This window comes from Chenopodium quinoa, unplaced genomic scaffold (assembly GCF_001683475.1).
Source record: "Chenopodium quinoa cultivar QQ74 unplaced genomic scaffold, ASM168347v1, whole genome shotgun sequence".
In the NCBI taxonomy this organism is placed as follows: domain Eukaryota; kingdom Viridiplantae; phylum Streptophyta; class Magnoliopsida; order Caryophyllales; family Amaranthaceae; genus Chenopodium; species Chenopodium quinoa.
In genome coordinates this window covers 185,333-257,225 of record NW_018743979.1, presented here as the reverse complement: position 1 = coordinate 257,225, position 71,893 = coordinate 185,333, and the positions used below count along the sequence as shown (strand labels likewise).

General features: G+C 38.3%; 5 protein-coding genes across 6 annotated transcripts; 3 read left to right on the top strand and 2 right to left on the bottom strand.

Moving 5' to 3' along the window:
* Positions 1–3,696: 3,696 nt before the first annotated feature.
* Positions 3,697–6,505, bottom strand: LOC110689981 (LOB domain-containing protein 2-like). Its single transcript, XM_021866796.1, has 2 exons — positions 6,406–6,505; positions 3,697–4,627 (listed from the first exon to the last, which is right to left on the bottom strand). The coding sequence occupies exon 2, from the start codon at positions 4,465–4,467 to the stop codon at positions 3,949–3,951; it is 519 nt and encodes a 172-aa protein (XP_021722488.1). The 5' UTR covers positions 4,468–4,627; positions 6,406–6,505; the 3' UTR covers positions 3,697–3,948.
* LOC110689980 (glucosidase 2 subunit beta-like) lies at positions 6,277–10,476 on the top strand. 2 transcript variants are annotated; one of them, XM_021866794.1, is made up of 5 exons: positions 6,279–6,520; positions 6,617–6,730; positions 9,375–9,470; positions 9,637–9,804; positions 9,898–10,476. In XM_021866794.1, exons 1-5 carry the CDS (start codon positions 6,412–6,414, stop codon positions 9,999–10,001), a joined length of 591 nt encoding a protein of 196 aa, XP_021722486.1. In that variant the 5' UTR covers positions 6,279–6,411; the 3' UTR covers positions 10,002–10,476. The 2 variants fall into 2 exon arrangements, with proteins under 2 accessions (XP_021722487.1, XP_021722486.1); XM_021866795.1 differs by lacking the exon at positions 9,375–9,470 and having other exon boundaries at positions 6,277–6,520.
* Positions 10,477–38,372: 27,896 nt separating this feature from the next.
* LOC110690052 lies at positions 38,373–42,072 on the top strand. Its single transcript, XM_021866880.1, has 6 exons — positions 38,373–39,320; positions 39,443–39,688; positions 39,800–40,255; positions 40,589–41,174; positions 41,280–41,398; positions 41,983–42,072. Exons 1-6 carry the CDS (start codon positions 38,373–38,375, stop codon positions 42,070–42,072), a joined length of 2,445 nt encoding a protein of 814 aa, XP_021722572.1.
* Positions 40,827–44,018, top strand: LOC110689979 (pentatricopeptide repeat-containing protein At1g06270-like). Its single transcript, XM_021866792.1, has 2 exons — positions 40,827–41,755; positions 41,983–44,018. Exon 2 carries the CDS (start codon positions 42,211–42,213, stop codon positions 43,231–43,233), a length of 1,023 nt encoding a protein of 340 aa, XP_021722484.1. The 5' UTR covers positions 40,827–41,755; positions 41,983–42,210; the 3' UTR covers positions 43,234–44,018.
* Positions 44,019–44,198: 180 nt separating this feature from the next.
* LOC110689978 (ervatamin-B-like) lies at positions 44,199–45,937 on the bottom strand. Its single transcript, XM_021866791.1, has 2 exons — positions 45,355–45,937; positions 44,199–44,940 (listed from the first exon to the last, which is right to left on the bottom strand). The coding sequence occupies exons 1-2, from the start codon at positions 45,809–45,811 to the stop codon at positions 44,357–44,359; spliced, it is 1,041 nt and encodes a 346-aa protein (XP_021722483.1). The 5' UTR covers positions 45,812–45,937; the 3' UTR covers positions 44,199–44,356.
* Positions 45,938–71,893: the final 25,956 nt, after the last annotated feature.

Genomic DNA, 71,893 nt, shown 5'->3' with positions numbered 1-71,893 from the left:
GGCAAGATTCAATTTTCTAATTTTCTGAAATTTTGAATCTTTCACGAGCGCAACTAAAATTGGTTGCGTGCCCCTTCCTAGTGCGACTCTTTGAGAGGCGCGCGTTATTTTCTGCGGCAACGCTTATTTAGACCTAGGCGCTCCTAAATCCGTCATCATTGGATTTTAAGTACGGGCTTAAGCCTAATTATGATCATATTTAATTAATTGGACTCTATTTGGCTTTGTTTCTTGATTTGGGCTAGTCTTTTGTGTTTTGTGGTTTAACCAGTTATCCATAAGCATTCTTCTCTTCGATCCAACACGAACATGGTTTTATTTATCGTCATTGCACATCCTGTCGGGACAGGAGGCCAAAACTAGGTGTCTACAGTAATCAAACTAAATATCATAAATATTATATGCATGATTTCCTCATATTTGCCTAGATGACTAATTTTGTAGATAAATATATTGTGAGTTTCTGATATAGAAGATCTCGTATGAGCAACTATAGAACATAATCCTCAAAATATATTTTGTGAAAGAAATTGAAATCTTTCTAAAATTGGATAATCGGTATAAGTATATCTGCTTGAAGATGGTGCTGATAACGTGTTATGAAATATAAAGAAAATAGAGCATTAAGAAAAGAAGGTAAGAGAGGTAGAATTAATACTCGTATATATTACTCTTGGTAGTATTTTTGTGTTTCATACAAGTGAACTTGCATAGGTATTTATAGTAGTGAAAACTACTACTCCCTCCATCCCTGATTGATAGTCACTTTTGCCATTTTTGGTGACTCAAAATGTTAGTCACGTTTGCTTTTTTTCAAGTACCATTGATATTATTTTTTTACCAAAATTCTCTAACATTTGCAAAAATATTTGTGTAAATTTAACTTTTCCATGTAAATTTTACTTTCCTATGTACTTTAATTACTTTCTCTCTCTACTTTTTTGCATACCCAATGTAAATTTAGGCTCTGTTCTCTTCACCTTAATTTTGCTGAACTGAAATTATTTTTACAGAACTGAAATTATTTTTGCTGAACTTAAATTATTTTTACTGAACTTAAATTAGTTTTACTGAATTGAAATTATTTTTGCTAAACTGAAATTATTACTGATTTTCTATCATAATTCTTCTTTAAGAAAACTGAATTTTACTAAACTGAACTTATTTTTACTGAACTAAAATTATTTTTACTGAACTGAAATTAATTTTACTAAACTGAACTTATTTTTACTGAACTGAAATTATTTTTACTTAATATTATTTTTTGTAAGGTGAATAGAACAGGGCCTTACTTTTTCAATGTACTTTCTTTAATTCTCCTTGATTCTCATGATTTTTCTTCAAAAGTGACTATCAATCGGGGACGAAGGGAGTATTACCTTGTGAGCTACAAACATAGAGGGTGGAAACAAGGTTGACTATTACATTAAATGCCATGAAAAAATTTGGAGTGTGCCATGGACATTCACAGTACGTACACTATACTTGATGATCAAATTAATTAATTCTTAACACATTGAAAACTGTATTTAAGCTCATTTTAGTGGGGTCCTTGCCACCTAGGCATCACTGTAAATCTACCATTGATTATATAGAAATTGATGCATCCCTATAAAAAAAAAAGGGAAAATGATATCATTTATTTACATTGACCTCCTAGATACATTTTTAAATTCATGGGCATGCATTAAGATTTAAGACTTAAGAGTACACATGTGACAAAAAAAAAATGAATTAAATAGGAGTACATCGTGGATACAAATCAATAAAATATGAAGAATGAGAAGCATTTTAATAAGAAAAATGAGGTTGAAGAAAAAACTAAAGAAGAAGAAGAATGCTTACGAGACACTAAAATGGATAATAATGTCATTTAATAAATTTGTGCATCAAATCATAGAACATGAAGAAAAAAAAATTATTGTATATCCATATAAATCAAGTTGGAAGATCATAAAGGCAGAGTAATCTATGATCCAGCTTCCCATAATGAACTTTCTATTGACTTCGCATCCATTGGACTTAATTGCCCTACAAAAAATGTAGGAAAAAACCGTTTCACTTTCATATACCAACATATTATGAAATTATGTGCATAGCTTAAAATAGCACAAAAAAATTTTGTCGATAAAAAGGAAAAGAACAATAGCTTCTTAAGAAAAATATTTACCTTCAATTCACACTATTATATTATATCACATTTTCCTCTCAAACCTTTTTTTTTTTTTGGTGCAAAGCTGAACTTATTTATATTATTCATAAAGATGTATTATGATTTTAAAAGTTGTGCAAAATTGTGTAAATTATATTTCAATGAATAGGGAAAGTCGTACTGGTTACCTTGGTAATGAACATCGCTTGATCAAGAAGTAATTGATTGTATAAAATTATGTGGGAATGATGAAAAATGAATATATATTAGAAAAAAAAGATTCAATATGTCTTAATCACGTCATTAATTCTACTCCTTTGAAAAAAATATATGTTTATATATGATGTTGTTTGGTTAGCACATTAGTATATTGTAGATTTAGAATCAATAAAGAACCCATGATGGTGCTAGGTTGAAACTTGATACCTAATAACATAGGATCGGTTATGTTCAAGAATGAATACATCCCTCACTTAATGCATATAGTTGTAGTATGAGCTAATTACACCTATTGTCAATGGTTTCTAAACCCTACATCTTCTATGTTTGTTGTATGACATTAAAAACAATAAATTTGTCAACTAAATTTAGGTATGAGCTATTTAGAAATGCGTGAACCTTATGCCTCTAAAATTTATAACGCAATTAAATTGTAATGTAGATGAGTATCATGAAAGACCGCAACCCCTTGTTCCTAAAGAGTGTCTATCTTCCTAAAGTACATTATTTAACATGAGTTTGACAAAGATCATGTTTTGAAAATTTATTTTGGTACATTGAGGTAGAGGAGAAAAATTAGAATGTTAATACAAGGTTTGATCTAGAACTTTTGGGGCAGTTCTCATAAATTTGTCATCAAATGAATAATCATGGAGGATTTAAATATTAGTTAAATTCAAGTCAGTTTTAGTATATTTGTTTTGAAATTTAAAGTCTTTGACCCCTTATTTGGTTAAACTTATTTTCTAAGTTGACATTCTATGCTGTCTATAATTTGGGTTGAAGTACATGAGACTATTAAGTTAACTATGTATGTGAGTTTGCATGAGAGGAGAGAGTCACGTAGCATGTAAATTTTATTTGGAACACTTTTTAATTAATTAGTATGATAACTGTCATAACACTGTATGTAGAGAGCCCAAAGTAGAAGAAAAATAAAATAAAGAAATATAGAAAGATTATGGGAAATAGAACACATTTCACTTTAATAATATAACTTTTATTTTATTTTATTTATATTTTAATCTTTTATAATTGATTTTAAGTTGCAATGATTAATCTAGCTAGTAACTCATCTCTACGAAAATAACAATTAATTCCAACCATTTTTTAAATATATATGTAGCAAGTAGCTATCTTTATTTATTGTACTATTGTAAGGTATGTAAATTTTATGTAATTCATTATATTATAAATAAGATTGAGTAGCCTACCTGATATGTAATTCATTATATTATAAATAAGATTGAGTAGCCCTACCTAATAAGTTTTTCTAGCATGCCAAGAGTATAATGCATAATCATAAATAATAATATCTTGCGATGATTAACCAAAATCTTACAAAAATAAACTATACATCATAATTGACCATATCTCGCGATGATTGACCAAAATCTTACGAAAATAAATTATATATCATAATTGACCAATAGCTTACGATAATCAATTATTTATTGTATTATTTTCAAAACGTGTCAACCTTGATATAATCTACTCTAAGAAGCCAATCTTACTCATCAATTGTAATAACTATTGAACATAGTGTTACTAAGCTTATATTATAAGCTCAGTAGTTGTTATTCACCTGGAAGGTAGTAATGCTGGCCATGGTTAAACCCATTCAATAGATGTTGTTGAGGAACAACTGAACCAACGTTAACATCTATGTCTTGCCTCACGTTCTCAGCTCCATGCAAGTCATCTTGAGATCCACAATTACCATATATACTTGAACCAATAACCGGTCCACATTGGGCTCGGATACAATCTACCAATCCAACATTGTCATGGATTCCCCCATTATAATTCACCTTGTTAATAACAGCTGACCCATTAGTATTTACACTCCACCCAATCAGCCCATTTCCTGTTTTGTACACTGATCCATTAGAGTGCCCATTTTGGGCCACAAAATGACCTGTTTGGTGATGGACTTGTGCATGGGCTTGATTTTGATATGACTTGAGTTCATCATAAATTTTGCGATATTCACCATATGGACCAAAAACTGGGTCCTTTTGGCGACACAAGGCCTCCCAAACAAGAGAATCCGCTGCCCGTTTACGGTCTTCGTCATTATGCAAATTCCTCACCATTTTTTGGACATTGCTAACACCAAATACCTTGTGAACTGCTTGGAATTCTCGAACTTTTTCAGCTGGAAAAAATGGAGCTAATATGCACTTATCAGTGCATCTCTTCCTTTGGTGTTTACATGCTGCACATGCTTGGTGTGTTCCAGAAATTCCATTTGTCCTATGCATCGTTTTAATAGAGAAAAGGAAGATAAAAATTATATATGTTTTAATCTAAATTAATAAGTTTCAAGAACAAAAAGAATATGATATATATGATTAATTATACTGTGATTATTTGTAAAAGAAGAGAAAGAACATTGATTAGGATGGCCAAAGGAAAGAAATTCTAGTATAGTCTATGTTTTGTTTATATATTAAGAGTCTTAGGTAATTTAAGAAAGAATTGCACTTATATTCAAATTAAAAATAAGACAATGACAAGAAAACATCATTAGAAGTTGATGAACTATGCCATATTTTGAGCACGAAAAGATGGTTTACTGTTAAAAAACAACTAAGAGCTTATGATAGTTTAATCTAGGATGTGTAGGTTGATCACAAGAAGATTAAGGTTGGAATTTAGTATTTTATGAGCCAGACTGCCAGAGCAATTCAAATGAGAAGATTGATAACGAAAAATTAGGCGGGTGATAATATAAAGTTATTTTTTGATAATAATTAACTTATATCATTAGCCAATATCTTACCAACATTGTTGCTTCTGAGTTCTGACAATTTCATATCATAATAAATTACTGTTACCACTAGTATGAATAATAATACATTGTTCTTTCAATTTCTAACAACCGTCTAATATGAAATATGTTGGTTATGTATATATAATGAAAAGTTATGAATTCTATAAGTTTAGTCTTCCAAAATTATTTTGTAGTGAACTAAAGTTTTCTCATTGCTCAAGGAGACACACCAAAAAAAAAATCTTAATTTAATTGATTGTTGAAAAACAACACAATCAAACAATACATATGTGAGAAAAATTATAATTAGAAAAAAAAAATCGTCATTTCATTGATTTTCAAAAATAACAAAATCAAACAATATAAATATTTAGAAAAATAAAAAAATTCCTAAGTGAGAATGATTAGAAAATAAAAATAATATAAAATAAAATTTAGGCAAATTAATGACTAAGATTAATTTTAATAATCAATTGTAAAAAGAGATCATTCCAAAATTAAAATTAATTAAAGGGCTTGTTTATTTTCGATTTCTCTTTTCTATTTTATATACTACGTATATACTTTATGTACTTATATATAATTTTGTCATTTTCAATTTCATGAGTACCTTATTAAGCTTGACTATTTTTTAATTGTTTTTCTTTATTCTATAAATTTTATCATATTAATTTTAAATTTAAAATCTTAAAACTATAGTTATGCTGCTCAAACTTTTAGGGGGTGTTTGGGAGTTAGAGGTTTGAGGGAAAAAGAGAGGTTTGAGAGGAAAGAGAGGTTTGACCAACTCAATAAGCTATTTCGGGTGTTTGGTAGTTAGAGGTTCGGAAGAGAGTTTTGGGATAAAAAAGCTCTTTTTCAAAAAGCTTATATTTGGAGCTTTTTGGAAGAGCTTATAGCTTTTTGGTAATTTGATCTCAAAAACAGCTTATACCTAATTGCTACTTACCAAACAGTTTTACACAAACAACTAATATAATCAGTTAGTCAAATCATCTACCACAATCAGCTAGTCAAATCAGTTAACTCAACTATCTAATCTCTAACAATTATCAGCTAACTCCCAAATAGGGCCTTAGTCTTTTTTGAAATCACGCCCTTAGTTTTATTTAAACAATAAATTGAGATAATTCTTGTTTTTTTAGGCAGTGAGATAATTCTTGTTAATAGATCCTAAAACACCAATAAAATGTTCATTTCTCAATTCAACTTTTTCAATAACATCCATATTTAGAACACAAAAATTCTAAATTCATACTCAGAAATGGAGACACCAAAGACACCATTTCTTCACTTCCTTTGCTTCTGCTGCTTTTGTTTCTTCTTCATACCTTCTGCTTCATCTGTTGTTCTTCGCGGAATTCATCCCCTTGGTACTTTCTCTGTCAAAACCCACAAAATCATACATACCTTTCTTACTAATTTGAAATGTCATACATAATTTCAAGTCATTTCTTTGAAAATTGCAGACATCAATTACTTCAATATAGATGTTATTAACTGCAAAGACGGTTCGAGTTCATTCACCAAAAATCGTCTTAACGACGACTTTTGCGACTGCGTTGACGGCACCGATGAGCCCGGTATTCCTTCTTAAACCCTTTATGTATTCTTAAGTTTGGTGGCAACAACTATAGTTTATGTGATTGTGTTGGGTTGATGACACTATTATTGACTTTATTGTTGTGGTCTTTTTTTTGTTTAGGTGTAATTTTTTTCTTTTATTGATGCTGGTTTTTATACAATTTGATTAGTCTTTGCGGTACGAAAATGGGTATGAGAATGCAATGGGCTACCTAATTCTAATGTAATAGTTGCACATACCAATTCGCATGTTTTGGGTATACTTCTATTGTGGTGATCAGATTGTCATTTATGTTTTTATTTCAAGGGTATTTTGTTTTATATTTTGGGTTCAATGAATTGTGTATTGTCATTTTTTCAATAAGAGTATTCTTTGGTTATTGTTGCTTATCGACTGATTAGTAGATTAGTGATGGATTTCGAAAGTGTGAAAACGGACATGCTTTGGGGTGAGTGTAGGAAGCAATTGAAGTGCTACTTATTTACATTTTTGAGGAATTGTTCGTTAAGATTTTCCCTAAGAAGTGGAGCAATTGCTCAAGCTTTGAAATTATCAGCAAGTGTTGAAGGGTTTTTGAATATGTATGGCAAAGTTGTGATTTGAAACAAAATGACTCGATTTGGTTTTGGCATGTATTTTGAAGAGTTAAGAGTTAATGCTGGTGTAGCTCCTGAATAGCTGGGCTATAGCAGTCTGCTTTTCATTAAATCTATTATAACGTTTACTTAGGAATGTACTTCCTCTAATCCAAATTATTTGACAAGTTTTGACTTTTGACTATTCTTAGACTCTGCTTCATCTACTCCGTAGTTTTTGTGATTTATAGATAAGAAAAATAATCATGATCTTATAGATATCTCTCAACGTGTATTTTCAAAATATAAACTTTTCTAAATTTTGCTTATTGATTCATAAATATCTTAGAAATTATAATTGTTGAATTTATTCGTCTACAAATTGATAAAACAAATGTGTTGACTAATTTGGAATAGAGGAAGTATGTATTTAGGGTGGTGGTTGTTAGTTGCTTAGTTCTTTGGGTTTGTAGCACAGGGTCTGTCTTTTGTTGTGGATCTCTGGCGGTTTGGGTGTAGCCATTTATGCTATTTTTTTTTAACTCTTTACAGTTGGAGGTTCATCACAGGATGCTAGACTGCAATCCTTTGTTGTTTCAGGATGTGCTCTTGCACGAGTTTTTTCCAATGATAGTTGTACACTTTTATATGGTTGAAGGTGTAGTGAAGATGGTTGCTTACTTCCTTGGGCTGTAATTATGATTTAATTAGTTTTTAGTTTAATATTTTCCTTGAGATACTTAAACTAAATTAATCTTCAATCATCTGGGAGTATCCTGATATTGCCAATTTCAGTATAATCTCAATAATCAAATTTAAATATTAATTGTCGATCAATGCTAGATTTCTAACTTCCTAAAAACAGAATGACAATCTATCCTAATTGTTTTGTAGTAGTCTTCACTTTTAAGATCTTTATATATATATATATATATATATATATATATATATATATATATATATATATATATATATATATATATATATATATATATATATATATATATATATATATATATATATATAGCTTCTTCCACTCTAAAGAGTTATGCCATTGCCAGTAATTAATTGGATAATTCAGTTATTGCACATAACATAAGGTAACATGTAAGGCGGAGGGCATGAGTCACAAGACTCACAACACATTCTAGGTTAGCAGAAATGTGGAAGTTAGCTGATTTGAATTGAAGTCATTATATTGTGATAGGAGTTCCATGAAATGATATTTCTAGTTTCTTGAATGGTTGATTATTCTGTTACCTGACATGATTTCTTCCTACAAGGGAAATCGAGATCCCAGGAAAACAATGTAGCTCCCCCCCCCCCCCCCCCACACACACACATCATACACACATTACCAGAAGGAATTGAGGAGCTTTATAATCACAAAGTGAAATACTCTGCTTTTGTTACAGGCGTATTTTGTAGATTCGATAAGGGCTACAGCATACAGTATTGTGCTAGGCACCATTATGATGAATAGGCAAGTTGTAAAGAGAGATTCTTAAATGTATTAATTGAACTTTATTGAGGGAGTGTCATTCCTCTCAAATGAGTGGTTAGTCTGTGTTGGTTTACACACCCTGAATATATTAATGCGTCATATTGCTTACTGTAATTTTCTCTTTATTGTTCTATCCTTGCAATTTAACTCTGATTTTGAGCAGAATGTTTGTCCAATTATTCAAGGTGGAACCTTTGCAGGGTGTTTCTGAATAATCACAATTTTTTGGTATAATTATTTCATTTACTCACTGTGAAAAAACTGTAGCAATAACCTTTGCTTCTTGTACTATATGAGTTCCATTTCAAAAGGCTTGATAATTGTACCGCATTCAACACCCTGTCTTCCCTATGCTATATGAAGTTATAAACTTCTAGTTCCTCCTGAGGTTTCACATATGGAAATAACCTCCACCCTCAACCTCCTGAGATTGAAGGGGGTTGAGTAGGAATGCATAGTCTGCATATCATTGTATAGCTGTAAATACCATTTCTACATCTCTATTTACCTCCTATAACTTTTAATTTCATCATTCCTTTTTTTTTCCCCCCATTTCTCTGTAGGTACATCAGCATGTCCTGGGGGTAAGTTCTATTGTAGGAATCTTGGAAGTCAGCCGCACTTCTTGTTTTCATCTCGTGTCAATGACCATATTTGTGGTAAGAAAAAGGGGAAATATTAATGTAGTGTTAATCCTATCCATTTGCATTGGCGTAACTTATTCACACGTATTCAGTTTGGAACTCTTTAGCCTGTACTAGCTGTATCATATTACATATTTTATCCATCTTTAGGCACTTTTAACTTTTAGTTTTTCTTATGCAGATTGCTGTGATGGGAGTGATGAATATGATGGTGTCATTCATTGCCCCAATACATGTATCATGGGAGGCAGTATTGTATACAAGACTGAATTACACCAGACTTCAAATGTTGTATTGGGAAATGAAAGCAAACCTCATGGCGGATTGGACATGATTCAGAATCTAAAAGGTTTTACTAATCAAGAAAGGCCTTGTTATTTGCACTATGATTTAGTTTTCTCCTTGGTTTGTCATTTTTTTTTGATTGATTTGATTGATGCAGATTTGAAGGTGTTGGCACTCCTGCAATTAATCATACTTGTTTTCTGGGCCCTTTGGCTCTACTATCGTCGTTCTAAATTTAGAAAACGGCGATCTCATGTTTGATCAGGCATTGCCTTGCTAGGTTTGTGGTCAAAAGTACTACCTAATCAAGTGCTTATGCAATATCTAGTCTCTGTATGGATCTGTCATCATACTCTATACTCATACCAATTCATGATATTGGTAGCTTTTAGTTGAACACAGTTTTGGTATTTGTACATGAACTTGAAACATGGCAAGAGATTACTTTCCTTCAGAAAAAGCTAAGCTGGATACTGAGGATGACAAATCCAACTCAGTGTAATGCATGGTTAAACAAAGACGTGACATACAGCTTGAAGACCTCTGTAGTATATTTAGCATGTAAGCTTGCTGGATATTGTTCTGCTCTGCGTGTACTACTAACCATGAGTTTATTAGCTAATACGCTGTACCTTTTCTTTTATAAAGGCATTTCATAGGTTAAGCTCGCAATTGTTATGTATTTGGGACAAATATTCATACAGTATACATAACAACGAAAGAGAGTTGTGTGATATTTTTTGTTTTCTGTATTTTTATGTACTCTTTAACTATTGTTGGTTTGCTAATCATAGACATAGTTGTTCTTAATGCTTGCTTTTTATGTATTTGGGACAAATATTCAGACAATAATATGTGCGTAGTATAACAAATGAAGAGAGTTGTGTGATGTATATTTTTTTTTTACAAGATGGAACATACTTTCTATTGGTTATATGCGAAGTATGTTGCAGAAGAAATAATGGATAATGTAATCAGGAGACAGTTTTCACCCCATAAAAGTTGTACAAGGACATACACATAATACACATTAAAATCATAAATGACTGGATTAAGTTAGTACCGTGATACCGTCTAGGTACCATATGCTCGATTTGACGTATCATTGTGTAAAATGCATTATTAAAAAAATTAATGCAATTATTGATCATTTAGGGCCTCTTTTATTCAGCTTATTTTCAGTTTAGTTCAGTTCAGTTCAGTTCAGCTCCGATAAATTTATTTCATTTCAGTTCTTAATTTCCTTATACTTCTCTCATATAATATTCAATTCAGTTGTCCGATCCTATTGAATCAGTTGCACACGAATACGGTCTGCTCGGGGTTCCCTTTCCCCTATTGAATCAGTTGCACACGAATATTGGATCGAAAGGATAGAGATGCTGGCTCAGTTGAGCAGTTTAGGGGGAAACCCGGTTATGGCACAAGAAGGCCTTTTTGCGTGACTACTGATAGTCATGTACTGAACCCAGGATCAGTCATTGGGTTCTTTCTATTGTAGTTTGTAAAGCCACTTGGAAGCCTTAACCAATGATGGATTGTCTCGCGATCGGGCATGAGTGTCCGGAAGTTGTCATTGTATACTCTCGCGGGTCAGAAGGCGGCGGCGGGCATGCCGGTACAAAAAACCAATGCCTTACCACTTAGCGTAAGCTTCTCCCCCGTGGGGTTGGGGGGTCGCGTTCAAATCGCCTCCTTCTTAGAACCTATTGAGGAGAGAGTGGCCCGGTTGGACTTCTACTTCTCAATCCGTAGTCGAGCCGTAAGCGATGCCCGATTCGTTTCCTATATACGCTTCCGTTCCATCCGACTACATTGAACTCCTACTAAAAAAGCCCTGCCTCGCGCCAGCCCTGGTCTTGAAAAGCCGGGTGGAGCTACAAATAGGAGGATGGAAAGGGAAGGGACCAAGCTCATTGTTCCTTGTGATAAGCTTGAAACTGGTCTTGAAGCATAGGCTAGGCAAGGAAGCTCCAAAGTTTGTATCTTTATTTTGGACTTTAAAGTGAAAAAAAGGGGGACCGTTTCCCCCTAACCCCTCGGGGGGAGCTTTCTGGCCGGATTCTCTTTATTTGAATAATTCCGGGCGGTATTCGTTCGTTCTGGCTTTTTGACCCTCAGAATCTGGAACTGCAGCTCGTCGATTTCCTTGAATTTAAAGATTTAAAAGTTTAGTTCAGTTCAGCTCTAATAAGTTTAGTTCAGTTCAATTCAGTTCAGTTCAATTCAGTTCAGCTCAGCTCAGCTCAGTTCAGTTCAGTAAATCAGAATAGGCCCTTAGACTCTATCAATTCTTGCTCTTAATATCCTAAAGCCCCGTTCTTTAGAGCTGCTCTGCTCTGCTGAGTCTGTTCTGCTCTGCTCAAATCAAATCTGCTCTGCTCAAAAAAAAATTTGCTCTGCTTTACTCTATTTTCAAATAATAATTAATAATAACAATAATAATAATTAATATTCAATAATAATAATAATTAATATTGTATTGATGATAATATTATAATATTGAATAATTATAATAATTATTAATATTAAAAATAATTTTAATAATTATTAATATTAATAATAATTAATATTTATTAAACATAATAATATTTAATAATAATAGTTATCATTATTAATATTTAATAATTTAAACTATTAAGAATTAATATTTAATAATATTATTAATTAATAATTTCTAATAATTATAACAATTCTTTCAAATAAATAAATAATAATAATAACAATAAATAAAAATTTCTTTTATAAACATTTGATATTAGAATCACAATGTGTAGAAACATTATATGTATGTGGGTATTGATTGTTAGTTCATTGAGTTGAATTATTTTTCAAATCTTCCCATACAATTTAAGAATTAAAAAAAAAGAGGTTGTTTTGAAGTAGTACTTTGTATATCATTATTACTTTTAGGGTTAAAAATATATGATTAAGACAAATTTATAAGTAAAATCATTATTACTCATTAAATCATTTTATTTTAAAATTTTTGTGAAATAAATATAAGTAAACCGTTGTCTTTTATCTTTCTACTATTAACATATGTTAAATATGGTATACATATATTTATGTTTTCACTCACCTAAATGGTATATGCACTTAGTAATAGTAATAGTAATGGTAATAGTAATAGTAAAAGTAATAGTAATAGTAATAGTAAGGGTCTGTTCTCATACGTTGAAATTCAGTTCAGTTCAGTTCAGTTCAATTCAGCTCAGCTCAGTTCAATTTAGTTCAATTGAACTGAACTGAACTGAACTGAATTTCAGCGTGAGAGAACAGACCCTAATAGTAATAGTAATAGTAATAGTAATAACAACAACATTAATAATAATAACATTGATGATAGTATTACTAATAGTAATAGTAGTAGTAGTAGTAATAATAATAATAATAATAATAATAATAATAATAATAATAATAATAATAATAGTAATAATAATAATAATAATAATAATAATAATAATAATAATAATAATAATAATAGTAATAATAATAATAGTAATAATAATAATAATAATAATAATAATAATAATAACAACAACAACAACATTAATAATAATAACATTAATAATAGTATTAATAATAATGTTAAAATCTTCTCGGCTCGGCTCGGCTCTGCTCTACTATCCTGAAATCTGCTCTGCTGACCCCTGCTATGCTCAAAAGAACAGGGCCTAAATCTCTCACTTTGAAATCTTTAGTATTAAAACAAAAATATTTTATTTTTTGAAAGAGGTTATTGCTAGAATTTAGAATTAGACATATGAATTAATGAGCTATTGGAAGAGACACGAAGTTCAGAAATCAGAATTCTCCTATAATACCAGGGAAAATGTTATACATAGCCCTTAGGGCTACATATAAGCATTAAATTTACACTTGAAGTTTTTACTAGTCAACCAAAACTTCTCTCTCTAGATCTCTAGAGCATCTCTCTCTAATTGCATACTTCTCTTAGCTCACTTGCTCTCACTCCTTTTGAAAACCCACCCCTTTCTTCTCCTTCATTCCCACCCTACCCTTGGTTCTCAACTTACTGCTTAGCTCTACTCATCGCCCGGTTTTATGGCAGACTTAGAGGATTTTAATCCTCCTAACAGAAACCTCTTCTTTTTCTCAAACATCCGACAAATGGGTCCTGTTATACGCCCAACAGCAGATGAAAAGCTAAAAGCACATGCGGATGTAGGGAGAATAGTGGTTGGGAAATTTAAAGATTGGAGAAACAAGGATTTTTCCTGTGAAGAAATTCAAGCTTGGGTGTTCTCGAGCTGGCTCACCAAAGTTCTAGTGACTGTAGAGAAAGTAACAGATGTTTTCCTCTTTAAGTTCACTAACCTAGATGACTGCAAATCCTTGGCAAGGAACGGAGTGACAAACTACAAGGGGGCTCTCCTAGTCCTAAAATTGTGCCTGATCGGGCATGCGCTACGTTCCATGCCATTTGATTTCACATACATGTAGGTGAGAATTGAAGGACTACCCCTATAACATCAAGGTTGCTAGCACTGCCTTTGCAAGAATTGGGAAGATATTGTTTTATGATGAAGAATCTTTACAAAACCCAGTTAGATGTGACATCAAAGCCAGAGTATGGGTGGATATCAGCAAGCCTCTTATACCAGGTGTTTCGGGGTTTTCTGATGTCCTGCGGGAGAGTTACAATTCCGAGACTAGAACCGGACGCCTGTACCTGCAAAAAAACGGAGACTCCTATGAGCTCCGCCTCCAACGGTCAAGTTAGTACCTGATTAAGGAGTAATTAATGCGGAAATTAAAGTAATAAGGTCTCTCTAGGTGAGAGTGTTTAATGTAGGTAATCTGCTTTGTTAGCGAGATCAGCCGGTTATTAGTGTGTTCCGTAATGTTTCTGTTCTCCCCCTTAATGAGGATTAAGGGAGGTATTTATAACCTTGGGAAACGTGCCCATCCTAGGTTTAGGTAAACCTAGGGCCGATTGGGCTTCCCTCGGAAGTTGGGCCTGGGTGGCCGGTTTCTCCATTAGGCATGGAGTATGCCACATGTCGTGACATAACAGGTCCAAGGTGGACGAACGAGCGCGTGCCACGTGGCAAGCCCTGACAGTTCCAACTAGGGGACACTTGGCAGGTCCTGATTGGCCCACGTGGCGCATTCCGATTGGTAGGAGCAAAAAATCCCCTAATCATTTGCCCCTCACAGGTGGCACGTGACTGGTCACGTGTTACCTGTGACAGGTGTCGCACAGTAACGGGCGACGACCTGCTACAGGTGTTAGTCGGCGAAAGGACGAGAGATTTTCCCGCCCAAATTCTGAATTCTGAAAGTGACCCTTCGCCTTCTCACTTCGCCTATATAAGGGAGAGTTGTCTCGAGTCATTTTCACACTTTGAGAACTATTTGAGAACATTCGGACCCCTGAACTTGCTCTGACATTTTAGACCTTTTCTGCCTACCGCCTGTTCTGACAAGCCGACTGCACCGGACTTCCAGAACTTCATCAACCGTCACTCGTTCAGGTAACTCAGTTCTCTTACTCTTAATTTTCCTTTTATTTTCTGAAATGGCACCACGGAAGCACACGACACGACCTAGGTTAGTGATCAGCCAGTCACCGGGGACGGCTGAATCTAGGACTAGGAGTGCCGCCTGCCCTTTTCCGGACCCATCTTTGCCCTTTATACAAAGTCCGACTGTATCTGTGTCTATGCAGAGCAGGATGGCCAGAACGAAAAAGACAGCTAGGATCTCAAATTCAGACGGCTCCTCCCACAGGGTGCCGATTAGTGAAACATCTGACCAGGCGCCAGATGTTGAAGTGAGACAAGGCGGCCTGGATGCCGGCAATTCTGTGGGGGGAGTCATAGTGACCCCTTCTAATTTAACAGTTAACAAACCTGCTCCTTTTCAAAGAGAGGAGGCGGGCCCCTCCGGGAGAGGGGAGGAGTCGTCCTCTTCAGACTCGTCCGAGGACGATTCCTCGTCAAGCTCTTCTGGCCATGCTTCTTTGGGTACAGAAGAGAAAAACAGCCGCCTGCAAGAGGCGAGACTTTCTCACACAGTTGAGAAGGGGGAAAATTGGGCGGAACCATCCGCCTCTTACCGAGAGCTAAATACCCCCTACTACTGCACGGTACCTCGGGGCCGAATCACAGCCATGCAAGAGAAAGTGGAGAGCTTTATTGCAAACCACACCATGGGCCCCGACTTTCTAGTGTTTGTGCCGGATCCAGAAGACACAGTCGTCTGGCCGGCTGGTTCCAGTTATGATAGCGCTTGCTTTGGCTGCTACGAGGCGGCCATCAAGGCAGGGCTGCGCTTCCCATTACATCCGGCTGTTCAGCGGATTTTGGATGGGTATGAGTTGGGGTTATGGCAGTTAGCCCCAAACTCCTGGGTCAACGTACTCGGCTATGTGGCCGGGTGCGAACTGCACGGGGTGGAGCCGAGCTTCGAGGCTTTCGCCCATATGAACTATCTCAGCCGGACCCCTAAGACAGGCGGTACCGGCTGGTATCAATTAACGAGCCACAGGGGCTACCTCATGACGAGAGGTAAAGCAAACAAGTGGAAGGACTGGCGGAGTACCTTCCTCATCATTGAGAGTTCAGACATTGAGCTGAACAAGCGCTTCAATAGGTGGAACAGGAATCCGCCCCTTCTTGCAGGCGGCCGTAGCATGCCGCCTGTTCCCCCCAAGGCTAAGAAAGAGATCCTTGACAAAGGACTCTTTAAAGTAGAGTCGAGGGTCGACTCTACTTCAGGGGTACGAGAGCAAGTGCCCCTGCACTGCGTCCCGAGCTTCAAGTGGCTCTATGACGAGTACTTTTTGGCCGCCTGTGGCCTCAGCAGTCGGTGCTCAAGAGGTAGTCGGCCTGTCGAATACTCTGTTGTTTCATACATTTGCTGTTTATCTTTTATTAACTTTGCCGTTTGTTTTTGCAGCTGACGCCATGAGCAAAATCACCGCCTCCAAGACTGCGGCGGCCATGTTGCGGGCCTCTATTATGCAACAAACTTCAACCGACTCCCCCAAAAAGGGGGCACCCTTGGTGAGCTCCGAACCTTTCACCCTCTTTTTGGAGTGTTTATGCATATACTGACTTTTTTCTTCTGTTTTAGACGGGTGCTCCAAGAGCTTCATCTTCCCAACAGCCGGACCCCAAGGCCCGGAAGACGACTGTTGGGAGCTCTCCTGGTTCTGCCAGGAAACAGGTGGCGGCTGAGAAACAGCCGGCCACTTCTTCTAAAGCTCCAACTGGACCGCCTAGAGGTATGAAGTTGTCCTTGTAAATTTTAGACTTGCTCCCTTTGTTACTAAGTCTAATCCGTTTGTTTATACTTGATGCAGCCGGCCCCCAGGAGCCTGACTTGGTAGAGATGGCCAAGTCTATGATCAGGGCAGTTCCTCCAGCTGAAAGGGAGGCGGTCAGGGGTGTCGGCACCCTTGACCTTGACGGGATTGCAGGGGTCCTTGCTGAGGTATACTTAGCATATTTTTGAGTATTTAAATTTCTGGACGCCTGTTTTCTTTTTTGTTTGGAAACTGACGCCTGTTTTTTTTTGTACTTAGGCCCTGCTCCGAGTTAACGGCCTTCGCAAGCCGCTTGATCGGAAGAACAAGAGGTAAAGGCTGCAAAAGCTATGGCCGCCTCTGACTGTGATAAGGCAATGTTTCAAATTGCCCAAAATGAAGTACTGACCATTGATATTCTTTATTATCAAGCGCAGGCTACCGCCGCTGTTCGGGCTCAGTTAGAGGCGGCCCAGAAGAAGAATGACGAGCTGGAGGCGACCATCACAAATCTTAAGGCCGAGCTGAAACCTCTTCGCCTAAAAATGTACTCTTACGAAGCCATGGAGAAATCCTTGGCCAGCGTAAAAGAACGCCTGGTGAGCCAAGAGAAGAGTCTTACCCAAGAGCTCTCGGAAAAGGCCGAGCACGAGAAGAAAGAGCTGGTCCGGGAAATGATGGAAGACTCCGCTCAAATCCAGCGCATGACCTGGGGCCGCCTCTTCCCCAGTGCTAACTTTGCCTCTTGGGAAAGAACGTACCGCCAGTGTTCGGAAACATATAATCAAGAGATCCTGGCGGCTGCTGAAGAAGAGGCGTTGGGAGAAGCGTTGGAGGAGGAGGAGGAGCCGGTAGTGGCTCTTGTGCCGCTTGGGGGTAAGGCATCAAAAAAGGATGCAGCTGAAGCCGAGTCCAGCAAGAAGAGTGTTGACCAGGCGGCAGCTGCTAATACTGAACTGCCCCCTTCTTAAGCTTTATGTATTCTTTCCACGACCTGCGTGCCGTTTGCTTTGTATTTACCCGGCCAGGGGGCCGGGGCTTTGAATATTTTGCTGGTCTTTAATGACCGGCTTATTTTTAATGAATTTTTGTTTTGCTTCAAATTTGTCTAAGTATTCCATATCTAATATCCAATTGTTTACTAGACCGACTGTTTTACATGGCCGAACGTTGCAGACAGGTACGGATTGTTAGTACGCCGCCTATGCCCCTGGACGACTGGTTGTCTGTTTCCAGGGTAGACGATCAGTCGGCCATTTATCCAATCGGTATTCGAACTATTTTGTCTGGATCCTTTTTAGGCAGGCGTGCCTGTCATTTGCAAAATTTAACCAAGTAGGAAAGTGGTCTGACCAAGTAAATAGAGTATTACCTAGTCGCCAAGGAATTGAGTAGTAGAGATAACAAGCGGCGGGAACCGGTTGTTTCCCTTTATTGCCAATGTTGTTGGCTTTTAACTCATAATTTGTTAACCTAGCAAGAGTAGTGGTTGAGAGCCCCTGTTTGTTAAAAACAGGCGGACGACTCATACCTTTTAGGCTCCATACTAAGTTTGAGTGACTATTAAGTTAACATAGGAGTTACTTAGTCTTCGTCACAATCTAGATTGAGTAGTAGAGGTACCAGGCGGCGGAGGCCGGCTGATCCCCTTGATTTGCCAATGTTTGTTGGCTATTAACTCAATAGGTTACCTAGTAGGAATAGGGGTTTGAGTGCCCCTGTTTGTTAAAAACAGGCGGACGACTCAAACCTTTTAGGTTCCATACCAAATTTGAGGGAGTGACTATGAGTTAACGTTGGAGTTACTCAGTCGCCGTCACTTTTGTTTGAGAAGTAGAGGTACCAGGCGGCGTAGGCCGGCTAGACCCCTTGATTCGCCATTGTTTGTTGGCTATTAACTCAATAGGTACCCCCTGCATTTATCCCAAGTAATGCAGGCGGTCATCTGACTCAGATGTCAACTGCTACCACTGGTTTGGTTAGTGATAGAGTTATCCTTGTCTCAAAAACGGCTACGTGGTTGCCCTTGGGGACAGTCGTATAGGTGCCGTGTAATTAGTTTATAGAACAATGTTCCACCCAAAAGGGAGCTGCTCTCTACGACGAATTTCATCCGGAGGGATGCCGTCGGACGTCTGCTATGATGTTGGGACAGGTCGTATTAGTTTTGTAGATTTGATCAGTTGGCTTGGCGCCTGGTCTGATCATTCGGCCTGTGGCCTTGGTAAGTTCTTGGTGAACGTAGGTGCTAAATAAAAGGAGGGTAGCCGCCTGTTAGGCACAGGGTCGGCCAGGCCCTAATCTTTTTAGCTAAGTATTAGGGGGGTGGCTATGTGTTTGGAACCAGTCGGCCATCTTCTTATGGAGAGTAGCCGACTATATGCCCAGGCGACATGCCCCTATTGTGAGTGAAATACTCAATAGAGAGTAGCCGACTGTAAAGGTACAGACGGCATGCCCCTCTGAAGATAGAGTGTAAAACTCAATGGAGAGTAGCCGACTGTAAAGGTACAGACGGCATGCCCCTCGTAGTACAAAATTGAATAGTAAGTGCAAACTTTTATTAAGTAGCTCTTTACTTTACATCATTCAAAAGAAATATTTCTTAAGATTATCTACATTCCAAGTTCGAGGCAACGGTTGTCCGTCTGGTGTTTCCAGACGGTAGGTACCGTCCCTGACTTCCTCATAGATTCGGTAGGGTCCTTCCCAGTTGGGAGTTAGTTTGCCAGACTCATTAGCCCTACCAACTGCTTCCATTTTTCTAAGTACAAAGTCCCCTACTTTGAGTGGACGCCTGTGTACTTTTTTGTTGTATGATCTAGTCATTCTCAGGCGATAGATCTCATGGCGCAAGACAGCATTGCCCCTCTTTTCAGGAAGTGAGTCTAATGCAAGGCGCATTGTTTCCCAGTTTGCCTCTTCGTCATATAGCATTACTCGAAGAGTCGGCTCGTAGTGTTCTATTGGAAGAACAGCTTCCGCACCGTAATTTAGGAGGAATGGAGTTTCTCCAGTCGCCCCTTTTTCAGTCGTCCTAATGGCCTAGAGAACATGTGGTAGTTCATCCGCCCATAGGCCGCCTGCTCGTTCAATCTTTTTCTTGAGACCGTCTGAGATGATTTTATTAAAGGCTTCTACCTGGCCGTTTGCTTGTGGACGGCCGACAGATGCAAAGTAGTTTGCAATTCCTTGGTCACCCAACCAACTTTTGAGAACAGGCGTCTCAAATTGGGGACCATTATCAAAAACCATAGACATGGGAACCCCGAACCGAGTGATGACATTTTTCCAAATGAATGAAATAACATCTTTCGTCTTGATTCCCTTTACAGCCTCCCTTTCAGCAAGGAGAACAGCGCTTAACGCATGATCAGAGACGGCCAGGTACATGTAGAGAACCTCTTTGGGCAAAGGGCTGACCAGCCTCGGCAAGGAATGCAAGTGAACTTTTAATTTCTGGAAGGCGGCCTCAGCATCCGGCCCCCATTCAAACCTTGCCTTTTTCTTAATTGCCTGGAAAAAGTATAGGCATTTGTCGCCTGATCGGCTTAGAAATCTTCCCAAGGCCGCCAGACAACCTGTTAACTTCTGAACCTCTCGGATGGTACGAGGCGACTGCATGTCAATGACCGCCTGCACCTTCTCAGGGTTCGCTTCTATTCCTCTCTGATTGATAAGGAATCCGAGAAATTTCCCAGACTCAACTCCAAATACACATTTCTTGGGATTGAGCATGACATGGTGCCGCCTGAGTGTGGCGAAAGTTTCTCGGAGGTCCGACAGATGATCTTTCTGAAGTTTAGTCTTGACAATCATATCATCAATATATGCCTCGACGTTTCTCCCAATCTGATCAAAGAACACAATGTTTATCATTCGTTGGAAGGTAGCCGGGGCATTCTTAAGACCAAACGGCATGACCGTGTAACAGTATAACCCCTGATCAGTGACGAAGGCCGTCTTCTCCTGATCTTTCTTCCATAAGGGAATTTGATGGAAACCAGAATAGGCGTCCATGAAACTCATCAAGGCATGGCCGGCTGTTGAGTCGACCAGGTTATCAATTTTAGGCAGAGGGTAACTGTCTTCGGGGCACGCCTTGTTTAAGTCTGTGTAGTCTACACACATTCGCTAGGTGCCATTCGGCTTTTTAACAAGCACCACATTTGCAACCCAGTCTGGGAAGTAACATTGCCGAATGAACCCTGCATCAAGTAATTTTTTAACTTCGGCGGCTGCCGCCTGACTTCTTTCTTCGCCATGGTTCCGCTTCTTTTGCCGTACCGGCTTCTTTTTCGGATCCACGGCGAGTTTATGTACCGCCAGATCAGGACTAATGCCTGGCATTTCATGGACTTCAAATGCAAAGATGTCCTTGTATTCTTTCAATAGGTTGTGAAAGTCGTCACCAAGGTTTCTCAGAGCAGTCGTCCCAACTTTGACTGTTCGGTCAGGACGTGAGTCGTCTAAGATCAGGTCCGCATGCTCACCAGCCGGCTGAGGGCGGAACTCATCCGGCCGCTCCTCTGCCAATGATTGCTATTTTCTTGCTTTTCTTGCGGACTCTGTCTGGGACGCCTTTCTCTTTTTGCCGCCTGCTTCTTGAACAGGCGCACTCTCCTTGACATTGTCAAGGTCTGTTTTTTCTCCACTTGACCCAGTGGCCATAACAGTGGGCTTGACATCCGAGAGATAGCACTCTCGGGCCATCCTCTGATTTCCCCTTAGGGAGCCGACTGTTCCATTATCCCTCTCAAACTTGAGCAACATAAGAGACGGGATTATAACAGCCTTGGAATTATTCAGGGTTGGTCGACCCAGAATCATGTTGTAGGCCGAGAGTTCCTCTACTACTAGGAACCGGACTACCATGTGTCGTCCTTCCCCTTTTTTGCCCAGGCGAATGGGTAAATCTACTCGTCCCAGTGGGTGGACGACTCCTCCTCCAAACCCTACTAATGGGTGGGAGGCGGGATGTATGCAGTCAGTCTGATATTTCAGTTTCGACAGACATTTGCTGCTGATGAGATTCGAGGAGCTCCCGGTATCTATGAGGATTCGGCCAACTCTCTGGTTGGCCACTTTACATTCAATAACGAGAGGGTCGTCATGCGGCCCCCTTACCCCTCCTAGATCCTCTTCAGTGATGACAATCTCAGGAAATGTATATTTGGACGGCCGTTCTTGGTGAACGGAATTTACATCTAACCGCCTTATATTATCTTTGTTGCCCCTAATAGTGGGGCCGCCTCCTGAGAAGCCGCCTGCAATGGTGTAGACGACTTCATCATCTGTATCGGAGCTGTCGGCCTGTTGATTCTTTTTGGCCGACAGCTTTTTTGAGGAAGTGTTCCCCGTTGATTTCTTGACATAAGTGTCAAGATCACCTTGCTCAGCCAGGCGGTCTAGGTACCGCATAAGACTGATGCAGTCATTGGTGTGATGACCAACGTCATCATGATAAGCACAGATTTTATCTTGGTTCCGGTTGTTTGCAGAACCCTTCATGGGGACCGGCTTCTCAATTGAGATCCGTCCCTTGATTTCTTTTAGGATAAACTGGTTATCCTTGTTAAACGCATACTTTGGGGAGTATGGTTTGAATTCTTTTTTCTTTTTCTGGGCCGGCTGTTTAGAGGAATCAGCCGCCCAGACCTCTTTTCTTTTCTCATCTTTGTTTGACGACTGTTTCTGTCGTCCTTCTCTTTTGTCGAACCTTTTCCCGTCCGACTGTTTTATCATAAAAGATCAGTCGCCTGTATATAGGCTTCTGCTTCAATCAAGGCCTCTTGAAGAGTCGCCACCCTTTTTCGAACCAAATCAAATTTGAAGGTAGACCCGTCTTTGAGACCTCTAAAAAAGTCGGTATAAGCTACCTCATCCGGTAACCCTTGAATCTGTATTCTCATCAGGTTAAACCGCCTGATGTAAGAACGAAGCCCCTCCTTCTCGCCCTGCTGAATTGTTCCCAAATCAAGGGTCGTTTTCTTCGCAGGGATGTTCATGGCGAAGTTGGAGGCAAATAAGTAAGCAAGCGTCCTGAAGCTATTTACACAACCAGTCGGCAGGTTGCCGAACCATTGCTGTGCGATTCCTTTGAGAGTCACTGGGAAACACTTGCACCAAGTGGGATCATCCAACCCTTGAAGGTACATCAGGTTGGTGAATGCCATCAGATGGTCTTCTGGGTTAGTAGTGCCGTCATAGGCGCCTACTAGTACATTTTTCACTTTGGCCGGCTGAGCGGCTTCAGTAATTTCCTTGGAGAAGGCCGACGGCTGTTCACCAAGTCTAAGCAACCGTAGCTGCCAGTCCATAGGTTGGACGTTTTTTGCTGTAGGTCCACCAAATGGAGGTGGCTGCATAAAATACTGTTGTTGCGGCACAAATGGTAAGTTTGGTACCGCCTGGGCACTATGAAAGCCGGACTGACGGGAGGTGCCGCCTGACTGACTCTCATGGTACGACTGAGTATGCCTCATCGAGGCATTTCGCAAACTGTCTTGAAAGTTTGAAGTAGAAGCCGACTCTGACAATCGGTCACTCTTCTTCTGCTCTAGCAGTAGCCGAGCATCTGTGAATGTTTGCTTTGACCCGTCCGCCTGAATTTGACGAACCGGTTTCCTATTTCCTGTAGGATAACGGAATTTTGTGAAATCAAGGGCAGGTGGCTCTCGCTTCCTAGATTTAGGATGAGGAGTCGCCTCTCGCCCTTGAACTGGCTTCCTCTTCAGTGAAGTGGAGGGTTTCTTGGCCGACTGCTCCTTGACTGAAGCAGGCGGCTTCTTGTTGATCAACTCTTGAATCTCTCCCTTGAAGTCCCTCATGAAGGTCATGAGTTCGTTCCTTGTGATGGGAGCAGACCCATCAGTCGGCTGTTGCCGAACAGGCGGTGCGCCTGCTGGCTCGCTTCCTGTTTGAAGATGCTCCCGTTCCCTCCTTTCGGTATGACGGGTACGTCGGGCCCTTAGGGTCCCGTCTGAAGCTGTATGAGTTTCAACTTCAAATTCACTTTCGGTGTCATGGTCCGACTGAACTTCAGGGTCGTCTAGGGGACGCTTCTCTTCAGGAGTCGGTACAGACTTGGATGCCATCTCTGAAGTACTCTCCCCACAGACGGCGCCAAATGTTTCGGGGTTTTCTGATGTCCTGCGGGAGAGTTACAATTCCGAGACTGGAACCGGACGCCTGTACCTGCAAAAAAACGGAGACTCCTGTGAGCTCCGCCTCCAACGGTCAAGTTAGTACCTGGTTAAGGAGTAATTAATGCGGAAATTCAAGTAATAAGGTCTCTCTAGGTGAGAGTGTTTAATGTAGGTAATCTTCTTTGTTAGCGAGATCAGCCGGTTATTAGTGTGTTCCGTAATGTTTCTGTTCTCCCCCTTAATGAGGATTAAGGGAGGTATTTATAACCTTGGGAAACGTGCCCATTCTAGGTTTAGGTAAACCTAGGGCCGATTGGGCTTCCCTCGGAAGTTGGGCCTGGGTGGCCGGTTTCTCCATTAGGCATGGAGTATGCCACATGTCGTGACATAACAGGTCCAAGGTGGACGAACGAGCGCGTGCCACATGGCAAGCCCTGACAGTTCCAACTAGGGGACACTTGGCAGGTCCTGATTGGCCCACGTGGCGCATTCCGATTGGTAGGAGCAAAAATCCCCTAATCACCAGGGTTCTACTTTGAGTATACAATGGGCAATTTCGAGTGGGTTAGCTTAATACGAAGGCGTCTTTGTCTTCTGCAGCATCTGTGGCAGGATTGGCCACAAAGGAAACCATTGCATATCTTCCCCAGCCAACACCAGCAGAGAAATTGAGGCAGCCATGTTGCGAGTATGTGGTGGTGACGGTTGCTTGAAAATAAGCCCATCCTATAAACCCCTGTTTACAAGGAAACTAGTAGGCCTGAAGAGCGTGGAAAGACACAGGACAAGATGGATAGACTTAACGGATGATTACTTAGGGAGATACAATGAAGGGTCAAGCGAGTCAGAGCATAACTGGGACCCGGAATCCTCAAGCTCGGACATTGATAGTATCAGTGACAATGGAAATCAAGATAATGTTGATGATAACGACGAGGACGGGGAGGACCACTCAATGGAGGACGCAGAAGAATCCAGTGAAGATAGCTTAAACCCAGGTCCGGGCAATACAGGGACTAACACTGGCAACGGCGACAACAACGCTGGCACCAACACCTGTGAAAAAAAGGAAAGTGCAGAAAAGAAAGGAGCACTAAATGCAAAGGAAGGATTATCTCAGCAAACCCTTCAACCTCAGCCACCCTCGCAACTCAGCCTAAGGTCTCGCCGAAATTTCCTGGTAACGCTGGTAACGTGCCCGGGGAAACGCAAGTCAAGTCCGAATCTTCTGTGCTCTAAAGATGGAACACAGCTTGGTAGGTGGTAAAAACCAAGATTAATTGCGACATTAATGACAGGAAAACGCGGAAGAAGGAACATCTTGAAGCAGAAGGCGAATCGGGTCGTTAGTCCGGGTCAAAGGCGATTTTCCAAATATACCCCTTGTAATAAGCTATCGCAGAGTTCTGATAAGGGTGTTATGGTAATTCGAGATATTTTTCCCCAACCGCCTTTTCAGATGGTACGACCAAAGAGATCCTTGTCTGACAGTTTTTTTTCCAGTTTCAAATAAAAAATAGAAGATATTAAGGTATAAGGATAAACTCTTTAAACTTCTCATAAATGGAATCAATGTTATCCTACCCACCCAGGTTGGCATTCCCACCCCCCATGAGTTTCTTTATTTAAACAAACCAGCCACACTCTTCACTCCACTTGCTTCCTTCTTTCCAAAAAAGCTTAAAATTTTTTTAACTCTTTTCTAAGACACATGGAGTTCCCCAACCCCCTTGCTGAGTTGTTCGACTTTGACCCCCTTTCAAGCGACATTGATTCGCTGTTGTCAACTCCTTCGGTCCCCTCCAGCCTTGATAAGTTGGTGCTTCCGAATTTCGGTGACGTTAATCTCTTGGACTTTGGTGATGCTGAATGTGTTATCTGGGACATCAATGGGCCGGTGGGACCCACCAGCTCTACCAACCAAAGTGGTCCACCAGCTAGAGGTAAACGCTTCTCAGCCCCTACTTTTGTTTATTCTGATGACTCGGACTCCTCGTTTGAGTCCTGGGATGAACTAGGTAGGATAATTGAGCCTTTTCTTAAGACCAAACACAACCAAGCCCAAAAAGTGGCCCATTTTGATGCATTAATGCCAAAGTCCCAACAAAAAAAAAATCAGTGTTTAAAACCCCAAATAGCTCTACTAACTCACCAGACTCTTTCTTCTCTGCCGCATCCTCATTGGATCGCTCTCCAAAAGTAAATCTATCTAAACATATGGCTAAAATTAGTGATTTAAACATCTCCCCTCGATCACCGGACACGGAAAAAGAGGGTCTCATTAACAAATCCTGTAGTGGAGTGGGCCGGAAAGACAAAGGTTTTATGGGTCCGAGTCAAGGCCGGGACGAGCGCCAGGAGAAGCCCAACAAACCAGGCCCAATTTCAATGAGGCCTGCAAAGAGCATTTTCTGGAAGCCCAACGAGTTTCTGATGGAAAACATGAAGCGCAGCGAGCCCAGTGAAGGGAAGACAGACGAGCCCAAGGGAGAGCCCAGTGGAGTCAAGTGCATTTTCAACTCCGTTTTGGACCTTAAACTGGATCCAAAAGATCAATCCTAGGGTGAGCCCAGTATAGACAAGGGAAGGAGAAAGAAGCGCAAGAAATCGAAGGTGTGCAGGGGAGCTCACGCGAGGAAGCTTGGTCTGTCTGATGATGATTCACCTAGATTGGTGCTGCCGGGAAAAGGCAAGGATGCAGAGACGGCGGGACCGGAGGCAAAGGATGGTGTTGAGAGGGAAGTGCCAATCTTTTTCAAATGCTGCTGCTTATGCTCAAAGGGTTCCGTGACTACCCCGGGAAAGCCACGAGGTGCTAAATGAGGGTTTGGTGCTGGAATTGCAGGGGACTAGGGTCTATGTCATCCCCTGTGATTCTTTTTATTAGTAGTAGTTGTAGGTCTATGTCTGCTAATTGTATTTTTATTTCAGAAACTAAGTGTCTTGCGTCTGTTTCAATCCCAATTTTCACTAGAATAGGATTTAGTGTATGCTCCGGAGTTGATGCTTAGGAGTCGGCAGGGGGTCTCTTTGTAGGATGGTCTAAACTGTTCTCTGTTGAATGGTTGGCCAGTAGTCGTTTTTTCATTTCATGTAAGGTCTTTGACCACACGAACTTTGAATCTATTTTTACTTTTGTGTACGGATCGCCATATTTTGATGATAGGAAGCAGGTCTGGGAGATGCTACAATCACACCTAATGGCAATCCCCGTCAACCATATCATAATTGGAGACTTCAACCAGGTTGAATTTCAATCCCAAAAAATGGGGGGTTCACAGGTGTAGACACCTAAAAATGTCTCCCCAAAACCAAACCCGATGATGAACAACCTTTCACCGCCATTATTGGTCGGGTTCAGTATTTAATCCCGAGAGTGCTTAAAAAATCGTATTTGATTAAATTTAATTTTTGAATAGTCCAAGGATTAGTCTTTATGTTTGGTCAAAGCATAGTTTTAATTTCAGCCCAAACTTATTATTTAATTTTAGCCCAAAACCTTTTTTTTAATTTTTTTATTATTTTACTGTTTTATTATTTTGGCCCAAACTTTTTATTTATTTTAGCCCAAATAATAATAAAATCAGAAAATGGCCCGAAATTATCAGTCGGCACTTAAAATGCTGAACGAAATTAGGGTTTAAAATGAATTTAGACGGAAAAACGGACTGAAATCTCCCGCGTCACGGCAACAGTTCACCGTGTCACGGGAAAATTTCCCGTCTGACGGTGGGATTTCCCGTGAGATGGGACATTTGCTGTGACACGGAGATTTCCGTGTCCTTTCCGCGTAAATCCTTAACGCGTTTTCTCCTCCCGTTCACTAAATATTTCCCGCGTCACGCAAATTTGTACCGTGTCACGGGAAAGTTTCCCGTCTGAGGGTGGGATTTCCCGTGTCACGGTACACCTTGCCGTGTCGCGGGATACCTTTTTAGGGTTTTTATCATTTTAGGGTTCCGTGTGTTCCCTTACCACATTTTTTCTATAAATACCCCCTCATTTCTGATGTACGGGGCATCAATTAATTCTCTAGTTTTTTCTCTTTTCTATGCTCTAGCCTAAACACTAGCCTACCCTTCTTCTTTCAAAATTCCTTCTTCAAGAACTCCAAGGAGTCCATACTTTCCTCGTGGTTCTGTCCTTAAACCAAGGCGTGAAAGGTAGAACTATTTGAGGGTTTGGCCCCAAATCAAATCTACTTTATTTAATTTAATTTAATTATTATTTCCTTGAAGTTACTAACTCGTTTATTATTTTGCAGTTGCAAACAAACAGAATCAAAGTAAGAATTATGTTCCTTTTATTTCTATTATTTTTATAACGATTTTGTATTGTTAGAATTATTGTTAAATTGCTTCCAATATTAATGTTTATTCTATTATTTTTATTGATCACTATATTGCATGTTTAAAGGGAATATGTAATTGAAAATCACGCCTAATAAGATAATTTGGACAACCGATTTAGGTTCCTTTTTAATCTTGTTATTTAATTCAAGTGATCACAAATATTTTAGAATTATATGTTGCATTAATATTAAACTAATTTAGCTTAATAATAGTTTGGAGCAAATTGAATTTTTGTTTGTATGCCTTTGAGATCGCAGGATCACTTTTCACCATAAGAATCGAGTAGAGGCCAATACGGGCGAATGTGACTCTATGACTCACTTCGTACCATCATCCCCGATCCTCCTTTCGTTGTTCCGAACCATATGGAGTTAGTAATCTCATGGATTATGAATGGGGTGTAACCTTCACGGGTCAATCGTTGTTGCCTATCGTTGTCCCTTATCGTGGTTGCCTTTTTATGATATGTGAACGGTTTACAAGTTCCTTAAAAACTTGTTGGCGGCTCCCTACTTTCCTTGTCCCTAATCGTATATGTCAATTCCTAAGCTACTTCCTAAGAGTGCCAAGCATATTCACACATGCTTAACGTAGGCGCATTTCAAATGACGCCTACAACAGGTACTAAGGGGAGCGAGCTACTTTAGCCAGCGGAGGCGGGATTGTGGTTTAATCGAAATCCCTTGCAAAGGACCCCAATACACCTGGACAAACAACAGGGAGGGGGAAGATAACATAATGGAAAGACTCGATCGAGCCTATTGCAATCCCGATTGGTCTGATCACTTCCCAAACGCAATGGTGTTTAACATGCCAATCTGTTTATCCGAACACAGTCCTATTTGCCTAGACACCAATCTTGATCTGAATAAAAAACGAAAAAGACCATATAAAGTGGAGTCCTGTGTGGTGCATTTTGAGGAGGCTTTGTTTTTAATACGAGAGGCTTGGTAGGAGCAATGCAACAGATCACGCATGTACCAACTATGCCGCAAGATGCAACTTGTGAGAAACAAATTGCTGACTGGTGCTGTAAATGGAAGGCCTCGAGGGGTGTACAGTGGGATGACTTCCAGCGTTCCCTAACGGAGGTGCAGCTGGCACTTACAATGGATGAGGAACAATAGGACTTGCTAGCAAAGGAGAAGTAGCTCAGGCACGAGCTACAACAAGAAGCAGAAGTTCAGTGGTTATTCTGGAAGCAAAGGGCTAAATCTCGATGGGATAAGCTGGGGGATGAAGTCACCTCCTTCTTTTTTCGTAGCGTGAAGGAAAGGAAAGAAAAAAAATAGCATCATGGCGCTTCAACAAGAGGTAGGGGAATGGATCCTGGAAGAAGAAAGGATAGCAGTAGAGTTCAGGAACTATATTGGTAACATCTATAAATGCAATCCCCCAGAAGTGGAATCTTCTGATTCGATGCACAATAGTACCCCCCTTATGGAGGAATGGTTACAACATCTCCCAGAACTAACTTCAGCTCAATTGCAGGTACTCAATGAAGACTTCTTAGACAGAGAGATCAGGGATGCCGTGTTCAGTATGCCCCCTTGAAAGCCCCTGGTCCGGATGGTTGCCCACCAATTTTAATTCAAAAATGCTGGAACTTCATGGGGCCTGACATCAGTGCGGTAGAGACCGGTTTCTTCAATGGAGGCAACCTACTGAGGGAGCTTAACATGACCTTCTTATGCCTTTTACCAAAAGTGACACATGCCAAAAAAGTCTCACAATACCGCCCAATTGGTCTATGCAACACGTTCTACAAGATCATCTCCAAATTCCTAGTGAACAGAATGAAGAGGATTCTTGGTGACATAGTAAGTGAGTACCAGAATGCTTTTATTCCAGGGAGGCTGCTTGTTGTAAACTATCTAATTGCACACGAACTCATTCATACAATCAAAAGTAGGAAAAAAGGTCCAAATTTTGCAGCAGCAATGAAGGTGTATTTGAACAAAGCCTATGATAGAGTTAGCTGGGTTTTTATAGAGGGAGTACTCTGGAAACTTATCATCCCAGAACGATGGGTGAGATGGATAATGGAATGCATCTCTTCGGTGTCTTATGCCCTGCTTATTAACGGCGAACCAACTAAGTGGTTCAACCCGAGTGTTGGACTGCGACAGGGAGACCCTCTATCACCATACATCTTCATTATCTGTCTGGAGGTCTTATTGCGGAGAATAAGCTTCTTACAAAGGCCGGGAAGTTTGTCTGGGATAAAGGTTCAAAGAAATTCCCCCGATATTATTTACCTCTTCTTTGCAGACGATGCTCTCTTTTTCTTTAAACCCTCCATTGCCTCTTGCGCATCGATGAACCAATGCCTCGAAGAGTTCGGCCTGATCAGCGGGGAAATAGTGAGCAAAGAGAAATCATATGTAATTTTAGCCCGAACACACCAAGAAGATTCCAACGAATCCTTAAGAAGCCACTAAAAGTGAAGCAGGAGAAGAAGCTAGGAACATATTTGGGATGCCCCATGGACATAGATGGGAGATCAACAAGCGCTCTCAATTTTCTCGTGGAGCGGGTTCATAAAAAAGTCCTCTCATGGAAATTCCAATGCCTTTCCCAAGCGGGCAAGCTGGTGCTAATTAACTCCATTCTTATTGCGATCTTATCACACATTATGTGTGTATATCTCCTGCCTAAGAAATTCGTAACAAAGCTGACTTCCTCTTGCCTCCAATTCTTCTGGGGTAAGTCAATGGGAAAGAAACCTATATACTGGAGGAAAAAGGAAGTACTGGAACTGCGAAAGGAGGAGGGGGGACTAGGCCTTTGAAATATCTCCATGTTAAACAAAGCCTTGATTTTCAAACAAGCGTGGAGAGTCCATAAGGAGGGAAACTCACTCGTCAGCAAAGTCCTTAAGCGGAAGTACCGCTATTCTCCTGTCGACCTGGCTAGAAGAAACAAAGTGCCATCTACAGTCTCGTGGGAATATAGAAGCATGATCAAGGCTGCACAGCAGATGAAGGAGGGTGTGGGAAAATGTATCTCAAATGGAAGAAATACAAGTATCACTGAAGACATCTGGCTAAAAAGTGGACGGGTTGCCTTTAAAGATTTAACAGGGGAGGAGGACATAGCAGGATACATAAAGGTATGCCACCTTATCAATGCGGCCGACAACTGGAACTGTAGCTTAGTTTGGCGGCTCTTTCCTTTTCACACAGTAAGGAATATCTTATGCACCCCAACCCTGCCAATGCCAGAAGAGGATGAAGATATTTGGGTTGCAGAAACAACGGGTAAATATACAACAAAGTCAGGGTACTTGTGGTTGATGAATAACAGCCAAACAAACTCTGTGTAGCGTTGCAACTCATGGAGAGTGCTATGGAGTCTATGTATTCCTGGGCGATGGAAAATCCTTATGTGGAAAATCCTACAGGGATGTACGAGTGCAAAAGGCAATCTACAGAAGAGGGGAATTAATATCAACGACATATGTGAGGTGTCAGTTAATGAAACAGCTGAACACCTCTTTCGTGACTCTCCGATTATTAGAAGATTTTGGGCATGTGGCCCATTGGGAATCCAAACGGGTGTACTGGATCCACCCCTGAATGTTTGGACACGAAATCTAATACAGTACTTGGCAAAGAATCCATCACCTGAGCAACTCACGTATTTCATAGCATTGTTGTGGGCTATTTGGGTGCATAGAAATGAGGTGACATTTGGCAATGCCTCCCCCGACCCGAGAAGGATTATGGCTTTGCTGGAAGAATCAGTGTCCAGGTTAAAGGAACACAAGTCCAAGGAGGAGAAGAGGCTTAGGGAGGCAGGAGAATTAGCCCTTTTCTGGGCTACAGGAATGTGTGAAGAAGGATCACTACTGTCTATATTCACTGATGGAGCATGGAAAAAGGACAAAGGGGGAAAAATCTCAGCAGGCATAGGATGGGTCATAATGAAGGAACACACGGAGATTGTGAGAGGAGGGAAAGCTGTGATGGCTCAATCACCACTACATTCAGAACTGCTTGCAATCAAGGAGGGAGTTCTTCATGCTCAGGGATTGAGCAAGTCCATTGAGGTTTGTACAAACAGCATGGAAGCAAGGAAGTGCATCCAACACCCTAATGATGCGCCATGGGATGTTCGTAGGTTAGCTCAGGAAATTAATAAATGTATTGATAATTTCGTGTATTTCTGTTGCAATAAGGTTCCTCGTACCATTGTCTCAAAGGCTCACGCATTAGCCCAGGAGGCAAGGAAACAACGAGGACCATAGTGATGTACTCAAATATTACTTGTTTGCGTGTTGCCAAAAAAAAAAAAAAGTTTACACTTGAAAATCATAAAAAGTTAAGAAATCATCAAAATATAAACACTAATAAAATTAATCTAATTTTATACAATTTTCAAGAGTATATTTAATACTTATATATAACTCTTAGGGCTACATATAATATTACCCTAATACCAGAAGTCCAGAACAAATACTTCCATAAAAGGTAAATGTCGTTATTACCCTTTGTTTCTGTTTATTTTTCTTACTGATATTATTCTGCTCTCCTGTCTTACTGCTAAACAGCAAGCTAATTGCCAAATTAGCTTTCCATGCCACCTAGAATTACAAAGCTATTCTTCCTTCTAGCTAATTTATGCCACAATGGTTAAGCTAATTAGCATTTAGATTTTTCTGCTTTATTTTTTAAATAAATAGTATTTTATTAGAGACAATTAATTTCTAAGCTAATTAGCTTGGCATTAGCTTGGCCAAGCAAATTATTAAAATATCCTCCAGTGGTTTGGCTATTAGTTTGAAAATTATTAAAATTGCAAGCTAATCCCTAAAAGCAACCATTGGAGTTGCTCATCTCCAATGGAAAGCTACAATTGGTTGTAGCCCACCTCGTGACATCAATAATTAAAGCTCCGACACTTCATATAACAAACATAACATAAAATTTCTCTCTCTAAAACTTGAGAGTTTCTCTCACTAAAGTGAGTCTCCCTTTGGCACTGGCGGAGCCAGGATTTTCAAATTGGGGGGACAAATTATGGATATAATATAAAAGCGAAGACAGTTGCATTATAATGTATTTAATCCTGATATACCAAAGCACCAACAAGAATAGAAGTATAAGCAATCACATGATAATGCACTAACAGGATTATAAGCAAAGGATATCACAAAATCTAAAGTGTTGCACATAATGACACTTAATCAACAAAAACATAATAAAAGCAGAACCAAATATACTTGCCTAATGGAAGTCCATTTAATATGGGCAGCTCCCAAAGATTGTGTTTGTACATAAAAATGGCTAAATGTTGCTCCTTCACCGATGATCACCTCAAGAACATAATTAGTCCAATAACACTTGTTACCATCTCCACCTAAAAACACCTCAACTATACCCACCTCTCCTCCCTTCTATCAACACCAATACTCTCGGGTTCGAAACCGGCAACATATTCGACTCGGCATCACTCCCTTTCAGTGAGAAAGACCTCAAATTTAAAGGGGCATCAACTCGGCACCCTTCAGGCACATAAATAAAGATCAAATCAGGAGCACCAACCCCATTTAAAGACCAAAACAAATCCCCTTCAATATTTGACACAAATTCCGATACCCTTTTCAGAATATATAGCCTCAGAAAATAAGTAAAGTATGGGGAGAAAGAAAGGGTTATTGGGTTAACAATTAAAATTGCAAATTGGGGATTTCAAATTTTCAATTAGAAGAACAAATTAATATATTTAAGAGTTAAGACATACCTTTAGATGCAGCGAAGACCAGAAGATGACCGAGGCGGCGACTGGCGACTGACGGACGACCGACGACGATGAGGGGTTTGGCAGGCAGCGACCGAGCGACAGACAGGACTTTGGTTTTTTAATTTTGGTGACTGTCGAACGGAATTGAAGGCTGTCCGCTGTGCGCTGTCGTCTGTCGAACCTCGTCATTGGCCTCACTGCTGCGAACTGCCGGAGAACGGTGGACAGCGTCAGGCGACTCTGGCGAGGTGAGGGCGAATCGAAGAGAGAGAAATTAAAAATTGAAAGACTTAGGGTTTGGCTGCAAATGTCGCACAGAGCACTCTGTAATTGCGTTTTTTTGTTTTTTTTTTAAATTTTTTTTTTTAATTTTTTTTTTTGAAAATGGGGGGACAAGTGTCCCCACTCGTCCCCTTCTAGCTCCGCCCCTGCCCTTTGGAGTTCTTGGTTTTCTCAAACCCTAACCCTAGTTCTTGGTTTTCTACTCAATATATCCTAAGTTCTTGCTTCTGTCACTTTCACAAGGAGATTGCCTTTTGATCTTCCAAGATTCCAATGCATGCTATGCCTAATTCCTACTCGGTTTTACAAAATCTTTTCCATAAAATCCCTTCCCTTTCTAGAAGCTTTTAATTTGGCCAATAGGATTAAGGGGTGTGCGTTTCATTTACCTTGAGGCCAGCAAACTCAATTTCTTCTTAACTCTTGCAAGAAACCGTTGGAGCATTTATGTTTAGACACTTGTTCCCCATGCATTTGGTTTGATTCATGCTCTGACAATTACCTTGGCTATTTAAATCGAGTAATAACTCCATTATCTTACAACTTCTCTTCACTTCTTCTCTTTGTCTTTTGTTTTCTTCTTGCTTCTGTCTTCATCTTCACTAATTATTCTCTAACTTATGGAGAATAATAACCCTCCTCCTAATGGAAATCAATCTAGACCTCACATAATGGGGTTTCTTGTTACTCCTCCTCAAAACTTTAATGCTCTAGGTATTATTAACTTCAATAGATGTGCTATTGGAGTTTTCATTGGTCCCAACCCACCCCCTGTTACTTACGTGCATCACATCATCAATCAAAGATGGAAGTCTAGGGCACATGTGCGGGTTCATCGTACTGGAAATTTTTTTATATTTGAGTGTCTCGATCCAAATGATTTGGACGGACTCGTGAGACAATATACGACAACTTTTGAAGGCCGCCTTATTAATTTAAGGCGTTATGATGTCAACTTCATTCCCCAACAAATTAACTTTTCAACTTCCAGAATATGGGTTCGTGTATATGGCCTACCTTTTCAGTTTTTAACTGAAGCTTGGGCAAGACGAATCTTTTGTCATTTGGGTTATTAGGATCAATTAGAACCAATAACAAATGGCAGACTCCCGGAAAGAGCTGAACTCCGGGCAAGGTTGATGATTGTTGTGTTGCTGCCGCTCATTCCGGGCTGCTACATTCCACTCTCAGATGGGCGTGTTATCTGGGTATATTTCAGGTATGAGGGTGTCTTCTGTTTTTGTAAGAGATGTGGTTGTGTGGGTCATAACTCAACTAATTGTCGATTTAGAATTGATGTAGCAACAAGGAGTTTAGCTCGACGTCTTGAGGAAGTGGAAAGGGATGGTCTAAGGGTATTACATGGACCCTTAGATTATCCCTATTATACTAATTATGTGCAAGGATTGCCTGACATTTATAGGTACAGAAACATGGCTGTCAATTTAACAAGGATGGAGGAGCCAGAGGATTTGCCTTTGGTAGAGCAACAGCAGTTTCAAGAAGCGTCGGACTTCGAGTTTAACTCGGATTACAGCAACGACACGGTGTATTTCTCGGGCTCAGATAGCTCGAGTGGAAGTGAGGTGGAAGATGGGAACGCTAGGGAATCGAGGATTGGTGGTGCAGCGCTGCGGTTGTCCCCTGGAAGGAGATTGGGGCTTCACCAAGACCCCTATGCTGCTTACACAATGCCAAATTTAAACACACCGGCTTCACCTCTTCAATTAGGACAGGGTTCGAACCCATCTCCAAACACAAACAGTAACCAAATTTACCCATCTCCAAACACAAACCATAACCAAGTCCCTTCTTTAAACCAACTTAACCAAACTCCAACGAGATAAGGTTTCCGACCTTATGGCGCTTTTCGAAGGGGTCCAATCAGCTCGTACTATTTTCCTCTTGAAAATTTTAACCCACCGTCACAACCCAGATTTGGATCCTCGAATTTTGAGGTGGGGGAATTGTCGGCGGCGGCGGCAGAAAGGGAAGAAGGAGAAGCAACACCGCGTACTTTGTTCCAGGCTCTTGGTATCAATATTTGGGCTGGAAATTCAGAAACTCAGGGTGGTCAAAGATCGGGTTTGTTGCAAGATATTACAGAGCAAGGAATCTCGGCGGAAAACGGCGGCAAAAATACAGGGGGGACAACGCCCTAATGCTACCAGAGCCTCTGCCTATGGTAAATAATCAAGCTTTTGATGATTATTTGGATGCTAACCATCTAAACTTTGTTGAAGCAGGGAGGCGTTTTGTGCTATCTCTAACTACCTCCCGAGTTGGGAGACCATATCAGGGAGCTAGGGCTCGTTATGTTCCTGATTGCCCAAATTCTTTTGGGAGTGAGTTCATTAATCTCCCTTTAACCGAGTTTGATCTCCCTTCGCAAACAGGGATTGATGAGTTAATAAATCGGCTACAATCTGACATGAATAATTGGGGAATAAAAAGGCAGAGAACGGTGGAAGACACTCCACTTAGATCGTGTGATGAGGATAATGTGCGTGCAACCTCTTATGATTTGGGCTGGGCTGAGAAGAAGAGATTGAAAATTCTTAATAGATGGGCTGAGAAGGGAGGCTTTAGCATTTGGCATCGAGATAAGAACAATGCTTTTGAGTTCAGATCAAAGGCGTTATCGGACGTCGACACGGCTCGGTTGTGGGGTGTGAGTCCGAGTGCTTCTCTTACTAGGCGTGTGGGAAAGAAACGGGCTACTACTAGTTCTTCTTCTTCTTCGGGCCCAACAAAGAAACAAAAGAGTGGTGATGAAGTAACTTCAAGAATATTTTTAGATTTGGATGAGTTTGACTTCGAGGTTCAACAGATACTTGCTGATTCAATGGAGATTAATGATGGTGAGGCGGCTGCACCGGATCAGCCCCCGATGGATTTATGAAATTCATCTCGTGGAATTGTAGGGGGCTAAATGACCCACTAACCCCTACTTATCCCTATTTAGTGTGGTTGATTACTAGTAAGGTGCCTACTTTTATTTTTTTGTCGGAAACTAAGATGTCTTTTAGTAATGTTAGTAGTCTTGTAGCTAAGTTCTCCCCAATTTTTTCTCGTGGGGTGGACTCGAATGGTAGTAAGGGTGGATTAGCCTTGTTTGGGTGGTATCAAGGGGATGTTTCTTGTATTGTTTCCTCTCAAAACGTTATCTTTTGTAAGCTCGTTGAAGCTAATGGAAGTAGTAGGCATGTTTTATTTTTGTATGGCGAGTTTAAGTGATAAACTTGGGGGGTCTCTACGGATAAAGGGTTTGGATGATTTTGTAGATTGGCTTTTGCAAAATGGGATTTGGGAGGTACCTTTTTCAGGGCCCAGATATACATGGTCAAATAAACGGCAAGGGGATCAACTAATTATGGAAAGATTGGATAGGGCATATGCAACTTCGGAATGGTTTCATGATTTTCCGGAGGGTAGAGTTGTTCATGAGCCAATCATGGCTTCGGACCATGCCGCTATCTTGTATGATACAACAACTACGACTACTCAATCGAATAGACCCTATCAAATAGAAACAGGGTGTCTATCTTTGCCAGAAGTGGTTCTTATGATTGAGGAAGCTTTTGATATGCCGTGTGAGGGATCGCATATGTTCCGCTTAGTGCAGCGGTCGAAATGGTTGAGAAACAAATTGCAGGGTTGGTGCTTACATAATAAGAAAATGTGGGGTGTATATTGGAGAGTAAATTCTCTGGTTCTGGCGTCTCATAGTGCTAATATTAGCACGGTTTAACAAGGTTCGGATTTTGTGGCTATGGTGAATGAGACTTTGGATACATCCACGCTAGGTTTTACTTACTGACAACAAAGGATGAAAGAGAAATGGATAAAGTGTGGTGATATGCCGTCTTCCATGATGTTCAATAGGGTCAAACAAAGGCAGAAAAGGAGGGAAATCCTTACCCTTCGAGATAATAACGATGAGTGGATAACAGGTCAGAAGGAAGTTCAATCACTCATTAAGGCCTCTTTGATGGAGGTGTTTCATCCAGTTATTGATGATCCAGATGGGATCGGTGAAAGAATTGATTTGGCCTTTCGGGAGCTTGATATTCCCCGGATTGAGGAAACGGAGAAATTACGGCTAATTAAGCCCTTCACGGGCCAGGAGATAAGAAAGGCGATGTTCTCCATCCATAGGTCGAAGTCCCCGGGGCCAGACGGTTTTATAGCAGAAATTTTTCAGCAACATTGGGAGAAAGTGGGGGCAACAGTGGTTACGGAAGTCCAATCCTTTTTTAACAATGGTTACTTGTTAAAGGAATTTAATTCCTCAATACTAGTCATGATTCCCAAAGTGGAAGTTCCGGAGGTGGCGGCTCACTTTAGGCCGATTAGTTTATGCAACACGGTCTATAAATGCATAGCCAAGTGCATGGTAAACAGAATGAAGGGTCTCCTTCAAAACCTCATTTCGGATTCACAGCATGCTTTTGTCCCGGGAAGGTACATGGAGGATAATATTCTTCTAAGTCACGAGTTGCTTTACTTGATCAATACTAATAAAGGGGACTCTTATAAAGCGGCTATCAAGATAGATATGTCAAAGGCATATGATAGAGTTAACTGGCTCTTTCTACTAAAGGCCTTACAGGCTTATGGATTCCCGCCAAAGTGGGTGCATTGGATCTCTCAATGTGTTTCGACGGTGTCGTACAGAACTTTGGTAAATGGGCAGGTTTCAGAGTTATTCAAGCCTAGCTGTGGCTTAAGGCAGGGAGATCCGCTGTCTCCTTACATGTTCTTATTCTGCATGGATGTGTTATCAAGGATGTTGACGATGGGGGAAAATCTAGGGCAAATTAAGGGCCTCAAAGTCACCCGGAGATCGCCTGCTATTTCACATATATTTTTGCTGACGATGTTATGATTTTTTTGTAGGTTACAGAGGAGTCATGTCAAAACCTAATGAATATTATTGACAGGTTTGGTGATATCTTAGGGCAGCGTTTAAACATTGGAAAATCTTTTGTGAAATTCAGTAAAATGGTGCCAGTGCACAAAGTAGAGGAGTTTAAAAGGATTCTAAAGTTTGGCCAGGTTCAGAATTTGGGGCTCCATCTAGGTGGTCCTATTGATCTCGCTCGACGAAAAAAGGACTCTTTCCCGTTTTTAGTGGACAAAGTGGTGTAGAGGATTATGAATTGAGGTACAATGAGGATTTCTCAATCAACAAAGCTAGTTTTGATCAACTCGGTTTTAATAAGCATTTCAACTCATGTTATGAAATGTTTCAAGCTTCCAGGGTCAATAGTTAATAAAATTGACTCTCTCATTGCAAGGTTTTTTGGGGCCAGGAATGGAGAGAAGGGTATGCATTGGATTGGGAAGGACACCTTACACCTCCCGAAGGGAATGGGAGGGCTTGGTATTCGGGCAATGGAAAACCTTAATGATGCTCTTCTCTTCAGGAAAGTGGCTAGGATGCATTGTAATCCTCAACTTCTGATAGCTCGCTCTTTTTCTCTGGTGCATGCATGCACAATGTGTGATGGAAGAACCTCGACCGCAATAAGGGTTAACGCTTCATGGGGAAGAAGGGGATTCCATAGTGTGGCAAATAAGTTGGTGTCTGGCTTTGCATGGAAAATTGGGAATGGTGAAAAGGTTAAATATGCTAGTATGAGATGGATGAATGGTGAGGTGTCTGTCCTTAAGTCTAATCAGGTGCTTAGTGGAGTATGGTCGGGGAAGGTAAGAGACTTAATGATCTCTTCCCATGAAAGAGGATGGGATGCTGGGGTAGTTAGGTAAAAGTTCGAATGGGACTCAGCAAGACAGATTCTAGAAATGGAGATTCCTGCTACAAACAAGGAAGATTTTTTGTATTGGCAAGGTCATAAATCTAGGGTCTATACGGTCAAGACAGGCTACGCGTTCTTATGTCAACAGAAAAGGGAGATATCTAATGTTACGAGGGAGGATGCCTTTTTCAAGCTGATTTGGAAGTTGAGGATTCCCCCAAAATGGAGCATGTTCCTATGAAAGCTGATTTTAAATGGCTTAGCTATTAAAGCAAATTTGCAGCATAGGGGGATTCCTGTAGATGGTTGTTGTGGGGTTTGTGAGGACAATGTGGAGGATTTGCAACACCTTTTCCGTTTATGCTCTCTGGCTAGGTATGCTTGGCTTAATTGTCCGTTGCATATCAGCTCTGATATTGATAGGTCTACTTCGTTGCGACAATGGAACCAGAGATATATCCTGCTGTTTTATAGCGAGGATGGGATTGGTAGTGATCGTGTTACCACTTTTATAAGTGTGTTATGGGGTCTGTGGATGGCTAGAGATGGAAGAGTTTTCATGAATGAAAATGACCATATCCCAGCTCTTATGCGATATTTGGAGAAGGGCAACAAGGATTTATCTATTTTCTTGAAACCGGATGTGAGGATTTTGGGAGTGATACAGGAGATGGAGGCCTTTGGGGGACCTCCGCCATGCTTCCAGAGAGCAAGTATAGGAAGCAGAACTGAAGAGCCAACTAACGATCTTGACAATAATCGGGAAGTCACAATCATGTGTGATGGTTCGTGGCATAAACAGTCGGGGAATGCCGGTTTTGGGTGGGCTTTTGCTCTTCCGGGTAAGGATTATGAAGCTGGTGGGGGAGGTTTTTGCAAAGTAGGATCGAATCTATATACATAGCTCATGGCATGTCTAGGAGGGATTCGATGGGCGATTGGTAAAGGCTTCAGGAGAATTTGGGTTTATACAGATTCAAGCGAGGTGGTGAATTTGATTCAGAATCCGCAAGGTGCTGATATGAGGTACTACTGGACTATTCAAGAACTTCGACAACAGGGGGAGCAACTACAAAACTGTATGGTTTGGAAGGTTAGCAGGGATCAAGTCCAAAGGCTCATGTCTTGGCAAAGGAGTGCAGATCCAATTTAAGTAGCTTTTGTGTTACTTAAGTTATTTACCTTCTTCCGTTTAGTTTGCTATTGTCAAAAAAATAAATAAATAAAACAAAAAAAAATAAAAAATAAAGCTCCTATATTTTCAAGCTACAATATACTACAATGGTTAGCAGCAATCACTTGTAGCTTGCTAGAAAAAAAAAAAAGATAAGAATATATTATATTATCCGTGTGTCCTGATCTAAGTGGAAGATGCTTAAATTTAGAAAAACAAGCAGCTTGTTTGAGCAGGGCTGCTCATATAAGCAACATTCAACAATTCAATCCAATGGTAAGCTACATGTTTATAATTTTAATTAATTTACAAGCAGGTCCCTTTTCCATACCATTGGAGATGCTCTTTAATGCCATATTTTGAAAATCATATTTTAAAATTTATTTTTATTGGCTGTGATTTTGTGTTCTAAATTCGAAGAAAAAATAAACACTTAAATAATTTCGAACAGTGATTTTTGCATTGTTATTTAATGCTTCTTCTAACTTTCCTTTGTTTTGCAGGTGATCTTTTTTATATGCTTCAAAACATTTGATCATCGTGGTTGCATATCAGGTGTGGGATCTGCTTTATATATTCCTAAACATCCTTAATTAATCTTGCGTACAAGGTGTTCGACGATATGCCTAAACGACCAAACTACCAAAATTTGTCATTTTTGAGTTTGATTTACTAGCAATAACATTCAGCCTTTTAATCTTCTTGTTAATTAATTAGTTTATATTAGGAATATGGCTCTCTTATCATCCAGAATTCATCAACAATTTTGTGGCCCTTTCCTCAGATTTTCATCCTTGTATTCAGGAATTTCCCATAAACCAGTTGAAGAATCAATAAAAATAGCAATTTCAAACAAAACATATGAACAAATCCCTGAAATCTTGAAAACCTCAGAAGAATCCTGCAAGAAACAAAACCCCTTTTCATTTCTTTCCTCATTCACATTGATTCATAGAACCCAAGTAATTGATGAAATGTTACAGTCTTTCATATCTTTTAAACCTCATTCCTGCCTTAAAACTACATATCACTATCTGTTAAGTTACACCCTTCAGAGCTCTCACCCTTTTCCGCTTGCTCTAGCGGCCCTCCAACGTACACTTCGTTCTGGGTGTACCCCTGTACCTCAGACTTACCTTTCTCTGTCTTCTGCTTGGATGTATCACCAGCAGCAATTTGAGTCAGTGCCCAGCATTTTTCTAGCTATGAAATCAATTGGGTATTGCCCCGATTGTGGAACTTTTAACTTCATCATTAAGTCTCTTTGTGCTGTTGATCAGTTAGAAGAGGCTATAGAGGTGCTTAGGGGAATGGTTGAGGTAGCATGTATTCCTGATGCTGAGAGTTACTGTACTATTATAGGTGCATTATGTGGAATCCGGAAGACAGACAAGGCATTGGCATTAATGAAGGAAATGGTAGGAAAATTAAACTTATCACCAAGGCAAGGAATATTGGTACGGTTAGTGGCTGCTTTACGTGCTAACAAGGAGATATGGAGAGCGGCTGAGGTGATTGAGTTCCTAGTAAAGAAGGGGTTCCATGTTGGGTTTGAGAGCTTTGAGCTTCTTCTTGAGGGTTGCTTGGAGTGTAATGAGTTCATTCTAGCAGGAAAGATGGCAATGCTAATGACTGAGAAAGGTTACATACCATACATTAAGATCAGGCAAAAGGTGGTTGAAGAATTGGCTGGAGTTGATGAGTGGAAGCTTGCTTGTGCAGTTAGGCACAGATTTGCAGAATTGAACTCATAGCTTTATCTGATGAAAGTGAAGAAAGGGCTACGATGGGTGATGAAGAATAGTCCGCGCTGCATCAATTTTGTTCAGGTGCTCTGTACTGTATGCATACTTCATGCAAAGTAAATTATAACTTGAGATGTTTTCTCAACCCGTCTTGCAGTCTTGCTGCATAGTGGACAAATTTATATACAAGGAATTTTTCTGATGATATTGTAATTTTCTGTTATACTGAGTGCTTCTTTCTAAAGATTAAATTTATATTTTGGTGAGAAAAATTGCTGCATTAGTTTTCTGATTAAATGTATCATATCTTATCTCATCTCTTTGCTTTTAAGTGATTCCTCTGCTAGCTACAACCTCTGAAAACAAACCTCATTATGTTTTTCTTGTCAATATGCTCTACCTTCCATGATTTCAATTCTTAAGAAATTACGGAGTATTTGCACTGTTTTTTGTATTGCACATCTTTGCCTGTTCCTACGTAAAAACACATTAATAATGTTATCAATTTTCATGCCTCTATATCAGAAAACTGCCTATAATGTGCTTTAATATTTGATGGAGTTTTCAACTGTAGATCTCAAAGGTCCAATAACACAACACTGTTGATATCTGCTTCATTGGTCCAGAAAGTATTATAGGCTATGAGTAGTTTGTATGTCATGCTAGTTGATTCCAACCATGTACTAATGTATATCTTGGATGATTTTTGTGACCAGACTGTTTGTATTGGCTGATATTGAGCAATGTAATTAATACTGTTAATGGTCTGGTGTATTATATACCAAAAGCTTGCCTTGAACAGCATTGAATCATTTTTCTGCAGTCGAACAAGTACATAAATTGCTTTATATGCCTTGTTTGCGATGTTTTTCCTCTTCCTGACAGATAATTGCAAGTATTTTACAGAACAAATGTTGTAGCCAGCTAAAATAAGGGATAGTTGAAGTTTCAATCTGTATGTGTTGTAGGACATGTGCTAGTAATAGTATACCATCTTTTAAACTTTCTGGTAAGTGTGGTAAGGTCCTATACCAACGTTTCAACTTTTATGATAGTATGATAAAGGATATTTTAACTTACATTTAATTGGTTAATGCAATAAGATGTCTACTTCGGAAACATATCAAAGAGATTAAATTGGATAACTGGCTTGCATTGCTATGCCGCACAGACCTGATTTTCTTGATGTACCACGTTTCATCCTTATGTATCCTTGTTCCCCCCAATGAGTACCCCATGAATTCTTCACTATCCAGTACTTGTTGCCCTCCTCTTCTCCATATCCAACAGCAGTTACGCCATGATTAAGACTTGTCCCACAGAAGCCGTCAAATATACCACTGTCGTAGAGCTGGAATTCATAGCCTCCAGCGTCAATAGCAACTGATACAGGCTGATTGGCAACTATGGCTTGCAGGGTCTCTTCATCATCTACAGGTACAGTCCTATGACCTTCTATTTTTACAGCATGATGCTTTTCTTTTTGTTCATTACATCTGCCATCCCTTCCTGTGTAAGGGTACTCTGTTTCAGTGGCTACACCACCATTTCTTTTTATATAATCAAAGGCTGCTTCCATGAACCCTCCTCTGCAGCCTAAATTTTCTCCACGGTCACAATCTACTAGTTCTTGCTCCGACAATGAAACCAACTTCCCGGTTTTTATTTTGTGGAGTCCTTCGACTGCTGCAATTGCAGAAAAAGCCCAGCAGCTTCCTGTGAAAGCCAAAGTTATGTTATGATCAATATAGTACATGTTTTCTAGCAGACAAATGGCATTAAATAACAAAAGTTCCCTTTTTATTTTGTTTTTTACTTGCAAAAATGTGCTCCTTGTTCACTTATAATTTTATATAAGAAAAATTTGTATCCCAATTTCACTTGTAACTCTATAGTCTATACTTCTCTGACTGATTTTCTTTTAATTGCTTTTGCATAGAGCTTCCAACCATGGAGAAATAGTTTCTGATAAAATTATTCCATCTTTTTTTTTCTCGAGTTGTGTTTGAGGTATGGAAGTGAAAAAATATATACATTTTTTTATTATTTTGAAGGAAGAACAATTTTAGCACACTTTCAAGGGGATACAATTTTAGCACACTTTCAAGGGGATACAAGTTGAGAGGATACCACATGCGCCCTGGTCCTTGACATGAGTAACTACATGCCTGTCTCTCCAGTCAATCTCTGTTGGCAAACTAAGGCGGTCAGTTTTATTGATGGCGGCTGGATCCCTTTCTGGTGTTATGTTTGTCAATCGACCTGTGAAAAGGGAATTGAACTCTTCATTTGTCATATCTGCGAAGCTGTTATCAGTGAGCTTGAAGGTGAGGTTCTGAGAGTTTATATATTCAACAAACTGAAGATTGGATTGATAAATTCCAAAGCGAAGCTCCCATTCATTTTTGTCCTTGTATTGTTTTCCATGAGATTGCATCCAATTCCTGTACCTCTTCTCCATTATGCGCGGGTCATACTCATAAGTTGGTGGTTCTACTTCTCCACAATCTGCATAAGAAAATATCCACAAAGTGCAGGCGAGGAGGAGAATAAAAGTGGTCTTGAAGACAGTGGTAAAGGCCATCATCAGATTTATTTCCAACTTCAAAATTGTATTTGGAGATTGTATTTGGAGAGATGAGTTTATAGAAGAATGATATTGTTCAGTAACATATGCTTGAATTCTCAGAGTTCTGTTTTAAGTTGTGTTTATTTCTTCTTTCATGTATTCTGCATTTACAAGTTCTATTAAGGCAAGTATCCTTGTAAACCATGTTTGTGTGACCCCCTAAACTTTCCCTTTACGTCTTTAATATGCCACACCTTGTCAAATAAATCAATAATTCATTTTTTGAAATTTTCTATTATAACCTAAGGATATCAAATCATCATGTTTATAATTCAAGATCAATAAAAATATCTTCAACAATTATCAGTTATTTTTCTAGAGCAATTGCTAAGCCTATGGGACTATGAGAGTGTTTTAAAGCTTTCAATCAATATTATATGCAAACCCTCAATCTTAACCATTAGGCCAAGACCTCATGTCTTACAAGTTATGCAATATAATTATTACCATGATCAAGTTTATTAATTGTAGGTAAGTAGTAAGGCTTAACCAAACAATTACTCGGGTAGCAATATCATAAAAACCTATCAATTTGAAATCAAAGACTCATTAAACCAACCTTTGCCATTCATAGTATATCCCTTGATTCCCAAACAAACCCTAGAAAGAAATAACTTAATCACGAAATATATAATTACAACAAAATCAAATAAAGAATATAAAAGAAAAAAGGCTTAAAAAAACAGTTGTCACCAAATTGGTAAACCCACAATTTATTGTTTTGATGATTAATTAATTGACCCAATTGAAGTAACGAGGATTTAACATAAAGGATGAAGGAATAAGATCAAGTCTCTAAGAAAATGGAACATAGGAGATGGTAGAATAGGCTCAACATCAATAATTTTACATACAGCTTCACCCTCATTAACGAAGCTTGTTAGTGAAAGAATATTCAACCAAAAGATCATAAACTAATGATTTCTTATTCACAGACTCTACAACCAATGATTCTTCCTTCTTCACTGCACCCTTATGTCCCACATTTTTTCATCTTGACCCCTATAGGCAGCCAAAAAAACCTTCCTCTAATGAACTACCATTCTCAATAAATCCATCATCATTGGCATCATAAATAGACTCCATGATACAATAAGGTGATTCATGACAATTTTGCAAATCAACTTAAAGGAAAGGGTACATACAGCCATTATTGCAAATAAGTAAGAAATAAAAAATTTGTAGCAGCAACAAGTTAGGGACAAGAAATTTTATATCATCTAACTACATAGAGCACAAAATCAACGTCATTACCAATTAATAGCACTTCTAATAGGTTTGCCTTGGGAGATCACTCAAGCCCAACAAACAATGGCTTAATTAAGTCATGTTTTATAATCATTAAAAAAATATTATTCTAATTTGTGCTTCTTTTTAGATTTAATTTTTCCTTAAATTATCTTGAGTTAACGTTTTGGTAATTAATTGATTGTAAAGATATTTTCCTATAAAATATAATAATTCAAACAACTTAAAGGGAGAGTTAGTTTTAAATTTCTTGTATCTATAGCTATTATTTATGGAAAAAGAACGTTCTTGGGAGTCTTAGGGTAGTAAGGTATATCAAGATGTCCTGGAGCTTGTCTGATTGTTCAAGTGTTCTTCGACTCCGCCTAGCAAAGGGATGTCTGAGAGCTCCGCTTGCACGTCCGAGAGCTCGGCCTGCAAAACAAGGAAGGTTAGCTGCCTCAGGGGTGCGACCCGGGAAAGCTCCTGCGATGCTTAAGTCAGGAAAGGAATTCTCTAGTGACAGAAAGTAGAGAGAGAGTACTTTAGAGAGAGAAAGTAGAGAGAAGGAGAGAGAATTAGAAAAAAGTTACCATCATTAATGATTGGAGAGCTATTTATAGTTGAACTTTTAGGTGGCAGAAGTTTGTACTTAAGTGGACAGATTAAGGGTAAATCTGTACTTTGCAATGATTAGTGTTGGGCTGGATCATGGAGGGGTATTTTTGTAATTTTAGGTCATTGGGCTTAAGACAATGGATTTGGCCCAAACATTTAGCCCCACGCTTGATGTGAGAACGAGATCGCATGAAGTTCGGATGTCACACGGAATTAGTATAATTGAGGTAGAAATATGAGTCGAAATGGATTTTTAGGCCTACCCGAGGGCTAAAACAAGCCTCAAGTGTACATGTAGGCGTCGTTCGAAGTGCGCCTACATTAAGCAAGTGTAAATATGCTTGGCACTCATAGGAAGTGAGAATTGACATATACAATTAGGGACAAGCAAGGAAAGTAGGGAGCCGCCAACAAGTTTGTAAGGAACTTGTAAACCGTTCACGGATCATAAAAGGCAACCACGAATAAAGGGACAACGATAGGAAGCAACATTTGACCCGTGAAGGTTACGCCTGAAGGAATTATGTCTTCGATAAGTGCAATTACTAGATATATCAAGGATCACTATTATGGAGATAATTAGTTCATTTTATAGGGTCGTCATTGTCTGGTGCTAGATAGGGCAAATGATCTTTGGGCTAGTTAAATAGTCCAAAGCCCAATATAATGGATCCTACAAGGTCACATAACAAAGTTATTGGGTCAAAAAAATAAGAAGCCCATTAACGGGCCTCATGAGATCATGACATACCATAAGAAGTGTTGGGATAGAGTAGTTTGACTAGGACAAGGAGTTTGAGCTTGACATGGACTCTTATTTAGAGATGTGATCTATAAATAAGATCCATGACTTAGATTGACAAAAGATTTCACAAGTCAGTCAATTCTAATTTAAGCAACCAAGTCCCAAACCCTAATCCCCCTCTCTCTCACACACGACCTTCCCCTCTCTCCCCCTATCCGTACGGCCGGCCACCCCCACTGGTGGCTCGTGGTGTTCGTGGTGGTGGATCGTGATTAGTTCGTGTCTCACTTCTCTATTGAAGGTTGATTAAAAGGGTTTAATCACAACTAACTAGCATTAGTGGAGGTTTGATATGTGCCTGTGGACTAAGTAGAGGAATCACACTTGGGGTTCTTTATCTCCCATTGTTCTTGCTCGATTAAATGTGGATTTGCTCTTCAAAGGTATTATTATTTATTCCTTATGTGTTATGCATTGATCTTTGTGTTTAGATGCTTATGAATATGATTCATGCAATTCCGCTTATTAGTATCTAAAGTCATAAAGTGGTATGTATCAGTTAGCCTATGCATGTACACATATTAAATCATTAATTCTTTGAATGTCCACAATTTTAATTTAATTAGGAGGGAGAATAATTTAATTATAGGTCAATTATTATTTTAAATGTGATTTAAAATATGAAATTATTAAAAGTTGTTTAATTTGATCAAAATTAGCCATCAAAATATCTGAAATTTTGCCATACAAACTCGAAAAATTCGAACCCCCTATACCCTAATTTTAAAAAATTTCAAAACCCTTGTGGACACCTAATTGTGTTTTCCCAAAAACCAAACCCATTGATGAATACCTTTCACGTCATTGATTATCGAACGAAGTGAAAGTGTGAAAAGTCTTCTGATGCGGTCATTCTTAATAAAATACTTTCTTTCTGTTTTAAAAAATGTACTCTATTTATGAAAATATCCAGTCTAATTTAGTTTGGTCCATGGTATAGGTAAAATAATAGTGCAGTTGGATGGGGTTTGAAAAGACCTTTCCAACGATATATTATAAGCCCAATTCCGATGAATAATGAGAAAGTTATGGCCAAAATACTAAACTAGGCCCAAACTGAAATATACCTACGGACCAACAATCATGTGGAGGGTCCAAAGGTTTAATCCCGTTCCTAAACTAATTAGGATTTATTATAAGCTTCTATAAGTTTCTAAAAGATCTTAATTAATTATCCTTTTTAAAAAGATAAGATCAAAGAATTCAAAATTAATTAAAACTTCTCTTTTTGAGAGTACTTGTTCTGTGCGAAATGGAAGATGTTCATATATTATTTCCGTGCCTCATAATTTTTACCCAAATCTTATATGGTTGGATAGATCTTGAAATTATATTTCCAGTGATATATAATAATATTAATTACGAGGTATAACGAAAAAAATATGAAAGAAATACGAAGCTCTATCCAAAACTGAAATCCTTCCACTATTTCAGCCATATATTTTTATCTACAAAATATTTTAATCTGATTCTAATTAGGATGGAAAGTAGACTTCAAGATATTTCCAATGATATATTATATGACTTATTTGGAATTCTGTATAAAAAGATATGATAAAAACAAGATCTTCAAAAATGTCCCAGTGCCAAACGACAACCTTGTCGCCAAACGACAGAGCATGTCGTCATGCGTGATCCCTGTCGTTTCGCGACAGACTGTCGCACGCGACAACCCTGCAACAAAACCAATTTTATTCGGATTCGAATTCTAACTCTTTTCTATCGTTTTCGGACTATTTTCTCTATAAATAAGGTCGTATTTCCCCGTTTTTATACACCAACAATCATCTATTTCTATTCTTTTCTCTCTTTAAGCTAGAAGATTATTCTTTCTCCCTTTTTCAAAGCCTTTCTACACCTTTTTACAAAATACAAAATTTCGCATCCACAAGTCTTAGACATACCTAGCCAAGCTCGAAATTGCCTTCGCCCTAGATGTGAAAGGTTAATAGTTTCTGAAGGTTTTGTCCTAAATCTCTATTTCAATTATTTATATTAATTGTTTGATTTAATATTTTCCTTAAAGTTTCTAACACTTGTATTTTGTTATTAGAAAAAGATACGAGGAATCCAAGTAAGTAATTTAATTACTTTAATTACTCTTTAGATATAGAAAGCATGTTTATAGTATATTAATTACTAGTATCATGTTAGGATGTTATTTATTGCTTTCTAGTATCATGTTTAGGGTGATTCTTATTATTTATTGATTTTTAATATCATGTTAGTATCATATTAGGGATAAAGCTTTGATCTTTATGTTTAGTGATACGTTAGGATTTGTTATTAATCTTGTAAGTATTATGCCTAGGATCTTGCTAAGATTATTGCTTTGAGATTGAGATTATTATGATGATTGTTGCTTGATTTATTATTGTTATTGCTTGATCACGCCCTCTCTTGCATGTTTAAAGGGAATCTTTACTTGTAATCACGTTTAATAAGATAATTGATAATCTTGTTTAGGCTAATGTGATTATAATTCAAGTGATCGCCAATAATAGATTTGTTTGTGCATTAATATTCAACCAACATAGATTAAACAGGTTTAGGGTTAACCTATTGATTGTATGTTAGTCCGAAAGCGCACATGAATATGAGAAGAATAAAGTAGAGGCCTATTATTAGGGCAAGTTTAATCTCTTTTATGTTGGATTTGTATATTCATCCCCGAATATCCAGTCATGGTTCCAGACCACTATGGAGTTAGCGATCTCATGGATCGTGAAGGGGTGTAAACTTCACCCTGTGAACGGTTTACAAGTTCCTAAAACTTGTTGGCGACTCTTTTACTCCAGCTTCCTTCCCTTTGGACGCCACCATGCTTAAGTATGATCACAGTGGGGCTCAAATGTGGGATGCCTGAAATATTCCCTACAACCCTAAACCCTAAATTGTGATGTTTTTTGTTTTTGGTTTTGATTTAATTCAATTGATATGTGATTTATGATTTTAATCTATTTAATTTCATGTTAAATTATGAATTTTAATTATTTAATTTAAGAGTTAAATTGAATTGGGGATTAATTTCATGAAGAAATCTAATTTCAAGATTGAATATGATTTAATTGTGAAATTAATTGGACCACATTAAAATTTATTTAATTTGAACAAAAGGTTTGTTTTATTTTAAATTAAAGCAAAAAGGGGGTTTTTTTTGGTATGACAGTCGCGACTGGGTGGCGCAGCCACGGCGACTGCCACATCAGGTGGTCTAGAAGGGTGGGAGGGGATGGGTAGGAGGCTCGGACAACAGGAGCAACCGCAGCAGTGCTGCGCAACGGCGGCGTGTGCTGTTGCTGCTGACCTTGCGTCGCTGCTGTGCAGTGTACACCGTAAGGTGTACGGCCACTGTGGCTGGCTTCGGCTGGCCACACCACGGTGGCTGACGCAGATTTTCAAAAAAAATAAATTATTTTTGATAAAATCAGATTTCAAAATTAAAAATAAAAGGGATAAGTTTTGATTTTGAAAAGATATTATCAAAATTAAAGTTGTTAATTTTAAATAATTATTGGGAAAAAGATTCTATATGGATAATAATTGATTAAATAATGAGATTATCCCATAATTATTTTAGGATAATAATTGATTTAAAATATTGTGATTGGTTAGGAAATTAGGATAGAATCTCCTGAATTAGTTAGGATAATCATGGAAATTAAATAAGATTTATCTTCCATAATTAAAATAAGATTTGATTCTATCTCATACCTAAGATAGAATATATGATACTTTATGATTGGTAAGAATAATAGATGATATTATCTAATTGCAGTAATTTAATAAAGGATATTTTGTGAAAAATTACCTTTTTAACTTTGAATTTTGCAAAAAACTACCCTAAAAACAAAATGTTGTAATTAACTGCCTTATAAAGTATAAAATGTTGTAATTAACTACCTTATAACGTATAAAATGTTGTAATTGACTACCTCCCACCGGAATAACACATTTGATTTTTATTTTCCGGTGTTGACCATGTCATGTGAGGGTCACATTACCCTTTAATGACTTAATTCCCCCCTTTCTCCTAAATTTTCCCGCTTTATACCAACTCTTTTCCTTAACAATACGATTATTCATATTTTATATTGTTTATTTGGAACCCCTTTGATAATTATATGGGCTGAATTAGTGTAAAGCGGGAAAATTTGGGGAAAAGAGGGGAATTAAGTCATTAAAGGGTCACGTGACCCTCACGTGACATGGTCAACGTCGGGAAATAAAAGTCAAATGTGTCATTCCGATAGAAGGTAGTCAATTACAACGTTTTATATTTTATAAGGTAGTTAATTACAACATTTTGTTTTTTAGGTAGTTTTTCGCAAAATCTGGAGTTTAAAAGGTAGTTTTTCACAAAAAATCTTTTAATAAAATATGAGATATTAAGATGCCATGTTTCCTTAATTATGAACATTCGATGTTGTAGTTTAGGAAAGCATGGTGAGTGATTTATTATATGACTTTTTTAATAATATTTGATACTTCCTCCGTTTTTCTTTTATTGCACCATAATGACTTTTACACTATTCACTTAATCTTCTTTGACCATCATTTGTGATTTATCTATTAGGAAAAATATAGTCATGTGGGATCTAGTTAGATTCGTCTCGAAATTTATTTTTCAATTATCGAATTTTTATAATTTTTACAAAAGTAAAATTGAAGATATTAATAGCTAAAGTAATGCATTGGGAAGTGTGAAATCCCTCATGGTGCAATAAAAAAAGAACAGAGGAAGTATTATTTATTGCTATATATTGACTAGTATGGCCCATAGATTCTAAATACGATATGCGCATCGTTTCGTAAATTTGTAATCTAAATACGATCTGCGTACTGTTAAGTATTTTTGTAATTTGTTTTATTTTATTTAAGTAGTAGATAAAATAGACTAGTATTACAGGTTGCAGTTGATCCAAGAAGCCAATGGAGTGAAGGCCTAAAGGAGATAGATATGGATGAGATCCATAAAGGTTCAAGTGGGAGTTTTACTTTATTAGTTTTTAGGATTAAGGGGCCATACTATGTCATTTTATTTATGCATTAGTAGCTTATGCATGTTAGATTTTATTAATGTTGATTGATGATGCGCTAGAGCTCACTAAATAATCACAACATAATAAATCTAGGTCCCGAAAATATTGAGTTTGCTTTTCTAATTAGATACCCCACAATCCTTCGAGCGTGAGCGATGGGTCAACCTCAGCAGAGTGTCACTTGTTATCTTGAGTAATTTGGGGTAGATTACGTTCTACATATTTAATTGGTTATACTCAACAAGGTTACCTAAAGCATTTAGAACTTTGAAACAAAGGGTAATAATTGAACATGTGATGGTTAATTATTCAACCTAGAGTTACAAAAGGTGTAATCAGTAAAGAGTTTACTCACCTTGAAAATGTAATGCTTGATAGTAGGGCCTCAGTTTGGTCAACTATTACAAAATAAAGGGTCTTGGAATCATTTAATTCAATTGGGATCAATTAATCTTGAATAAAATGTTTTAAAGTTACCAATTTAATTCGCTTATGGTACTTTAATTTTTTTAAACATAATTATTGAACTTTGCCTCGTTTTGATTTTGTTTGTAGATGAATAGCTTTAATGACATCACTAACTTTCCAACCAAATCGAAAACAAGGCTTAATCTCAGAAACTTCAGGGATTGGGAAGAAGAGCTAAGAAATGTTCTTAGGAGCCATAGGCTTGAGGCTCGACTCTATATTCCCATTGAAAGCAGATTCACAGTAGGTTTCACTCCTGATAGGCACTCGAAAGAGAGATCGTTAAGGTGGCATTGGGGTATTAGGAAGTGGAGGCATCAATTTGCACATTTGTCTTCTTGCCATTGTCAAGGTGGCATTGGGGTATTAGGAAGTGGAGGCATCAATGATGAGAATTTTAGAGAGATCATTAACTCGATCCCTCTAATATACTACTCATGGACTGATAGTGTAAGGTTTGAAACTTACCATATTCATTGTAAGATAATAGAATAGCTAAGAAAATCATTCCTGCTCAGTCAGTTAAGAACCATGTGAAGGAAATGATTGATTTATTTAATTGGATGGATATTTTAGGGAGACCATTTGATGATGACTTTGCTCATGATACTATTCTGTTCTCACTCTATGATGGATTTGATCTCGTCAAGCTTATTCATGATGATGAAGGCTTGACAGTGACACTAGTCAACCTTTTGACCAACCACACAGAGGAGTACTTGAAGAAGGAGGGAAGCTAATTCTTCTATTGCGGTAGGTGGTCTTGCCACACACTAGGGTGTCCCCATTACACACCAGTGAAAACGGAAGGTAAGGAGTTACCTAATGTTTTTGTTTTAGAAATTAACCTTAATTCCTCTACCACATGGGTATTCGATACCGGTTGTGGTGCTCACATTGTTAATCAAATGCAGGGCTTAAGAGTGAGTAGAAGGCTAGATAAAGGGGAGATGATGCCTCTAGTAGGAAATGGAGCAACTGTTGCTGCACTTGTATTGGAAGCTATGAACTCAAGCACCCATCTAGACTCGTTTTGGTGCATAATAACTGTTATTATGTTCCTGCGATTACTAAAAACATTATTTCAGTTCATGTTTTAGATACTGAAGGTTTTTCATTTGAAATTAAAGACAAATGTTGTTTTATTTCAAAGGAAAATATGTTATATGATAGTGCAAAATTGGTTAATGGTTTATATGTATTAGATTATACAACCCATGTCTACAACATAGATCATAAAAAACAAAGAACAGATGGTTCGAACCCAACTTACCTATGTGTTAGAATTCGCCTCTTTATCTATGTGTCTCCTTCCCTTTTCCTTCTATTTTCCCTTATGTACAGTCTTTTAGGGCTTTCTTTTTACTTTCTAGACTCTAGGGAGAATTATTGTGTTACTTTCATTTCAGCGTTCACTTGTAATTCTCTACTTATTCAATATAAAGCTCTTTAGGGAGTGATGGTTAATGAATCAAAGCTCCCTACCCCGTTGCTATTTCTTTAAGACTTGTGTGTTGTTTGAAGCCTTTATATATATATTGTTCTTACCTTGTTTTAAAGCATCCCCACCAGACCAAGAGACCCTTAAAAGACGCCTGCAATTTGTTGGTTCCGCTTGTTCCCGCTTCAAAGTATCGACCGTCACAAGCCCCGACTCAGCACCTATTGTTGACTAGTGCTTTCTTGAGATACCTTTGGTCCGTGTTGCTATGTGCTCACAAAACTCTCTCGTTATAGGCTTGCGTCCTTTTCTCCAATAGACAAGAGCGTGCCGCACGATCCGGTGTCAGAACTCTCGGACCGTGACAATTGGTATTAAGAGCCAGGTTGCTCGAAAAATGGCGCACGACGAGACGCTAGAATACTCATGGGAAGAACGACTTGCTTGGCTTGAAGGCAAGTTGGAAGAGTGGTCTATACTGGGGGAAAGGTTGCCCAAGCACGAAGATATTGTGATAAAACAAGGCAAGCAAATAGAAAGGCTTGCTTCGATAGTAGATGGGTTGACGAAGCAGCTTAACTTTTACAAGGCGTAGCTGATGAGGCACAAGATAAATGTGCAACCTTGATACATGACCAAAGAGGGCTCGGGGGGAGTGGAGGTGCTAGAATAAAACCTCCCAAACCTCAGACCTTTAGTGGCACGAGAGATTCAAAGGAAGTTGATAACTTCATCTTCGACATGGAGCAATACTTCCGCATATGTCAGTTGGAGGACGGACTAAAAGTAGATACTGCCACAATGTATTTAGTGGACGACGCTAAACTTTGGTGGCGCACTAAGTATGCCAACATTCAAGCTAAGATGACATTAGTATATACTTGGGATGACCTAAAGAAAGAATTGATGGCTCAATTCTACCCAGAGAACACTGAATTCGTTGCTCGCACCAAGCTTTCAACCTTACAACACATGACCTCCATTGGAGAGTATGTAAAAGAGTATTCGATGTGCATGTTGGAGATTCATGACATGTTGGAGAAAGACCGTCTATTCAACTTTGTATGAGGTCTGAAAGATTGGGCCCAAAGGGAGATATGATGCCAGAAAATTGATACCTTGTCAGGTGCTATAGTTGTAGTTGAAATGTTGATGGACTACTCATCAGAGAGGGTGCCTAACTAGAAGAAGGGAAATATTGGGTCAGCTTTAAGTATTATGAAGAGCACTAGTGGTAATTCTCAGGCTAGCTCGAATAGTGTCGGGAACAAATATAAGAGTGGGGGAGAGGACTCGCAGAAGAGCGGAGTTGCTGCGTCCACAAACAGAGGTGGGTTATCCGGCTCATCATCATGGAAAAAACCCCTCACTTGCATACTTTGTCATAGGCCGAATAAATGGTTCAAGTGCCAGCACAAGTCGGAAATAGACAACCTTTAGAAGAAACTCTCCTCAATGTCCTCAGAACCTACCAAGGGGGATGACAAAGAGGAGGAGGTAGGCAGCGAAGAAGAACCCTCTAAGTTAGGGGCAATGTACTACATGTTTGCAATGGGAAAAGAGACGCCAGGAGATAAGAGTTGGGCCACTAGCCTAATGTATGTTGATGTCTTGATTAATGGCAAGAAAGCCCGGGCGATGGTTGATACGGGAGCTGCTCATAATTTTGTCACAAAGCGTGAGGCAAATAGAATAGGCCTGAAAGCTGTGTATAGTGGAGGTTGAATGAAGACTGTGAACTCTAAAGCACCACCAACTTGCGAGTTGGTAAGGAATGTGACACTAAGATCGGGGAGTGGAGTGGGACTCTGGACTTCACGGTGGCAACAATGGATTATTTTGAACTGGTTCTTGGGATGGAATTCCTACACACCAGTAAGGATGTCCCAATGCCCCACCTAAGGTCCTTACTTGTGACAAGCCACCAACCATGCCTCTTGTGGACACACACTCAAGCTGAAGAAGGAAAAGAACTAAAAGGTCCCCTCCTCTTGGAGATGCAACTCAAAAAGGAGATTAGGAGAAATGAGCCTACGTTCCTTGCTACTATCTCTATGAAGGATGAAGAGGATGAGAGGGACATCCCTGAGGCAAAAAGAGAGTTACTTGGGGAATACTCAGATTTCCTTCCCAAGGAGCTATCAAAATCTCTTCCCCCTTGAAGGGCCATAGATCACAGCATTGAGCTGGTGGCTGGTGCTAGACCACCCGCGAGAAGTCCTTATTGGATGGCCCATCCGGAGCTCGCAGAGTTGCACAAACAATTAGATGGATTGTTGGAAGCCGGATTTATCCGACCTTCCAAAGCTCCTTATGGTACACCGATTCTTTTCCTGAAGAAGTAGGATGGGAGTTTGAGATTGTGTATCGACTACAGAGCCTTGAACAAGCTAATGGTGAGAAATAACTATCCGATTACCTTGGTGGCATACTTGTTCGACCAGCTAGGAGAAGATGTACACTTCACCAAGCTTGATCTAAGGTCCGGCTACAATCAGGTTTGAATTGCTCAAGGAGATGAACCAAAGACAGCCTGCGTCACCAGATACAGAGCGATTGAGTGGTTGGTCATGCCATTTGGGCTAACGAATGCTCTTACAACATTTTTTACCTTGATGAATTAAGTCTTCCACGAATATCTAGACAAGTTTGTGGTTGTTTACTTAGACGACATTGTAATCTTCAGCAACACCCTCAAAGATCACTTAGAACACTTGAGGAAGGTGTTTGAGAAATTGAGACAACATTATTTGTTCGTGAAGCGAGAGAAATGTGCTTTTGCGAAGAAAGAAGTATTTCTTGGACTTTTTGTTGGAGGAGGTCGTAAAAGAATGGATCCCAAGATAATCCAAGCCATTAGTGATTGGCAAGCTCCAAAGAACGTCTTGGAGTTAAGATCGTTCTTGGGGTTATCTAATTACTATTGTCGCTTCATTCAAGGGTACTCTGAAATAACAAGCCCCCATACGGAGTTGTTAAAGAAAGACAACAAATGGGATTGGTTAGAGAAACAACAAGGGGCTTTCCTTGTAACACCCTAGAAATTCCTTTCCTTTAAAATACATATTTTTCCCTATTTAAAAATTTAAATAGGAATATCTAAGACATTACCGCCACCGTGATAACGGTTAAGGAAACAATCAAAGACACACAGCGGAAGGCTAATTTCAAAACATTTCAAACCAAGTCAACATTGAAAATCAAACAACGAAAATAAAGTCAAACCAAACTCAAACAAAGTAAAATCAAATCAACCTACAACTTGGAACCATTGTAGGCTCGTATGAAAACAAAACTGAATTCAAAACCCTTTCCGTTAGTCACATATAAATAAATAAGTCATAAATAAGTAAAGTAATAACACATTCATATACTTATAGAAACTAGCATGATTCGCTCTTCGCTCATGCCCATTCATGAATATGCTTCATCACCTAAAAAGCTTATCTCTACTTGTTTCCACTACGCTCCATTAAAAATGGGTCATCATAGGGCCAAGATGAAGACAAGGTTAACAAACACACAAAACACACAATCAGCAAGGCTGAGTACATAAGCGTAATTAACATACTAACATAAGATTTCCTATCAACACACAACTTACCTCGTTGCACCTGTTTTGCACCTGTTGACTACGCATCGAACGAGTTTCCTACTCAACCTCCCCCAAATAAATTTTCCGCGCATAATAATAATAAAAAGGAATGTACAGCGTCCTGTACTCCATTAAAAGTTATGATAAAATATAAGTCACATAACTCCCCCCATATGTTCATACTAAAGGTATATACATTCCAAGAGTTTTGGCGCGTAATCTCTTTCACTTTACGTTGTTTACATATTATTAGACTTGGTGATGACTCTCAAACCATAATCATTCAATTAACAATAATTATTCAATCAACCAAATATATAAATTTAATTCTTGAATAATTAGTAACCACATAATATTTAATGTTAAATCTTTTTTAATTCTACCTCGGTGCCAATGACACCTTAAACGCATAAAGTGCCACGCACAAATCCTATCCCTCGGTGTTAAAAATACCTTAAGTGCACTAAGGCACCAAAATACAATTTATTCCTCGTGTACATAGACACTTATATAGCTCTTTCCTCATGCTTATAGCATCAAAAAAATTATATAAGCCATAATAAAATTTCTTTTCAATATTCCAAGCCAAATTAAACATTTAGTTTAATTAAACATGCTCTCAAGCATGCCATAAATAAATATGTGGTTCATAAATGATATTCCAAACTATTAATTTTCATTCAATAATCCATCACAAATAAATCATGCTTCATAATCAAATCACCAATAACATTCCAAACCACAATTTCCAAATCAAATCTAGCATGATAATACTTGCAATCAATTAAACACATTTAGCATGCTATTATATTAACATAATTATGCTAAGTACGCGAACGTACCTTGTATACGTCTTAGAATCTACACGACTAATAAATATCACTCACTTCAAAATCACCTACAATTTAAAATTATAGAAGAGTATTAAAATCCACTTTACAAAAATTTCAGGGAATATATACTATTATAAACCCCTCATAATTTAATTAAAATAAGCTAAAATTATATTTAAAACATCATATTAAATCCCAATTAATGGATAATTAATATTTCTTAAAGAAACTTGATTTTAAATGCTATACTAAAAATTCCAGCAGTATATTTTAATTAAAAGTTGCTGTAATATAGCTGTAGGGAATATTTCAAGCATTACCCCAAAATTGAACCCACTGCGATCATACACTAAAGTACGTTGGCATCTAAAGGGAAGGAAGCTAGAGTAAAAGAGTCGTCAACAAGTTTAAGTAACTTGTAAACTGTTCATAGGGTGAAGGCAACTTCGAACTTGGCTAGGTGTGTCTAGATCTAATGTATGAAGAATTTTGTTTGTAAAAGGCTAGGCTAGAAAGAGAGAGAGAGAAAATCAAGAAATCCTTGATGAGAGTTGATGAGAAGAATTGATGATTCAAAACGGAGGTCTAAGGACGTTATTTATAAGGAAAATCAGCAGAATATGATAAAAAAGAATCAGAGTTTTAAAAAGAATGAAACACGACACTGTCACCAACAACATGACCTGTCGCCAGCTGCCGCCAGGCGATAGGGTCTGTCGCAGGCCTGTCGTCTGGCGCTGCAAGAAATTGTTTATGGATTTTGTTTTTATCATATCTTTTGATCCAGTAGTTTAAATAAGTCATATAATATGTCGTTGGAAAGATATTGAAGTCTACTTTCCAACCCTATTAAAAGAAGATTAAAATATTTTGTAGATAAAAAGATATGGCCGACATAGTGGAAGGGTATCATTTTTTGATAGACTTTCATATCTCGTTCATATCGTTTTCGTTATAGCTCGGATTTAATATTATAATATATCATTGGAAAGATAATTTCAATATCTATCCAACCATATAAAGATTGGATAAAGATTATGAGGCACGATAATAATATTTGAATATATTCTACTTTGTACAAAACAAGGATTCTTAAAAGGGGTTGTTTTATTCAATTTCAAACTCTTTGAAACAGAATTATCAATCCTAACTCCATTAGGATTTAAGAGAACCTTCTAGAATATTCTAGAAGACTATAATCAATCCTAATAGCTTTAGGAATGATAATTAATAATAGGCCCTCCTCTAGATCATTGGGCCGTGTGTAAGAACCAAACCGGGCCCAGTTTAGTATTTTGGCCATAACTTCCTCATTATTCATCGGAATTGGGCTTATAATATATCGTTGGAAAGGTCTTTTGAAGCCCTATCAAACTACACTATTATTGGACCCTTATAGTGGACCAAACTAAATTGTATTGCACGTTTTTCATAAACAAGGTAAGAAAAGAAATATTTTCAAAAACAGAAAGAAGAGATATTTTAATAAAAACATTCTCATCACTAGACTTTTCACACTTTCTCTTTATTCAATAATCAAATGATGTGAAAGGTATTCATCATTGGGTTTGGTTTTGGGGAAATACATTTGGGTGTCTACAGAAGCCCACACTTTGACTGAGTTTGGAGAAACACAAGTTTCGAAAACAAAAGTCAAAGTATTGATAGGGACGGAGAATGACTCATAACGTTCTGCAATCCTAAATCCTTCTTGTAAAGACGATGGCGTTAGTTAAAACAGATAAGAGAGTTAAAGAAACGCGTATCTTGCACCGCGAGCACACGTCTCTGGGGTAATCGATTTGTTGTTGCATTTGTCGTTGTGACAACCTTCCACAAGCTAGGGAACGCCATCTTGCTGTTTTGTTGCTCACTCGTCTCTGAACAATAGAGCTTTTTTGGATATGTTCACGCGTCTCTGAACAAAGAGTTTCTGAATGATATGCCCACGCGTTTCTGAGCAAAAGAGCTTTGATGATATGTCCACGCGTCTCTAAACAAAGAGCTTTTGATATATCCACGCGTCTTTGAACAAAAGAGCTTTGATGATATGTTCACGCATCTCTGAACAAAGAGCTTTGATGATATTTCCACGTGTCTCTGAACAAAGAGCTTTGAATAATGTGCCCACGCGTCTTTGAGCAAAAGAGCTTTTTTTTATATGTCCACGCGTCTCTGAACAAAGAATCTTGAATAGGATGCCCACACGTCTCTGAGCAAAGAGCTTTTTTATATGTCCACACGTAGGGCAGTGCAAAGTACGGTCTAGACCGCATCAAACCGCAATTTTGCGGTTTGGTGCGGTTTGCGGTTTGGAAATTACGGTGCGGTTTTCAAATTTGACCAAACCGCAGTTTTGCGGTTTGGTGCGGTTTCAAAAAAATTTCAAGCCAAACCGCACCGCAATTTAACGCAAAGACTCTTATATGGAAAGAAGACTCTTATATTGTATTTATATGTACTGAATTGTGTGGGTCATTTTTAAGAAAACCAAAGTTTTCCTTTCTTATTACTCTCCGTTTCTTGTGATTTGGAGTTGTAATGGAGTGGTTGTGGTTTACTTAATGATTTTGCTCCATGTTTGCCTTGGCATGTTACTGGGTCACTATTAACATTGAAGTAAAGCACTACTTATTTATTGAATTATTTGCATAGTTGTACAGTTTCTAAGTAAAAATTTCATAACAAAATATTAGCAAATAATCATTATTTGTGAGGTAAAAAAATTATGGAAAAACCGCAAACCGCACCGCACCAAACCTTATTTTGCGGTGCGGTTTGTATAGAATTGCGGTTTGGTGCGGTTTGAAAAAATCACAAACCGCAATTTTGCGGTTTGGTGCGGTTTGAGATCCAAACCGCACCAAACCGCACCGTGCACAGCCCTATCCACACGTCTCTGAACAAAACAGCTTGAAAGGATTGTCCCCGCGTCTCTGAACAATAAAGCTTTGATACTTGAATATTTGTTGCAATCGTTCGGTTGGCTGCGAACAGGAGCTTTGCTGAATGGTGGTATCCTGTAAAAATCAAAAGATTGCCAAAAGACTTTGCTGGTGCTTTTCTCAGGGTTGCCCTAAGGCTTGATGTTTTTTCTTAGATTTGACCTAAGGTGATTGACTGACATGAGGTTGAGTCAACGTGACTTACTGACTTGAGGTTGACTCAATGTGACTGACTGACTTGAGGTTGACCCAAGGTGAATTGACACGTGTGACTCGTGACCCGTGTGTGCATTGTATTGTGATGTGCTTGACTCAAAATGTGAAAAAGCAAAAAATTTCCGTCAATTTGTGGAGGGCATCGACTTTCTCCCAAAAAGAAAGACGCGAAAAAAGAAAGAAGCAAAGTTTTTGAAGGTGCATGTTGAATGAGCTTAGTCAAATGTTGTGCAAGGATTAATTCATCCTAGGCTTATCTCAATTGTTGACTCCATGATGAAAGTATTTAGGTAACTTAGGCGCGGAGGCTAAGTACTTCATACTTTGTGATGTAATAATGATGATATGACAAGGCATACTTCAGCGTTGTGTTAAGATTTCATGACAAAGGGTTCCTAAGGGAAGTATATTTGGTTATGTATCTATGATGTGTGTACTGGTGATACTAAAGTTAGGCCGCAAGGGCTAAGTGTGTTGAAAAAGATATAATTTCAAGAAGAGTCAAATGATGGTGACTCTTAGGCTAGGTAAGCTAATGATGTAAGGATCAAGCTCCCAATTCTAGCTCTAAATGAATAGGGATGAGCATAGGGGATCCCTTGATATGATCATGATGTGAGTGTGTGAATGTGAGTGCATTTTTATTACGGCTGCACCTCGATGTGAGGTTGCCTACGTATCCGTTAGGAATCAGGCTGAACGTAGCTCTAGCCGAACCTCGCACAAGTGTGTGTATACCTCAAAAAGGTCTTTTTAAAGGGTTGTAACGTGGTTAGGCTAAAGGTTGAAGAAGAAGGGGATAAAAGGCTCAAGACCCTTGATAAGCTCCCAAGGTGTGCAACTTTGCTTTTGAATATTTATATTTTTATGCTTGAGGCTTTTAACTCTTTTTTAGCTCTCTTTTCTCTTTTTTTTTTTTGGTTTATATTTTGTTCTCTTTTTTACTTTAGCATTTATTTTATTTTTTATAAGTGTAGGAAATCCCGATCATGCGGTCTATTACTCACTTGGAATTCATGTTTCTCAGGCACGGTACCGAGCACTCGATAAGAAATGCAATCCAAGACGTGTTCTTATCAAAGATATTTTTTTATCAAAGACATTGGAACACTTGCCCTTTTGTACACTTTTATTTTTTTTGCTTATTTTTTTTTCTATTTTAATCTTTTGAAGTCACTCAAGTTTTTAAAAATTGCATAAATTGCATACTGTCCCATCCCGAAGTTATGTAGATGTCGGTTGAAAAAGAAAGGTCTATCGTTAGACGAGGCTCAAAGTGGTTTATCAAGAAAGGATTGCATATTTGAAGGGTAAAAGATAATATGATGTGGCTACAAGGGGTGCCTCAAATCATTGGTATACCTTGTGCTCAGTTCGACATGGATTTATTTATTTATTTATTTATTTATTATATATATATATATATTGCCAATACATGAATACAATGATCATATGTAAGGAAATAAATGCTTATTTTATTTAAAAAGTGAAGGGTAAAAATCAAACTCTAAGAAATAAATTCAAGGAGGATGAAGGGTACCTATGCTAGACTTATTGAGGAAAGGGTTTGAAAAAAAGAAGAAGAAAGCATGAAATCTTGGTGAGAAGCTTGTCTTGTGCATTTGTTTCATCATTACCCTCATTTTTTTTGTTTGTCAATCACATGACTCAAACTCGATTTAACATACATGGATGGAAGAAGGTAGGAAGAATGAAGGTTGTGATATTGAGAAAGCATGTAGAGAATGGAAAGATGATGTAGATGGAGAGATATGTAAAAATTAGGAATATAATGTACCCCCAACTTAAATGACGGAAAAAACCTACTCATGCATGAACCTAAGACATGGTCATGGTGACATATACAAAGTGTGTGCTGAGACTAGTGAGTGTAGGTGACATGTGAAGACTCGTGTCATGACCATGTGGCTAGACTATGTGACTAGACTCAAGCAAAGACTAAGTTTTTAAGACCTCACGTATATGCATTAAACTGGATAGGCTGTGGTATTTTTGTCATAACTTTAGATCTGTGACTCTGATTTGGATGAAACTAACTCCACATTAAAGATAAAACTCAAGGATACATATCCATAGGTTGTACGAAGCATAAATCTTTCTAGAACTTCGGTTATGACAAAAATAAGTTGACGTTTATGCAGTATACGGGAATAAAAATCCGGGTTGACTTAAAGGAACTATGACTCGATTTTAAGGTATATTTTTTAGATAAAATTAATTAATCAATTAATTAAGAAAAGTCCTTTAGTCATTGGTTAGTTTATTAAGACTCATTTACAAATAAAAGTCAAACCAAACGATTAGTTTATTCACTTAATAAGGATGCACAAGTAAGACATGCACAAGTAGTCAAGTAGTCACAACATGATGCAATGAGTTTGCAACCTAACCATGGATCTTGTTCTCTAAAGTTCTGGATATGGGTTAGTCAAAGTGGGTCCATGGTTATGAGTCCGGATGCACCGCTCGAAAGCCTTACCTTTGGAAGGGTTGGCGCGAGTGGATGGGACCCCGCGAGTTAAAAACTCGCTTCCATGGTTTGGTGAATTCAACATTCTCGGATGTACCCTTTGTTGCATAGAGCGTTCAATCAGGTAGATGGAGCATGAATTCCCAGAGGGTTATGTCCATATGTAGAACACATATGGGTTTTAGAAAAGTGAGAAAAACTCAATCAAGAAGTAGAATCGAGCGAACAGTGCTAGAACTGGTCGAAATTTGAACTCATATTTCTGGCTCGGTATTGGAACAACGCGGCGGCAGCCAACAAGGACCGTCGCCGCAATATAGCCCTGTCACCTGGTGACAGAATTGTCGCTCGGTAATAGAGCCACATCATCGGCGACAGGCTCTGATTGCTAGACACCAGTTCCTACATGCCTCAGCAGCTTTCTGTGTTTGATAAAATTTTCCAGTTTTTCGTAGCATGATTTCAATCCTAGTTGTGAAAGATATTCCACAAATTTCCTACGTGTAAAAATCCTAGGTTTTTTAACTCATTACGGATGGTCTTTCCAATGAGATATTTTTTTATGCATATGACAATAATGTCAATCAAAATTACACACATGAAATACTTAGAACATTTCGAGTCTCATCCACTCATTCTAAATCATTGCGGAAATAAATTTCAGGAATTAAAATAGAAATCCTCCCCAGTGGAGTCGCCAAAAATTGTAGGGAATATTTCAAGCATTACCCAAAACTTGAACCCCACTGTGATCATACACTAAAGTATGGTGGCGTCCAAAGGGAAGGAAGGTAGAGCAAAAGAGTCGCCAACAAGTTTTAGGAACTTGTAAACCGTTCACAGGGTGAAGGCAACTTTGAACTTGGCTAGGTGTGTCTAGATCTAATGTATGAGGAATTTTGTTTGTAAAAGGCTAGGCTAGAAAAAGAGAGAGAAAATCAAGAAATTCTTGATGAGAGTTGATGAGAAGAATTAATGATTCAAAACGGAGGTCTAAGGACGCTATTTATAAAGAAAATCAGCCGAATATGATAAAAAAGAATCAGAGTTTCGAAAAGAATAAAACACGATACTGTCACCAATAACATGACCTGTCGCCAGCTGTCGCCAGGCGACAGGGTCTGTCGTCCACCGCTGTAAGACAGTTTTTGCGGATTTTGTTTTTATCATATCTTTTGATCCAGAAGTCCAATAAAGTCATATAATATGTCGTTGGTAAGCTTTTGAAGTTTAATTTACAACCCAATTGGAATCAGATTAAAATCTTTTGTAGATAAAAAGATATGGTCCAAATAGTTGAAGGGTGCCGGTTTTGGATAGAGTTTCATATCTCATTCATATCTTTTTTGTTATAGCTTGGATTTAATATTATAATATATCATCGAAAAGATAATTTAAATATATATCCAACCATAAAAAAATATGGATAAAGATTATGAGGCACGAAAAATAATATTTGAATATATTCCACTTCGTACAAAACAAGGATTCTTAAAAGGAGTAGTTTTATTCAATTTCAAACTCTTTGAAACATAATTATCAATCCTAACTCCGTTAGGATTTAAGAGAACTTTCTAGAATATTCTAGAAGACTATCATTAATCCTAATAGCTTTAGGAATGATAATTAATAATATGCCCTCCTCTAGATCGTTGGGCCGTATGTAAGAACTAAACCGAGCCCAAATTAGTATTTTGGCCATAACTTCCTCATTATTCATCGGAATTGGGCTTATAATATATCGTTGGAAAGGTCTTTTCAAACCCTATCCAACTACACTATTATTGGGCCCTTATAATGGACCAAACTAAAATGTAATGCACGTTTTTCATAAATAAGGTAAGAAAAGAAATATTGTCAAAAACAGAAAAAAGAGATATTTTAATAAAAATATCCTCATCACTAGACTTTTCACACTTTTGCTTTATTCAATAATCAAATGATGTTATTGAGAAAGAATAGAAGGACTAGACTAGTTACAGAGAGGGGAAGGTTTAGAGGCTTTAGGCGGTAGGCTCAAATCCCTGGGATAGGTGGATATTCCTCATGCTTAACATATGACATTTCTAAGTGGAATTCTTCAAGGTATTCATCACTGGGTTTGATTTTGGGGAGACACATTTGGGTTTATACAATAGCCTTAAAACACTTTAATCAAAAGTCTAAACCATTATACATCACAACCATTCAATAATTTACAAATCAAGAACCTAGGGTTTCAAAAATTTGGGCTTTTTAATTTAAAACATAATCTAAAAATTAATTAACATAATACTTATAATCAAATATCAAAATCAAATCCCAAAACTCATAATTAACACTAGATTTAAGTATAGATTAGTTTTCAACATCAAAGATTTATTTTTTTATATGTTCGAAAAAGGGGAAGAGAGAAAATAGCGGCAGCCACCACGCCGGCTGCAAGAGCCAGTGGCCGCCTGCTGGCGGCGGGCGGCCACCTTCTGCCGGTGGTCGGCAGTGGTTGTGAAGGGGGCAGCCGAAAAAAAAAGAAAAGGGGAAGGGGAAAAAGGAGAAAGAAAAAGAAAGAAAATAAGGTGAAAGGAGAGAGAAGTTTACCTTGGGTTTTCTCCACTCTGGGAAAAGTTAATTTGCCTCATATGTGGGATATTTATACCCCTTCTCTACAAACCTTTTTTTTCCTAACTTTCCTCTTTTAATTTTCCTAATCTTGTCCCTAATAAAACTTTACTAAAATAATATTTTCCTTAAATTAAACCCCAAATTAATTAAATTAATTTATTAAATAAATTTTCCTCTTATAAATATTTCCAAACTTATTTAAAATAAATAATTAAAATACTTTAAATAAAACAATTAAATTTAATTAAATACTTCTCAAAATACTTATTTTAATTAAAATACGTATAAAATTTTAAGGTATTACAGTCTACCCTCCTTAAAAGAAGTTTCGTCCCGAAACTTGGGAAACAAAATTCAAAGTTTTTACTCACTTAGTATAATATTGTTGTACTTTTTGTCATACCTTTACCTTACTGTGTCTCTTGAGAACACAATAACTTAAAATACTCATTAAAATTGTGCAAAAAGCACAAAAATAACTGAAAATATAAAGAAAAAGCGCGAAATTCAGCCGCATTCTACCCCCCTAAAAGAAAACAAGTTACATCCCCATAACTTAACATACTTGAAACAACTCTGGGAATTTCTTTTTCATTTCATCTTCTGCCTCCCAAATGGCTCCCTCATATTCTTGGTTAGACCATAGCATTTTAACAAACTTGACATTCTTATTGCGTGTACTACGCACTTTACTATCAAGAATTTTCACAGGTCTCTCTTCATAGGATAAACTTTGGTCTAGCTCAATGGTTTTAGGTTGTGGCACATGGGATTTATCAGGTATGTACCTTCTTAATTGAGACACATGAAATACATCATGCACTTTGCTTAGCTCCATAGGTAAAGCCAACTTATAAGCTACTTTGCCTATTCTTTACAGTATTTCATATGGACCAATGTAATTTGGGCTCAGTTTTCCTTTATTTCCAAATCTCATTACTTCTTTCATTGGTGATACCATTAATAATACTTTGTCACCAACATCGAATTCCTCCTCTCTACGCTTCAAATCTGCGTAGCTCTTTTGGCAATCTTGAGCTGCCTGAATCTTAGTTTGAATTTCCCTTACTTGTTTCACGGTATCCTCGATCATTTGAGGCCCTAGAATCATTGTTTCACTTATATCGTTCCAACAAATTGGACTACGACACTTTCTCCCATATAATGCCTCAAATGGAGTAATTCCAATACTCGCATGATAACTATTATTGTAGGAAAATTCAATCAAATCCAAACTATCCTCGCATCCTCCTTGGAAGTATATAACACAAGCTCTCAACATGTCCTCTAAGGTTAGAATGGTTCACTCAATTTGTCCATCTGTGGCAGGGTGAAACGCTGTACTCATCTTAAGTGTCGTACCAAAGTTTTCCTGTACGCTTTTCTAGAATTTTGAAAGAAACCTGGAATCTCTGTCATACACAATATCTTTTGGAACTCCATGTAACCTCATAACATTCTTGATGTAAGCTTTTGCAAGTTGTTCCATCTTCCAAGTCTCCTTCATTGGTATAAACACCGTAGATTTTGTAAGTCTTCCCACCACTACCCAAATGGTGTCATTTCCACTCTTTGATTTTGGAAGGCAAGTCACAAAATTCATTGAAAGGCAATCCCACTTCCATCAAGGAATTTCCAATTATTGCACAGTTCCCTGTGACCTCTTGTACTCTACATTCACCTTTTGGCAAGTCATCCATTTTGCTACAAATTCTGCAACTTCATTCTTCATTCTAGGCCACCAATACACCTTTTTCAAGTCCTTATATAGCCTATCCCCTTCTGGGTGTATTGAATAGGGTGTATTATGTCCCTCTTACATTATCTTTCTCTTCACTCCCTCACACTTTTGAGGTACACACCATCAACCTTTGTACCTCAAACTTCCATCTTCATGAATTATTAAATCTATAGCTTTGTCTTGTTTTATTTTCTCATGAATCCTATCCAATTTCACATCTCCTGCTTGGTTTTCCCTTATCTCATCGAATATGGTTGGTTGGATAGTCATATTCGCAAGAATGCCAGTTGGTACTCCCCATTCTACAACCTCTAAATTCATTTTACTCATTTCCCTACATAACTCATCCCCCACTATCATGGTATTTAATCCATGACTGGTCTTACGTCTTAGAGCATCTGCAACTACATTTGCTTTTCCTTCATGATGTGAAATAGAAGAGTTTTGGAGAATAAAAAGTAATTACCATGCATTTAATAAAGTATCACATCAAAAATAAAAAGTAATTACCATGCATTTAATAAAGCATCACATCAAAAATAAAAAGTAATTACCATTAATTTCCTATGGCTTATAAATGATTTATTGGAATTAACTTGCTTGGAATTTTAGTTATTGGGATGGTGATGTGAAATAGAAGAGTTTTGGAGAATAAATTAAATTATTTATCAATATAAATAAATTAAAAAAGAAATAAATAGGATTTTTATTAATTAAATAAACAAGAATTATCAAAATAATATTAAGTTCTAGAGCTTATGTATACATAAGCTCACTGACTCATTGTGGTCATGCCACTTATTAATTTAAAACTGAAATGATAGAGATAAATTGTAATTAAAACTGATTATCCAAAACGAGAAAAAATTTAAAATATAATCCTTTCGGACGTTGTCTCTCTTGTGGGAGGATTGTTTGAAAATTTCGGGATCGAAATCAGAATCATCTGTCTCTTCCATAGGTTCAGGTGTTTCAGGTTCGGTATCTAATTGTACAAATTCTCCCTCTTCCTCCTCATCAGATAAGAAGTCTATAACAATCGGAGTTGGAGGTGGATTTGGACTTGATATCTCCATAAGTGAAATGTTTTCCTGTTGTTGTTCCCCATTTTTTGCTTGATTTCACCTTGAAGAAGAAGAAGAAGAAGAAGAAGAAGAAGAAGAAGAAGAAGAAGAAGAAGAAGAAGAAGAAGAAGAAGAAGAAGAAGAAGAAGAAGAAGAAGAAGAAGAAGAAGAAGAACTTTCAGACTGATGACCTGGTAGAGTATTATTCTCTCTTGGATTGTTATAACAATAATAAGGATATGGAAGGTGCAAATGTTGACAATGTGCTTTTTCAACCCCGACGAGGTAATTGGTTAGGAAAGCATAATCTGGGCACCATTGACCATAATAATCTTTGTATTTGTGGTAGTTTGGAATGTCTCCTGGAAGATAAAAGTCAGAAAATCTTTCTTTGACAACAAGATAAGGAGGCTCTTTTGGGAGACAATGAACAATCATATCTGAAATGCGGTCAGGGGTGTCATAAACTCTTTCTCCTAAGACATTACTCATATAGGAACAAAAATATCGGATCCTTTCTACATAATCATAGGGGTGTTCATTATGATTCTTAACAAGTGTGCCCAATTGGGTGAATTTGCTAGGTACGATTGGCATCTTGTAAAGGAAAAGACTTAGTAAAGAATTCTCTTCCCAAAAATAAAAATAAATAACAATACAGTTCTTGCATGAATTAGGTTCAATGTTCAATCAAACAATTTTAATCATTCCTAATCACTTAATCACTAGCTCACAAGTAATCCATAAACATGATTAAATATCACAACCTAAATATTAATGCAAACAAGAGCATGATTATTTCTAACTTATATGCCCAATTACTAACAAATGGGATTGGTTAGAGAAACAACAAGGGGCTTTCCATGTAACACCCTAGAAATTCCTTTCCTTTAAAATACCTGTTTTGCCCTGTTTAAAACTTTAAATAGGAATATCTAAGACATTACCTCCAC

What these genes read in the sequence shown, in the direction of transcription:
- LOC110689981 (XM_021866796.1), bottom strand. Translation starts at nt 4,467, where the DNA reads ATGGTGAGGAATTTGCATAATGACGAAGACCGTAAACGGGCAGCGGAT.
- LOC110689980 (XM_021866794.1), top strand. Translation starts at nt 6,412, where the DNA reads ATGGAGACACCAAAGACACCATTTCTTCACTTCCTTTGCTTCTGCTGC. An exon ending in TGTCAATGACCATATTTGTG is followed by an intron (nt 9,471 to 9,636) that starts GTAAGAAAAAGG and finishes TTTCTTATGCAG; the next exon opens with ATTGCTGTGATGGGAGTGAT. An exon ending in CATGATTCAGAATCTAAAAG is followed by an intron (nt 9,805 to 9,897) that starts GTTTTACTAATC and finishes TGATTGATGCAG; the next exon opens with ATTTGAAGGTGTTGGCACTC.
- LOC110690052 (XM_021866880.1), top strand. Translation starts at nt 38,373, where the DNA reads ATGAAAGAGAAATGGATAAAGTGTGGTGATATGCCGTCTTCCATGATG. An exon ending in CGTTTTTAGTGGACAAAGTG is followed by an intron (nt 39,689 to 39,799) that starts GTGTAGAGGATT and finishes AAATGTTTCAAG; the next exon opens with CTTCCAGGGTCAATAGTTAA. An exon ending in TTATGAAGCTGGTGGGGGAG is followed by an intron (nt 41,175 to 41,279) that starts GTTTTTGCAAAG and finishes GGGTTTATACAG; the next exon opens with ATTCAAGCGAGGTGGTGAAT.
- LOC110689979 (XM_021866792.1), top strand. Translation starts at nt 42,211, where the DNA reads ATGGCTCTCTTATCATCCAGAATTCATCAACAATTTTGTGGCCCTTTC.
- LOC110689978 (XM_021866791.1), bottom strand. Translation starts at nt 45,811, where the DNA reads ATGATGGCCTTTACCACTGTCTTCAAGACCACTTTTATTCTCCTCCTC. An exon ending in CAAGGACCAGGGCGCATGTG is followed by an intron (nt 44,941 to 45,354) that starts GTATCCTCTCAA and finishes TGGCTTTCACAG; the next exon opens with GAAGCTGCTGGGCTTTTTCT.